Genomic DNA, 72,089 nt, shown 5'->3' on the forward strand with positions numbered 1-72,089 from the left:
TGCCGCAGCATGGACTGCGATCACGGGGATGTTCATCTCCCAGACGCAAGCACACGTGGTGAACATGAGGATGATCATGTCAATGATTAAGAAGGCACCTGAACTATGGCCGAATACATCGGCCGCATGAAGGCACTCGGCAGCGAGTTGGCCTCTGCTGGAAAACCCCTCACCGACAATGACATGGTGTTGTACATCCTCGTCGGACTCGACTTTGACTACATGTCCTTTATCTCCTTCGTGTGTGCACAGACTGCTCCCATCAAGGTGAGCGAGCTCTACTTGCAGCTTATCGGCTTCGAGAGCATGTTAGCCATGTTCGAGAGAGGCCAGTCCTCCCACTCATCTGCCAACGCCATCTCTCGGGGTGATGGTCATGGTGGATCCAGCCACGATGGAGGACGCGGAGGCAATGGAGGTGGACGCCATGGAGGTGGTCGTGGCAATGGTAGTGGCGGCGGTCGCGGTGGCCGTGGCAATGGAGGAAGCCGCAACGAGCTTCCAGAAGTATTCTACCAGATCTGCACGAAACCAAACCACACCACCATGGAGTGCTTCCGCCGCTTCTACGTCGCCTTCACCAAGGAGAAAAGTGTTGGAGCTGTCAACACCAACATCAAATCCTATGGCACCAACTCATAAGGTGTCGACACCAATTGGTACATTGACACCGGGGCAACCGACCACTTCAACAGTGAGTTTGACAAGCTCACAGTGAGGGAGAAGTACTCCGTCCAATCAAGTGAACATGCCAAACGGCGAAGGTATGAAAATTAGCCATGTTGGTCAAGCCTATATTCATACCCTTACACGTAATCTTCATCTCAAGAATGTATTATATGTGCCTCAAGCTACCAAACACTCGATTTCTACCCATCGTCTATCATGTGATAATTATTCCTTCCTTGAAACCCATCCTCACTTCTTCTTTGTAAAGTACAAGGCAATGAATAAAACTCTTCTTCAAGACAGGTGCAGAGGTGGCCTCTATCCACTCTCATCTGCTCCTTTTGAGCTCAGGCAGGCAAGCTTTTGGTGCAACGAAGGTCTCTCCATCACGGTGGCACAGCCGATTAGGTCATCCTTCGTCAACAATCGTTCAACATGTTCTTAGGAAGAATAAAATTTCTTTGTACAGTAGTGAGTTGAATAAAGAGGGGGTCTTTGTGACGCTTGTAAAATGGGAAAAAATCATCAACTTCCTTATCCAAATTCTAGTAGTGTTTCCAAATCTCCTTTAGAGCTAGTTTTTTCATATGTATGGGGGCCTGCCCGTGATTCTATCAATAGAAAGAACTATTATGTTAGGTTTGTTGATGATTACAGCAAGTTCACTTGGATCTATATTCTTAAACATAAATATAAAGTCTTTAAAATCTTTCATGAATTTCAAGCCCGTGTTGAATGGCATTTTGATCGCAAAATCATCACCATGCAAACTAATTGGGGTGGTGAGTATGAAGGGTTGAACTCCTTCTTTCATCAAATAGGCATTACTCATCATGTCTCATGCCCTCATGCACATCAACATAATGGCCCCACTAGTGAAAATATCGCCATCTTGTGCAAGTTGATCTTTCCCTTCTTGCTCATGCTTCAATGCCCTTAAAATTTTGGGATGAGTTATTCATAGCAGCCACTTATCTCATCAATAGAACCCCTAGCAAAGTCACTAATCTTGAAACACCTCTTCAGCGACTATTCCAAGAAAAATCAAACTATCACACCCTTCGTATATTCAGTCGTGCGTGTTGGCCAAATCTTCGTCCATTCAATTCCAAAAAACTTGAATTCTGCTCCAAGCAATGTGTTTTTCTTGGCTATAGCAATCTCCACGAAGGTTTCAAATGTCTTGACATTGCTGCTAGACAGGTCTATATTTCACAAGATGTTGTGTTTAACAAAACAGTCTTTCCGTTCGCCTCCTTAAATCCTAATGTCGGTGCTCATCTTCGAGCTGAAACCCTTCTTCTCCCAGAAACACCACCCGCACAACCACTTGATCATGGGGATGAACATATGGTTGATCCATCGGTTAATAGTCAAAAAAATCTGCTATTAATTTTGGAGTAAACCCTGTTTTGCGTCATGATTTTATGCAGCAGAATGGTGCGGAACACGAGGAAGATTCAGATGCTACCACACCTGGCGCTAACACAACTGTTGGCGGAAATCCCGAGGAGTATCTCTCGTCGGCTGCACCTGCCAGCGGAGCCAGCAGCGCTCCGGTCGGGACAGAAAACGCGCCCACTGACTGCGGGTCCAAGGGAGCGCACTCTACACCGAGCGGCCCCAAGCGCGGCGCCCAACCAGACATGGTTTCGCAATGGATCTCTGACAACCACCCTGGATCTGCTGCGGTTTCTAAGTCTGTCGAGGTCCACCTCGGATCTAGCGCACCAGGATCAAGTGGATCAGGATCCTCTGTACCGACGTCATCTACAGCAGTCCCTGTGCAAATACAGAAAACAAGATTGCAACATGGTGTTTTGAAACCAAAAATACGTAGAGATGGCACAGACAGGTATGACAAACTTTGTTTTGCAGGATTAACTACCACAGGAGAACCGAATAATTTGCATGAATCCCTAGAAAACAAGAATTGGAAAAATGCTATGGAAGAAGAATATTATAAAAAAATAAGACATGGCATCTAGTTCCTCCAGCAAGGGGTAGAAATATTATTTATTGTAAATGGGTATATAGAATTAAAAAGAAATCAAATGGAGTAATAGATAGGTATAAGGCTAGATTAGTTGCAAAAGGCTTTAAGCGAAGATATGGCATGGACTATGAGGATACTTTTAGCCCACTTGTTAAAGCAGCTACTGTCAGACTTGTTATATCTATTGCAGTATCGAAAGGTTGGAGTCTTCGTCAGCTGGATGTGCCGAATGTGTTTCTTCATGGCGTTCTAGAGAAAGAAACGTATATGAGACAACCTCCTGAGTATGAAGTGAACAACAAGCAACACTATGTGTGTGAGTTTGACAAAGCTTTATATGGGTTGAAACAAGCACTTAGAGCATGGTACTCTAAGTTGAGTGAAAAACTCCAAAGGTTTGGTTTCAAACCATCAAGGTCGATACATCATTGTTCTTCTATAACAAAGGCAAGACCACTATTTTTATGCTTGTATATGTTGATGACATCATTGTGGCTAGTTCATCATAGGAAGCAACTAAATCATTGTTGGAAGACCTTAAGAAGGATTTTTCATTAATATATCTTGGTGACTTGCACTATTTCTTGGGGATGGAAGTAAATAAGGTAAAAGATGCCATACTTTTAACTCAAGAAAAATATGTGTCAGATGTGCTGAAGAAAGCAGGTATGATAAATTGCAAGGTTTAAAATATGCATTTATCAACATCTCAAAAACTCTCCAAGGAACATGGTGAATTGTTGAGTGTCGAAGATTCAACAAATTATAGAAGTGTAGTAGGTGCACTACAATACTTAACCTTAACAAGGCCTGATATATCCTTTCCTGTGAATAAGGTGTGTCAGTTCTTGCATTCTCCTGCACTTGAACATTGGACAGTAGTAAAAAGAATTCTCAGGTACCTAAGAGGAACTATGAGTACTGGACTAAAGTTTTGCAAGTCAACGTCCACATTACTGAGTGCCTTTTCAGATGCTGATTGGGCAGGTTGTCCTGATGATAGAAGGTCAACATGAGGGTTTGTTGTTTTCTTCGGTCCAAACTTAATATCGTGGAGTGCACAAAAACAGGCTATGGTGTCAAGATCTAGCATAGAGGCTGAGTATAAAGCTCTAGCTAATGACACGACTGAGATAATATGGGTTCAAACCTTGCTTGATGAACTTGGTGTAACTCATTCACTGGTTGACTATTTGTGGTGTGACAATCTTGGTGCCACATATCTGTCAGCAAACTCAGTGTTCCATGCTAGAACAAAGCACATTGAGGTTGATTATCATTTTGTGCATGAAAGAGTAGCAAAGAAGCTACTAGACATTCGATTCATTCCCACCAATGACCAAGTTGTCGATGGTTTTACCAAAGCCTTATCATGGCACAAGTTGGAAGACTTCAAGAACAATCTAAACTTGGTGAAGTTCTGATTGAGGGGGGAGTGTTAGAATATATCTTATAACATATATGTAGTTTTAGGGTCTATCTTTTTCTATTTAACTCGGCTGGTTAGGTGGTTGAGATTGATCTCTATTGGTATAGTTAACTTGAAGATCAATCCAATCTCGCCTAACCACCGAATCATGTAAACCCCATTGTTGAGAAAATCGTTAACTGATAATTGCTCGGTTGCGTGGCGAGTAGGGAATTAATAGGCTAATCGAAAAGTTAATCAATCATTTAATCCATTAATCGAGCGATTTATCAGTTAATCGACTACTCTACGACCCTACGAGTAGGCATTAATCGACAAGTTAGCTCGTTAATCGGACGAATTCTTAAACAAGAGTAAACCCTAAAGCTCTGTCTACGTAAACACGCAACGCGTTCGTGCTAGGCATATGCTTCAACCAAACTTACACTGCCCTCTGACCCTCCTCTTCGTAGTCGATGCTTGTTGCATGCCACTAGGTGGCTTGTTTTTAATATTTTGCTTATGCTTTTTTGGGCATGATTGTGTTGGTGCCCGAGCTGCCGTACTTACTTTGCTACTTTGGATCTGGGTTGTATGGATACTGGATGAATGTTTGCTTTATTTATAAAATTCTGCTAGAATAAAAACATCTGGATAATCCGGTGCATTTGTCGTTTCTTATTCTGCGTTGTCGCATTATTCGTCCCCGTTTGTCGGCGTCGGCCCTAGCTACCCTCTCTGCCGTTTGTATGTACTCCGCTTGGGGCAGGTGCTCTTCCGTCGCCACAGACGTAGCAAAGGCTGAGAAACGTGCGCGGCGTACGTCCACACCACACAGGCCGCAGTCAGTAACCTGATCGCGAGGAACAGTAACGGTTAGGTGCGGCACGTGGAGTATAGAATTTCCTTCCCTTACCACCACAGCTTCATTCTCAAATCATAGGCTCTCTTTCGCTCACGCGCACACAGGCGCATATATAACACGTCGTCATCACTGTAGCTCCCTGTACCTACAATGGAACAGCTAAACAGCTGGGAGCAGGACGAGAACGAGCTCAACCTTGAGCTCACCCTCCGCATGACCTGGGCGGCGGAGGCGGAGGAGGAGCTCGGCGGCTTCTTCCTCTGCGTCTACTGCGACCGCAAGTTCCGCAGCTCGCAGGCGCTCGGCGGCCACCAGAACGCGCACAAGCACGAGCGCAGCGTCGCCAAGCGCCGGCGGGAGATCGCCGCCAGCACGCGCGCGCACGGGGCGGGAGCCCCGCCTGCCGCGGCGCAGGAGCAGGACGCAAGGCCGTGCGGGTACGCCGGCGACAGCGACTTCACGTCTGCGAAGGCGAGGAGGACGGAGCCGCAGAAGGCCGCTGCTCCGATGCTTGCTGGCATGGCGCGCAAGCGCGCCAAGGGGCCGTCGGAGTACGGCTACGGCGCCGTCGACGAGGGAATGGACCTGTCTCTCAGGCTATGATCATTAGGGTGATTCGTTACTCCCACCTTTACTTGATTGCCTACTTCGCCGTTCATGTCAAATGAATTGTTTGTTTCAAGCTGTTGTGTGTTGGATGAGATTGATCTGTTCTTAGCTAGTTGGGTGCATCTATTCATATAATTCCTTCGCCACAAAGAGATGCTGGTTTACATTTACAGGAGATTTGGTCTGTCCTCCGTTGTTTAATCTTTGGTCTAATTCGCTGATTGATTTCGAGCTTCTTGATTCAATTTTTTGGGGAGGATTACTCAACCTCAAATGATTCATATTCTGCATATTCCATGTGAGTTTTCTAGTTTGAAAACAAATAATCTCGATCCTATATACTCCCGATCGATTTAACTGGACGATATGCTAAGCTGGCTCTCGCTTTGCAACATTACTTCCAGATACTCTACTGTCTTTAGGGCCTCTATTAAAAGCGACAAAAGTGCTCCCCATCCTATTTTACTATATTTTTTAGGGAAATCACTATTCCGCAGCTAGCGGATCCCCTATAATTTGAGTCCTAAAAAAATTAAACACATTTTTTCCACACAAATTCATTTCAAACACGTTGTTAAACTATTTTGTTCCGGATTTTGATAATGGTACTACATTAGCATTGGACAATCATAATTAAACATTGCATACATACTACTCCCTTTGTTCCTAAATGTTAGGGAAGAACTAGACTAATTCTTTCCAACAACAAGTATTATGGTACAGAGGAAGTACACTGCAACCAAACCAACATTGGACTAACACAACGATCGATCTACCTAGCAGACAGTACACACTACCGATCACTTGGTTTTCTTCTTGTCGTCGTCGCGGTTAAGATACTCCACGAAGTACGAACCGGACGCTGCCCGCATCGGAGGAAGATCGTAAGAGCCGGAGGTGATATCGATCACCGCACCGGAAGGGACGGCCAGCCCTGTCAAATGGCATCTCCTCCTTCTCGTCCTTCTCGTTGTCATCGTCTGACTCCTCTAACAGCTCGACGTAATATCTGTCATTGTCGACATCACGGCAACCGAGCTTGGCACGGTTGTCTTCGACAACAAGCCCATCTTGGACAGGTCCAAAGAACACCACACTGATGGCGAGGGGATCCGGCTCGTTGGTTGTACTCCTCACCGATACATCGCAGCCTCCTTGTCCTCCAACTCCTTCGCTCTAGAACCATTGTGCATTGTCAGAGGGGAGCGAACAATGGCGTCAAGGAAATTAAGGATGGCATTGTTGTCGAATAGGCGCATGGAGGCGGCCGTGTAGGCGTGCGTCCCTTGCTCCTCCATGTCATACGCAGGCCCGTCGATGAGGGTGGCCAAAGTGGCCGACCGCACAGGGCCCCCAAAATTGTGGGGCCCCGGTCGAAGAAAACTGCCACGCAGATCTGTGTGTGCGAGCCACCAGAGTCTGATGAGATCGCTCCCTCAATGCTGCGGCAAGCCCTAGGGTCGTAGCCCTCTCCAACACCACCCCCAGTCACCCCCCCTTGCACTGCAATCTGTCGCCAGCCACTGCTAGCTAACTAATCTTTGCTAATCTTTGTATGCTCGATTGGCTCAGCCCCTGCTGCTTCTGGGCGCCTTCTCCCTTGCCTCCCCCTCGTCCAGGACCGATGCACATAAAAACCAAGAGCACACTGCTAGGTAATTTCTTGGACCGAGACAGACATATAACAATAGCAGATGCATTTAAACTGGCGTGTTGTATGTGTTGATTTTCAAATTGATGCTGTATGTGTTGATTTATAAATTGATGCACTTGAACATTGAATCAAAATTAAAGTGAAAAAGAATCATTTATCCATTAAACTCAGATTGCGTTCATATTTATTTCAATCTCATTTGTTGAAAAAACAAGATGACGATATTTTTCGTCGACGCCCAAAACAGGAGTGTCTACGCATATAGGACGCACGGACGAAGCAACCTGTGGATCAGGTACTCTTTTGTATCATCATATTAGTTTTGTCATATTTTATCTATTTTGTCCAACCGTTCAACATCAAGTATCAGTTCTACTCATATTGTGTATATGAGCAAATATTTGGATTCTTTAGCATGAGCAAATATTTGGATTATTTAGTTATATTTATATGATTTAAAGAAAAAATTGAGGCTGGAATTTAAAGCTCGCCCCGGGCCCCCAAATTCCTGGAGACGGCCCTGGTCATACGTGTCTAGCCACTTGCAGCCAACTCCTTGTGGTGGATCTCAGCAGCATACTTTCCTCATGGACGGTGTCGAACGCCACGGTAGTTGGATGATGGTAGGTGCGGTGTTGAGCCATTGGACTTGAAGATGTCGGCGACGGGCGAAGAAGACGGTTGTTGGAGGCGGCGGCAAGGGGCTACGGGAGGCTACGTCGAGGCTGCAGCAGGTTACGCGGAACGGTAGCATGGGAGGGGCGAATCAGGGGCAGCAAGGGGATGAGGTTGTGGGAGGGTCAGTTAGGGTTTGTTGGTATTAGGTTTCTAGGACTAGCCAGGGCATTTGGCCGGTGCGCCCTCGCGTCGCCTCCCCTCGGGCGACGCTAGGGGCCCCCGAAGCCCAAGCCGCCAGAGCGCTTCCCTCCTTCCTCGGCCGCCGCTGCCGCCGGCAAGGGCCGCGGTGGCGGCGGGCCCTGCGCCTTAGAGCCAGGGCGGGTGGTGCCGCGGAGCCCCAGCGAGGCAGAGGGGCCGTCGCGCGCGGGGAAGACGGGGGCGGCGGTTAGGGCGGCGGACCTGATGTGCGGCGGCGTTCGTAGCTTCATGGCCGGCCGTGGTCAGGTTGGATGGCGGCGGAGGCGCTCCATCCGGCGAGGGCAGCGGCTGCGCGCAAGGGCGGTCATCGAGGGATGTGGATCTGGCGTTTCCTGCCCAGATCCGTCACGGCTTGGACTTCTTCGGCCGGTGGCGCGAGGAGGATCGGTGTGGGGCGGCGAGGCCCCTGCCGGCATGCCGACGGCGGTCTTCGTCTACATGACGTGCCTCCCTCGGTTCCATCCAGCCACGAGATCGGGGGGTCGCGACTTCCGGTGAAAACCGCGCCGACCTCGGTCATGGCGGACGATGGCGGCGTCTAGGACATCGTTACCAGCCCATGGCATCGTTGTTGTAGGTTGTGGCACCACACTCGTGATGCTCCGAGGGAAACCTTAGATCTGGATCTACCAGTCGGACGATGATGGCATCTTCGATGTCATTTCCCTCCTGAGGGCATCGTTTTGGAGTACGTGCTGGGTGGACGGGACAAGAGGAGGAGCGGTGTTTGGTCTACCGTGAGCCATACGGTGTAGCCCGGCGGCATGGCGCTGCGGTGCTTCGTCGACAGGCACGTGTAGGCGGACATGTGCAGGATGGTGGCGCTGTCTGGCACCGTGGTGGCGTCAACGGCAGACCTCGCAAGGATGATGCGTTTGTTCTAGCTCTGGAGAGGGTACGGTGGTAGATGGTGGAGGCGGCCTCTGCGCCGGACCAGTTTGGGATCCAGTCTCAATGGTGGCTGGGCTGGAGCATCAGACTATAGATGTTAGGATTTGGTGCGATATCTGTTTGGTATTTGGCCCGGATATTCAGCACACCTTCATCAAGGGATAGGAGTAGCAACATGTGTTGTCTAGATGGTGGCTTCAGGCTGACTGATGTATTACTTTGTATGGTCTCTATGAATAATTAATAAAATGGTTGTATGCATCGTCTAGATGCAGAGGCCGGGGGTATATCCTCCTTTTCTAAAAAAAAAATTGACCGGTGCGCGTGTCGTCTATCCTAAGTGCAGTTTTCTCAAGTTTTAATCCAACGGCTTGGGCAAGGACCAAATATAGTACCTTGAGCAGATTCTCAAGGAGTAAAAACTCAAAATTAGAAATTTTTGGGTCTGGGGGATCTGCTATAGTTGGGTTTTTTGTCTCAAAAAATTATTTTGCTCGTCAAATTTAAAGTTTTAGAGGATCTGTCAGAGATGCCCTAATTTCCAAACGTGCACCTAATATATTGAGATAGAGAGATAATCTTTCTGAAAAGGAATATCGTATGTACTAAGTTCACACGTTGTTCCCTCGCCCCCTCCCCCCCCCCCCCCCACCCCTTTCCCCTCTCCCAAGGCCCCGTCGAAAGATCTTCCCATGGTTCTCTATTTTCATTCAAGTACGCAACTGCACCCAGTTTGGTAAATGTGATCTTCCCATGGTTCTCTATTTTCATTCAAGTACTCAACTGCACCCAGTTTGGTAAATGATTATTCAGTCACATCCCCTTCCCTTCTTAGATGCACTCACGGGTCTCCCCAGCAGATCCATTGTCTAAAAAGACAAATCAATCATCTATCAAAAATTGTCTCCAGTAGCCCGTAGAATCACTACCATTTTTTTTAGAAAAGGAGGATTATCTCCGGCCTCCGCATCAGCATGATGCATACGGCCTCTTTATTAAAATAAACAAACGGATCTTGGTTCATAGTCTTCGACATAGCGGTATAAAAGTGAAAGTAAAGCAAAAAATGCCACAACCGGCAAAACAGGCCTAGATGCCTAACCATCTATCCTAATACTGAACCGTCATCCAAACCGGTTGAAGATATCCCTCGCTACCATCTCCCATCGGGTAGATCCAGTAACCAAAGGCTCCTGGTTTCCACAGGAGTGAGTAATGACCATGTACGGATCAAAGCCGTAGCTCTGTGAAGTACCTGCAAAAAATGAATATTCGTATGTCTGTCAAAAACCACATCATTCCTACAGTTCCATATAGCCCAAAGAAGTGCACAAACTCCAATACGAATGTGCCTAGCAATAATCATATCTACTCCATCTAGCCACGTTACAAATAACGTGTCAATGCTATCTAGGGATACAATGTTGAAGGCTATACGCATTGTCTGTCAAAGGACTCTCGCAAGTGGACATTGGAGAAAGAGGTGTGTAATGTTCTCGTCGTTATCACAGAAGCTACATCGAGTACTCCCCCCCCCCCCTAATTAGTTAGAATCACCTTCTTGTGCACAAACCACAAGAAGACCTTGATCCTTAAGGGTACCTTGACACTCCAAATATTAATGGATTTTGATATATTAGTCGTATCAATGAGATTCATATACATCAATTTGACCATAAATATTCCGTTATTTGTAAGCTTTCAATGCACCCTATCAGGTTCCTCTCATAACTGGATATCCATGAGCCTCATGACGAGGTGGAGCCAATTCGTCCAGCGATGGCCTATCAATGACCGTCTGAATTGGATATTTAAAGGATTTGACTGAAGTATTATGGCTACGTACGCATCCTTGCGTTGCACAATATTATAGAGAGTTGGATATTGAACGGCAAAGGCATCTCCCCCAACCATGAATCCTCCCATAATCGCGTACCCTCATCATTTCCAATAATAAATTTGGTTCTATGAAAGAAGGTTGACCTTAGAATCACTACCATACACGCGCAATCAATTTGTCTATCTATCTACACTATATAAAAAACACATAAGGTTCCCATCTCATTCAACCTACATCCCCCTCCATCCCATGCATAGCATGCCAAGAAAACCAGGGGAAAACTGACCCTCTATAACCCACGCATGCACGCCTATCCTCCCCTTTATTCATTATGCATTGGGTTTATTCTTCAAGTTTTTTAGCGAAAGAGAGGCTGACTCCTCCGATTTCATATAAATAAGCCAAGTGGTATTTTACAAACTATCCAGATTACTTCAAGGATAAAAGTGTGTGTGTTTTTAAAGGAAGAGAGATGGGTTGGTGGAGAAGGAGGAATTATTTTGTGGTAAATCAAATCGACAATAGTGTGTACTCTAAAGGTATATGTTAAACATCATTGATGTTAAACATTAGAATGTGTATGTCCGCAAAAAAAAAAATGTGTACACCTCAATTGCAGCACATGCACAATTCGCTATTACAGAGTAACATGAGAGTAAATATGGCAATACTGGTGGAAGAACCATGGTTAGTGAAAGCACAAATTGCAGGATGTCCTATCAAATCTTAGCATATTTCGAGAGGATCCACTACCGAACAGCCTAGGAATTTTCAAATATGGGACGCTTGTGTAATCACGTTTGTTAATTTATCAGTTACACCTTTCAATTTTTAAGGTACAAAAGTCCATATATATATATAGAAAATGCATGAAAAGAAAATGCAGGTACAGTAAATTATGTTAGAAAATATATATATATATTTGCGAGACATGCAACAACCACGCATGGATCTGTACTTCTGTCCTATATACATGGTAAGCCCCTAAATAGTTGTATTCCTACCCATTATATATCCACATGTGTAATTCCTTCCGTAACTGAGACCATGGTGTCACTTGTTGGCTATATGCCTCCAATGGCTAGTTTTGGATGGTCTCTTTTTTTATTTCTTCCATAATAGTTTACCCAGTATAGATGGTGGTTTGCATGTTGTTAGCCCTCCTTAGTTTGTTTTGTTTTGCCTTGTTGAGACTTCAATTGTTTACTCACTGACAGTACTAGATTTTAACATCGGGGTGCGACGCTTTGCAAGCACAATCTATAGCATACTACCTGTCGTAAGTGCAAAGTTGTCAAAAAAACAAAATATGATTAGTTTAGTGTGATCTCACTGTTTAAACATTCCAACAAATAGGTTTTGGTGTGCCATTAAATTACAAACGGTGTAGCTAGAGTTAGAAAAAAAAAGTGTAGCTGATGCGCTCTTATTTTTAGAAAAGGAAGATGACCCCCGGCATGTGCATCTGGAAGATGCATGCGATCATTTTATTGATTATTCTCGAGGATCTTACAAAGTAGTACAACAATATGCCTGAATTCGCTATCTTCGCAACAGCTGCCGCTACTCCTATTTATATGATGAAGTGGTGCAAGGTGGGACAAATAACCAGACCTCTCATCTAAGCCTAACATCCAAAGCCGGAGGCCCCGACCGAACCACATACCGGGTCCGGGGCACAAATCGGTCTGACGCACTCACATGTGTCGGCGCCACCATCTTCCACCGGTTCATCTTCAGAGCAGATTGAGGTGTCAGCCTTGGCAGGTGCCTCCGCCATCGACGCCACCATGACGCCAAACAACGACCTTCACCTACGCGAGTCCATCTCCAAACAGTGGACGCAGATCCATGCTAGGATAGAGCCGCACCACCGTCGTCGCCCACCACTCACAAGCGCCACCCAGCCCCAAGGTTCCCAAAGTGGTGCCTTCAAGAAGGGAACGACGCCGTGAGCGCCACGCCGCCCAACAAAGTTAGGGCTTTCACCCGGGAGACCTAGTGAAAGGGGAAGTGAGGGGATCAGTCCATACCGACGCCTCCAAGGAGGGGAACGGCGCCCTCAAGTGTCGCCGTTGACGCGGCCGGCCATGGCCGGCCAGGGATTTTGCCCGAACTAGATCCCCGCCACCACCAGCGCCTCATGTACAGAACCGGCGACCCAAGGAAGCGCGACCCGACCAGGCTAGCCCGCACGCCGAACAGGGGAGAGAGGATGCGCCAGATCGCGCGCACCGGCCACCGCAGAAGCCGTCGCCAATGACCACCGGATCCCATCGCCCGCGCGGCCGGGACGCCAAATCCACCGCCCGCACGGCTGCTAGCTTGTCGTGCCTCGTCCATGGAGCCGTCGCTCCAGATCCGAGGCTCCCCACGCAGAGGCGGGGCAGCCAAGGCCCCGCCGCCATGATCCTTGGCGCCCCGGGCTTGCCCGGCGGCTGCCTCACGTGGTGGCGAGGAAAGGAGGGGGGGGGGGGGGGGGGTGAGGCCACGGGCGGCTAGGGTTGGCTCGAGGAGGTCCTCTTTTCTTTCGTTCTAGTACATCAGGGTTAGCTGATGCGCTCTTACATTAAGAAAAGATAATATAAATATTTTAAATATTCACATGGCACACATGGTGGTGGAGCATGTTTTTTTCTGATAAAGTGCGCTTTATTGATTCATAACGTACCACCAATAGATACGGGTGCAGCGATCACATACCCGGCTTCCACATGAATAGAATGAACACACTCAAGCACACATGCTGAAAGTGTTTGTGGCCCGGCAGTCATACCAAGTCACCAAATAGACTGCCTAAGACTAGGGAGACTGAGGAGCAATCCTGTTGCCACTCGTGTGGGGTAAGAATATCCTTTATCACAATCGTGTACACGCTGTCGTATATAGTGGTTAGTGTTCTTGTTTCTGTAGAATAGAACGTGAAAGGAGAGCGCATACACTCGTAGTTAATCTGTAGCGAAGAGAAAGAATCTATACCTTAATAATAAAAAGGTTATTGCTTCCGTCGGAAAACTCACCACGGCATTTACAAAAAAAGCCCCCGACGTTTCCTGAAATAACCAGCAGTCCGGATTTAAGTCAAAAAACGAATCGATTTTTACATTTTACACAAATCACCCTATATCTAATCCAAACTAACCCACAGTTCAGGGGCCTCTTTCTTCAATCTCCACCGACTCCCCTTGCCGAACCCCAGCTCGCCAAGCCAACCAGCAGCCATGCCGGCGGCGGTCGCCTGCTCCGTCAAGTGCTGCCCCCACCATCGCCTCTCGACGCCGCGCTCGAGCTCCTCCCCCGCGGCGCCCCGGCCTTCGCCTACGAGCCGCAGGCGACCCGGTGCCGGACCCCGCCCTCCCTCTCCTTCGCGCGCGCCTCCGACCAAGGGGAGCCCTCCCGTGCCCCTGTCGAAGCCCGCCATCCGCGAGACGGGCCCGCGCCGCCGTGGCGGGGCGCGAGGAAGCCGGCCTCGCCGCTCCCATGGCCGCGGCCGCCGTGCTCGCTGGCGCGCATTTGCGGCACGCCATCTTCCGCGAGGAGCTCGTGAGGAGAGCCTACTACACGGCTGAGGCGGCCCACCGCGGGCACTCGAGCCAGCCCGCGGCTACAGGTTCTGGTCTCCTCCGAAGTTCAGCTAGCAGTGAATTGGAGAACAGGAGACAACTATTTGAGGATGTCGATAAGAGTGGCTACTGAAGCAGCCCCCGCCGACGCCACTAGGTTGCTTGCTGCTCGCACCGTCTTCGCGCGTGCCATAGCTGCACAGCCCGCCGTCCTGCTCGGGACGCTGAGAATATCCACGGCATGCGACGTCTAGACTTTAGACGATCTGCGGCACTCTGCGTCAAGGAGATCGGTGAAGCAATCTGCATTGACGAGATCACCCGGTATTCTAGGTGGTCGGTACGCTGTCCTCCGCTTCAAAGTGTCAACTGAAATTTGGATAGTACGTGTATATGCACCAGGGCTGGTTTGGTCTTTTCCAATGCTTATAAATGTTAAAGGAAAATGAAAATCAAAAGTAGGAGGAAAGTGGCATGATAATCAAGGAGCCAACGAGCTGAGTGGCAAATGTGCGAAGCCAATCTTGAAAATGACAATTTTAAGAAGCCATATATTGAAAGTGGCAAATTTCCAATTTTCTCCTCTGTAATTGGTGTTTTGATATTTTCTCGGGAAAGCTAGCCACTATTGTTTGATATTTTGTTAGGCCAACAACGATTTCACAAAAAAGGAAATCCGAGTAAACTTCCATCAGTTAATGAGTCTTAGTTTTGCTCCGTTACTGTTCTATTTTACTTTTATGGTTATAAGTGAACTAGAGGATTTGATTCACACTTCAGTTAATGCAGATGAGATGACAAGGTTGACAGCATGAGTTTTTCTCATTACAGTGATGTGGTCCTTTGTTAAATGATTCAATGCATCTCGATAAATTCTAAGTTATACTGTATTTTTGATGTTCCTAGATACCCAAGCAAGGGAGACAAAGATAATGGGTGGAGTAAGAAGAAGAAAAGTGAGTTAAACGTGAACAAAAATCCGTAATGCTATCTGACCTGCACAAGGATCCTAAGGATACATATTTGACATGTTCGATAATAGTGCACCATTAGAATATCTATGCCTTCGAGTCCGATTCTCAGGCCTTGCATTCTCCCGTTGCAACGCACGAGCTCTTTTGCTAGTTTACAATTAAAATCATATCATTCCTACATAGTTAGAGATACAAACCAAGGCTATTGCTCGAAATAGCCTTTCGCCCCGCTATATATATAGCAACCACATGATACAACATGAAACCACAGCTCGGCCAAAACAACACATCCACGCCCAAAAAGAAAAGAAAGAGAAAATAATGCCAACACCGACGGCTTAACGAAAACAATAATGACCCGCAACCGCTGCGTCTCCTACGGAATATTCCCACCACGATCCAAGCATCTTGATCCATCGCGTACCAAGCAGCACCTTCACAAAGGATAATGACGACGACGACACTGATGTCCGGACAGGTCCTAGGGTTTCCCCCGGTACGCTCCGAGGCGTGGGGAGGAGGCACACCTGACACCCTTCAGGAAGGAAGGGTGACACTCTCAAGCGTCACCGTGTCGGTGTCAAAAGACAAGGATTTCTCCCGACCCCCAAGCCACCACCCCCCGGACAATCAGAGACGCACCACTAAGCATGCCATCCACCAACAAACGCCACCTCGGTCTTGCAATCATCATCGTCGTCTCACCATGGTCAACGTAGCAAGGCCGGTCAGTCAGAGGCGAACCACCCGAAGACACGATCTGACAGGGGGACAACCACACAGGAGGGGACTACCTCCACCGTCCAAGACGGTCGCCGTCCGGACACGACGATGAGAGCACACCGAGCCATTGGAACCGAAGGGCAGCAGCAGCACAGCCACCCGGAGGGCGTCCTCCACCGCCATCGGCGGGTGCCGACCGGACACAGCAGCTAGGACACACCAAGCCAAGAAGGCCCGGTCGAGCACCGGCCAAGTCCCGGGGCTCGTAAAGTCCCCGCTGTCATGCTGCTGCACGTAGGCCGCCACCGCCGCTACCCTCATGCAACCCAAAAGCTCAGCCGGGAATGAACAAGCTCGTGAAGCTCCCATCATCACGCTGCATCGGTGCGATGTCAACGCTATCATCCCCGTCACGAGCCGCGCCCCAAACCAACCAGAGGCGACGAGGCAGGCCCGACCAGACCCAGATCGGGCCCGGGGGTCCAGATCTAGGCCTGAAGGGCCGGATCGCTGCCACCGCTACCCACCCACCAACGGCAGCACCACCGCCCACCGATACCATCCACGCCGCACCAGGGGGAGCCCCACCGCCTCGCTGGGCCGCTGCCGTCGAGACGCACCACCACGCCCCGGGCTGCCCCGCGCCACCCGAGCCAGGAGGGGAAAGGCCGGAGTCCCGCCGCCACCGGGGCCGCCCGACCAAGGGCCGGTGCGGCGCACCGGCGACAATAGGAGGAGGGAGGGAAGGGAGGGGCGAGCGGGCAGGAGGGTGGGGGCGCGGCCCGACCGCCGCGGGGGCGACGCGGGTCGTGTGAGGGGAGGACGGGGAGAGGGGGCGCGGATCCGGGGCCCCTGGGGCAGCGGAGTGGGAGGGGAGGAGGGGGAGAGGGGGAGGGGCGGGTCCGGCGGCGACGACGGGGGGAGGGAGGAGGGGGGACCCTAGGGAACCCGCCTCGTTCCCTGTTCGCCCCGAGCGGGTCCCAACCAAGGCTATTGCTCCTATTCTTATGTGTGCACTAAACTTACAATCTGTACCATGTAGCCAATTACCAAACATGTTAGCAATACTACGTGGAGGGTACAGATTAGAGCAACTTGGATGGCTAACTATGTAGCACGCGCGAACTTGTTTGTAGAAAAGAGGTGTGTTATTGTCTCATCGTAATGGAAAAATAACACTTCTTACATTTGACCTAATTACAGTTGTCAAGATCACACCTTTACGCATGTACCATGAAAAAATAATGTCGGTGCCTTCAACTTTCAAATCATTTTATTCTTTGCGACTTATGTGTGTGAGTAAACAGGTGTGTGGTACATAGACTCCATTGAAAATTTATCATTCTCATGTAGATTTCAGCGGTAAGACATCCCGGCCTTCCGACGAGAACCTGAAGTCACATAAAAATAATTAGGATAGCCTTGGGTTTCGTGTGGTCCAACTTTATTGCTTTTGATTTGGTCACTCGGGTATAACCACTTGAATGAGTGGTTAGCTGTATCTCAAAAACAATCAACACCAAAAAATTAAGTGGCCCAACGTTATTAACTTTTAAGTTGCATGTAACAAGGTTATTAGACTAGGAAAACTTTGTTTTTGCCACTCTAATTTTTGTCCACTTTGCTTATGCCATTCTAGAATTTTTCATTTCACTTTTGACACTCATAACTTTTAACAATACATCACAATTGACATTCTGTGATAGAAACAATAATGCCAGAGTGGCAATTGTGATACATTGTCAAAAGCTAGGTTGGCAAAAGTGAGATGTAAAGTTATTATTTTCGTCACGGATGACATTTATGATGTATTATCAAAAGCTAAGAGTGACGATCGCTCGCACCCTCCCTCTCTCTCGCGTCGCCCTGCTCGAGCGACCCGCGGGGCGAAACCCTAGTCGGCCTCCTCCCTCCCCTCTTCGTTCCCTCCTTGCCGCCGCATGAGGCAAGCGTTGGTCAAGCCCGGAGCATTGCTGATGAAGGTGGCGGCGGGGGCCTAGCTGCCTCACCTCGCTCACGGGGAGCCTCGAGATGCGGGGCGGCAGCCTCGACTGGTTTGGCGCCCCCGACCTTTGACTGCTGGAGGCGCGGGTATGGGTCAGCGGTTCTCAGCCGTGTGGAATGCGAGACCACCGGAGGATGAGGGCCAGGGCGCTGCGGCGGGGTCGGCTTCGGCAGCGTCAGATCTAGCCATCTCCACTGCTACACCTCTCCAATGAGCTCATCCCCCTAGATCCGGCCTGCTTCGACATGGGGCTTCGGTTTTCATCAGGCGGGAGCGGGTGCAGGGATGCATGATCGGGGGAAACCATGCCAGCCTTGTCGGTTGTGACGGTGGCGACGCCCGCGGGCGCCGCTCACCTTCGCGAGGTGTTCGTCAGGTCTTGTTCACCATCCCCTTTCCCTTTGTCTTCCGGGTTAACACCTCAACTCCGTTGTATGGCGGCGACACCTCTGGCGCCATAACCTTCTTAAAGGCACCGTTTTGGGAACAGGGATGGGATGTGGGCTTCGCCGCGGTGTGGACACAGTGTGTACATTCTGGCTGATTACCTTCTCTATTACGAGAGCTCTGGTTTTTGGCGTTGTTCTGCTCTAGGCGAGTCATCGGCGACAAGTGGGGGTCGCTTGATTCCGCTCATGTAGTTTTGTTGGTTGACAGCCATCTAGATTCAAGGGGGAACATGTCCATCATTCAAATTCAATGGCGCGACGCCCTCGAGCCGCACGAGGAGGTAGCGGCCTTCTTTGATGATGGATTTGGTTTTGGTTGCATCTCCTCCAAGTCCTCGTGTTTTGGCAACGGCATACCTTGCATTGTTGTTGGTTTCCTTTTCTAAGCCGGTTGTTGCCTTCTCCTCAGCTCTTTGCGTGCTAGAGGTCGCTGGCATCCCCAAGCTTGCGCTCAATGTCTGATTTCTAGCTTATTGTATGCGAACTTTGTGAGCTTCTCCCCAGCGCATGTGTATCTTTTGCAGTTTCTTTTTCTTTACTTGTGGTGTGATTGTAATCTTGTGTTGTAACCCTGGCCGGTTGATGGCTTTGTTAATTTAAAGCCAGGCTCTTTCTCGAACCTTCATTTTAAAAAAAGCTAAGAGTGATAAAAAAATGAGATGTTAAATTATAAAGTGAGATAAGCAAAGTAAATAAAAACTATAGTAACATAAACAAAGTTTTCCCATTAACCTATGATAGCCTCGAGAGTGTGTTTGCTAAATATGTGCTTTCTACAACAAGCCGGTCCCCGGGTGAGCTACATAAACCTGTTGAGTGACATCAGCAAAGTTTTCCCATTAAACTATAGTGACATAAACAACGTTTTCCCATTATGGGTGTGCTTCCCATTAACCTGTTGAGTAGATGACCAACCTGTGAGTGGCCATTTAGCAGGATTGCGCCACAACTGTACAAAGTGCTGGCCGGCACGTGTCCATACATCCCACTCATGTACGTACCTGGTAGGAGCATACTCTTATACGTACTACTATAAGGCTTGGATCATCGTTTTGCTTTTAAATACGCTTGTAAAAGTTAACATGTCACCTCATCAATTAACATGTGCAAGACTAAAGACCCACCACAACATCCACTCATGCATAGAAAAATGACCATCTTAACATGCAAACATGCATGAGATATTTAATACCTACTTTATGACTATTATCAATCAAGCACAATAAAACATATGTATTTGCAATTTTATTTTTTATATTACTCTGAGTACTTATGCTCCATACAGTGGCGAATCTAAGGGGTGCCTCAATAGGCTTGAGCCCCCCCCCCTCCTCACTGCTACACCTCTCCAATGAGCTCATCCCCCCGATCCGGCATGCTTCGACATGGGGCTTCGGTTTTCATTAGGCGGGAGCGGGTGCAGGGATGCATGATCGGGGAAAACCATGCCAGCCTTGTCGGTTGTGAGGGCGGCGACGCCCGCGGGCGCCGCTCACCTTCGCGAGGTGTTCGTCAGGTCTTGTTCACCATCCCCTTTCCCTTTGTCTTCCGGGTTAACACCTCAACTCCGTTGGATGGCGGCGACACCTCTGGCGCCATAACCTTCTTAAAGGCACCGTTTTGGGAACAAGGATGGGATGTGGGCTTCGCCGCGGTGTGGACACAGTGTGTACCTTCTGGCTGATTACCTTCTCTATTACGAGAGCTCTGGTTTTTGGCGTTGTTCTGCTCTTGGCGAGTCATTGGCGGCAAGTGGGGGTCGCTTGATTCCGCTCATGTAGGTTTGTTGGTTGACAGCCATCTAGGTTCAAGGGGGAACATGTCCATCATTCAAATTCAATGGCGCGACGCCCTCGAGCCGCGCGAGGAGGTAGCGGCCTTCTTTGATGATGGATCTGGTTTTGGTTGCACCTCCTCCAAGTCCTCGTGTTTTGGCAACGGCATTCTTGCATTGTTGTTGGTTTCCTTTTCTGAGCCGGTTGTTGCCTTCTCCTCAGCTCTTTGCGTGCTAGAGGTCGCTCGCATCCCCAAGCTTGCGCTCAATGTCTGATTTCTTGCTTATTGTATGCGAACTTTGTGAGCTTCTCCCCAGCGCATGTGTATATTTTGCAGTTTCTTTTACTTTACTTGTGGTGTGATTGTAATCTTGTGTTGTAACCCTGGCCGGTTGATGGCTTTGTTAATTTAAAGCCAGGCTCTTTCTCGAACCTTCATTTTAAGAAAAGCTAAGAGTGATAAAAAAAATGAGATGTTAAATTATAAAGTGAGATAAGCAAAGTAAATAAAAACTATAGTAACATAAACAAAGTTTTCCCATTAACCTATGATAGCTTGCAGAGTGTGTTTGCTAAATATGTGCTTTCTACAACAAGCCGGTCCCCGGGTGAGCTACATAAACCTGTTGAGTGACATAAACAAAGTTTTCCCATTAAACTATAGTGACATAAACAATGTTTTCCCATTATGGGTGTGCTTCCCATTAACCTGTTGAGTAGATGACCAACCTGTGAGTGGTCATTTAGCAGGATTGCGCCATAACTGTACAAAGTGCTGGCCGAAACGTGTCCATACATCCCACTCATGTACGTACCTGGTAGGAGCATACTCTTATACGTACTACTATAAGGCTTGGATCACCGTTTTGCTTTTAAATACGCTTGTAAAAGTTAACATGTCACCTCATCAATTAACATGTGCAAGACTAAAGACCCACCACAACATCCACTCATGCATAGAAAAATGACCATCTTAAAATGCAAACATGCATGAGATATTTAATACCTACTTTATGACTATTATTAATCAAACACAATAAAACATATGTATTTACAATTTTATTTTTTATATTACGCTGAGTACTTATGCTCCATACAGTGGCGAATCTAAGGGGTGCCTCAATAGGCTTGAGCCCCCCCCCCTCCTCACTGCTACACCTCTCCAATGAGCTCATCCTCCTAGATCCGGCATGCTTCGACATGGGGCTTCGGTTTTCATCAGGCGGGAGCGGGTGCAGGGATGCATGATCGGGGGAAACCATGCCAGCCTTGTCGGTTGTGACGGCGGCGACGCCCGCGGGCGCCGCTCACCTTCGCGAGGTGTTCGTCAGGTCTTGTTCACCATCCCCTTTCCCTTTGTCTTCCAGGTTAACACCTCAACTCTGTTGGATGGCGGCGACACCTCTGGCGCCATAACCTTCTTAAAGGCACCGTTTGGGGAACAAGGATGGGATGTGGGCTTCGCCGCGGTGTGGACAAAGTGTGTACATTCTGGCTGATTACCTTCTCTATTATGAGAGCTCTGTTTTTGGCGTTGTTCTGCTCTAGGCGAGTCATCGGTGGCAAGTGGGGGTCGCTTGATTCCGCTCATGTAGGTTTGTTGGTTGACAGCCATCTAGGTTCAAGGGGGAACATGTCCATCATTCAAATTCAATGGCGCGACGCCCTCGAGCCGCGTGAGGAGGTAGCGGCCTTCTTTGATGATGGATCTGGTTTTGGTTGCATCTCCTCCAAGTCCTCGTGTTTTGGCAACGGCATGCCTTGCATTGTTGTTGGTTTCCTTTTCTAAGCCAGTTGTTGCCTTCTCCTCAGCTCTTTGCGTGCTAGAGGTCGCTGGCATCCCCAAGCTTGCGCTCAATGTCTGATTTCTAGCTTATTGTATGCGAACTTTGTGAGCTTCTCCCCGGCGCATGTGTATCTTTTGCAGTTTCTTTTTCTTTACTTGTGGTGTGATTGTAATCTTGTGTTGTAACCCTGGCCGGTTGATGGCTTTGTTAATTTAAAGCCAGGCTCTTTCTCGAACCTTCATTTAAAAAAAAGCTAAGAGTGATAAAAAAATGAGATGTTAAATTATAAAGTGTGATAAGCAAAGTAAATAAAAACTATAGTAACATAAACAAAGTTTTCCCATTAACCTATGATAGCCTGCAGAGTGTGTTTGCTAAATATGTGCTTTCTACAACAAGCCGGTCCCCGGGTGAGCTACATAAACCTGTTGAGTGACATAAACAAAGTTTTTCCATTGAACTAGTGACATAAACAACGTTTTTCCCATTATGGGTGTGCTTCCCATTAACCTGTTGAGTAGATGACCAACCTGTGAGTGGCCATTTAGCAGGATTGCGCCACAACTGTACAAAGTGTTGGCCGGCACGTGTCCATACATCCCACTCATGTACGTACCTGGTAGGAGCATACTCTTATACGTACTACTATAAGGCTTGGATCACCGTTTTGCTTTTAAATACGCTTGTAAAAGTTAACATGTCACCTCATCAATTAACATGTGCAAGACTAAAGACCCACCACAACATCCACTCATGCATAGAAAAATGACCATCTTAACATGCAAACATGCATGAGATATGTAATACCTATTTTATGACTATTATTAATCAAACACAATAAAACATATGTATTTGCAATTTTATTTTTTATATTACTCTGAGTACTTATGCTCCATACAGTGGTGAATCTAAGGGGTGCCTCAATAGGCTTGAGCCCCCCCCCCCCCCCCCTCCCTCCTCAAAAATTGGAACAAAAAATTACTAGTATTCATCCCAGCCACTTATCAAAAAATTAACACTATCTGAACTAAAATACTGAAAGTTTGTGTCTTTTTCTTTGCATCGTTAACATTGAGCCCTTCCTTCATTTTCTTTCAAAATTCGTCACTGGCTCCACACAATCAAATATCAATGAAATATATTACAAAATATTTTTCGCAACAACGTGCAGGATATCATCTAGTCCCTCCGTTCCTAAATATAAGTCTTTCTAGAGATTTCACTAATGGACTACATACGGATGTATATAGACATACTTTAGAGTATAGATTCACTCATTTTGCTCCGTAAGTAGACACCTAATGAAATGTCTTAAAAGACTTATATTTAGATACGGAGAGAGTAGTATAAACAAATGAGTGGACATCTCGATGACGTGGAATTGGTGAGAGGATTCTTGAAGGGGATTGCTTTGGTGAGAGAGGACACGTCTTGAAAATGGTCCAAAGGAAGGGGATTCCAGTGCTGCATTCACACACACCTCGATCAACAGACAAAGGAGCCTCTAGCTCTCGGTTGATGGAGCTTGTGTATGGGAGCCACCCAGACGGAGACGGATCCCTGCTACGTAACCTAGACAATGAGTAGGCCAAATACACGGTTCCTCGTAGGTACAGATTAACGTGTACCGTTGGATGTCCACAAATGGCATACTGATTGGAGGGTATCGCGGAGTTTCTCTCCAACAATCAGTAGAGAATACCAGAGGAGCAGATTGTTCAGTCATGTCACGTGGCAAGCAAGCTTTTCCGTGTTAGCCGTTCAACAGTGTTCCCGGCCGTGTTTATACATCCGTATATATATTTTATCCCTATAAACGCATGTACGCATGTACATCCCATCTTATAAGCAATTTTAAGATACTAAGCTGACATATTATTTTGAGATTGACAAAATTGTCGCAGATGCCTTTTTAGGCGACGAAAACGTTTTCTTTCATTAAATGCACATAGCTGAAGGCTTAAAAAATTCAAAAACTAATAATAAGATCACCAATGTCAAGTCTAGGACCTGAACTCTGATAGGTTAATTCCATCATAAGGAACCAAACAATCTTTTGCTAATGCTCCCAAAATCTGAGTAGCATATGAGTTTTTTTTTTGTTGAGGTAGCATATGGGTGTATATGTATGACATGTAATGTAGCATCTAGCATGCCAGCTATTGTGAGTGATTCAGGGGTTTCGGTTGAATCCATTTGTACTGACAAACTAATCAACGTATATGGATCTCATCTATGTTTGGCATTACTATGAATTATGATAATCTTGCTTGATGAACTACTTTTCCACTTTGTGGTTTGGTCATGTGCTTTTTGATGTAATCTGCATGATCTCTTTACAAATCACAACCCCCCCCCCCCCCCCCAAAAAAAAGAGATATAGTAAATGCCACACTCCCTTTGTTCCCTTCTATAGGATTAGTTAATTTTTCCCAAAAGACATATATTTGTTGTCTTTGACCGGTTAAATAATAGGGAAAAAATCAGTGTCTACAAAACTAAATAAATAAAAGATTATTTCATACTAGAATTTTTTAACACGGTACAGACTTGATGAGCTGCGAATACCATTTTTCTTCTAACCATCCAATCGTAGGTTGGTAAACATATAAAACTGATTTGGTATAATACATGTTGATATTTTTTCTATAAACTTGATCAAACATGGGCAATCTTGACTTCTGAATAAGCTACTCATAGATGGACACACATGTAATACAGAAAATACCCTTTTGAGCTCGAGCTCATTTGAACTCACATGAACACTAAAATAAAAATTGAAAAAAAATCAAAAAAAAATAATTTTTTTTGTGGTAAACTTTGACGAATATTCTAAGTGCTTGAAAATTTCCATCATGAGATCGCATTCGTAGAATGAGTGGCAAAAAAAAACAAAATCAGTGTTCCAAAGTGCTTTCGAAAGTAGCACTTTTAAAGCATTGTTTTTTTGTCACGCCTTCCTCGAATGTGATCTCATGATGAAAATTTGCAATCACTGTCAAAGTTCACCAAAAAAAACCAGAATTTTTTGAATTATTTTTCTTTTTTTTCCACTTTACTGTTCATGTGGGTACATTTAAGCTCGAGCTCAAATACTCCACATCCATGTAATACATGTTATAAAAAGTACTCCGTATGTAAAGTAATATAAAATCATTTCGATCTCTACTTTAGTGATCTATAGGTAGTACTAGTTAACTAGATTGATAACATTATTTACAGCTATGGCGCTAACTTTTCAGTGTGTAGCACACAAGTTTATTTGTACAATTGTAACCCAAATGAATTTTATGTATGGACTACATTGCATGAAATCCTAAGGAATTTCTTTGGCTCGGTCAAACTTACTGAAGGATATCTTTGCAACCATGATACGTTACAAATATGTAATCCTTCCCTACGGTGCAACCAACAATTTACATTGTGTATTAATATGGAATTTATGCCATTGGCGTATAATATCTAGTACTCCCTCCGTTTTTAAATATATGTTTTTTTAGATATTTCACTAGGGGACTACATACGAAGCAAAATAAGTAAATCTACACTCTAAAATATGTCTATATACATTTATATGTAGTCCATTAGTGGAACCTCTAAAAAGAATTATACTCCCTCCATTCAAAAATACTTGTCGCGCGAATTTATAAAAATAGATGTATCTAGAACTAAAATATATTTAAATGCATCCATTCCTGTGATAACTATTTTCGGACGAGGGAGTATTTAGGAATGAAGGGAGTAATTGCTATACTACCTATGTTTCAAAATGCATTGCATATTATTTTTCTTAAAGACCAAACATATACTTCCTCCGTCCCAAAATAAATGGTTTAAATTTAGTACAACTTTATACTGGCTTAATTGAAACAGTTATTTTAGTCTGCGCCAGTCGGGGGCGTGCGGGACCCAAGCGCTATAATCACGTAGCAGTAAACGCATCCGACCGCGTGCACAGATGGAAGGAAAGCCAGCGCACGTATCCATGTCTCCTATTACTGCTAAGACGTCGTCGACCGTGTGTCTGACGGCGGCAGCCGCGCCACCGAGCTTGCCTTGTGAGGCGCGCGATACAGGAGCAGGCGACGACGCTCGACTCGACCGAACGACCTTGCAAGTTGCATGCGACCGGTGGGGCTGCGGTGGGCGTACGCATGTACGCAGTGGGCAGGCGTACAGGCTGTGGACCTGAGCTGCTGGCCTCGGCGAGAGCGGGTGAGATGGTTACTTAGGCCGGGTTGTTGCGCAAAAGCTTACGTGCCGCCGTTAACGTTCCTCCGGCAAGATACAGTACGCGCTCCATTGTTTTTACTACTACTACAACGCTTTCCACCTTGAGCTTCATATCATATCTTGTAACTAGCACACTCCATGCATGCATAAACTAGCGGCGCGTATGTGCGCCACGGGTTCGGGGGAAACTACCTCCTCCCCAAAAACAAAAACCATGTCTATAGCAGACTCTATAAACCAGTGGTTGGCCCGCGCCTACATGTTGTACTTCTTTCGTTTTTAAATGTAAGTCTTTTAAAAGATTTTACTAGAGAACTACATGCAGATGTATATAGACAAATTTTAGTGTATATATTTATTTATTTTACCTCGTATGTAGCCCCTAGTAAAATCTTTATAAAGACTTATACTTCTTCGTTTTTAAATATAATATCTTTTAAAAAAATTACTATAGACTACTCCCTCCGTTCCAAAATATAAGACCTTTTAGGTATTTCACTAGAAGACTACATACAGAGCAAAATGAGTGAATCTATATTTTAAAATATATCTATGTACATCCGTATGTAGTTTATAGTATAATTTCTAAAAGATCTTATATTTAGGAACGGAAGGAGTACATACAGAACAAAATAAATGAATCTACACTTTAAAATATGTCTATATACATCTATATATAATTTATAGTAAAAAGAATTAAAAGATCTTATATTTAAAAACGGAGGGAGTATTTACGAACGGATGAATAACTTGTAACTATATCACCACGGAACATAGGGACGGAACACTTCGTGTATAGTTGCTGCTATCCCAACGGAGTGAACCGTACGCTCTGCCCAAAGAGCATGAAGCGATAAAGTTACTGCCCAACGGCTCTGTTCATCCGTTGACTTGGGACACATGTCAGCCTCAAGTCAGGCCTTCAATGCAAGATCAGAGACTCGGAGTACATGACAATAAAGCCGCTGTGTGAGGATCTCAGTCGATAATAGGAGTACCCACGTGTCATTCTCTTCCTCTTGGTTCCCCGTCCGGATCTAAACCTGGACAAAGGTAAGTACTCGAGGTAACAACAGCCAGGCAGACCTAGCTAGGATCTTTCCCACACACAAGATGCTGCTAGACGCCTAGACCTACGGGAAGTTGAAGAAAATAATTTGCTGGACCTACGGGATCGGGATGCACCAGTATAGCAATGCTCTTCTTTCTAATTATTGGTGATGTGTACTGGACAAAGATGCGAGTAAACACAAGCCGGGACCGCCGTGCTGCATCACCAGTCCAGAGACATCGGATGAGAATTTCAGGTCCACTGACATTTTTGCCTTTGCTGCGTGTATATGTATCACAGGTTACATCACTCGCACAGAGCGGTAGGGTCAGCTCACCAGATTTGCCACGGTAAAACTTTCCGCGACATGGACAGCGCGAAAACGACTTCTCGCTAGTACAGCACGGGTAATGCATAGTCTCGCCATGATGCCATGTAAGATCAAAAGGTTCGGATGGTGTAACGAGATTCTCAACAGGAGGCAGGTGATTGAGAAGAAAAGGTATGGACCGATGCAAAAAAAAAAAAAAAAAGGTAACTAGGTAAGAATAGAAAGTAGAGATGCATGTGTACCGAAATCTTTTACTCCCTCCGTTCTAAAATATAAGACATTTTAGAGATTTCATTAGAAGACTACATACGAAGCAAAATGAATGAATATATACTCTAAAATATGTCTATGTACATCCGTACGTAGTTTATAGTGCAATCTCTAAAAGGTCTTATATTTAGGAACGGAGGGAGTATTTTATTTTCTTTGATGAGGCTCACTAATGATAGCTTGCATTGAAGAAAAAAAATTAATATAGATGTCTCAACCTATTTTTTTCTCATGGAACATATGTATCCATATGTCGTCATTGTACATGCCCGTACAACATTAAGCACACTGATGACGAGCCATGGAGAACAACGCAAGAAGAACCACGCCTACTCAACCACCGGAGACGCTCTCGTCGACGTGTGTGTTTGCCGTGTTGGCGGTGGCCTCCGACAGGATACCGAGGGAGAAAATGCCCACTGGCCTTGAGCTGGATGTGTAACTGCCTTCATACATGTTGCCGCTTTTCACCACAACCACCAGCTCGCACTTCTCTCTCAGGAGGAGATCAATGACGTGCTCCAGCGAGGTTGAACAAGGCACGCACAGCGGTGGTCTCGCCATTGAAAGAAGAGGCGAGTCCATCTGCCAAGAGAAAATGAAGGTGTTCAGGAGCATAAAACAACTAGAATAGGAAATATCAAATATGTTGGCATTGAGACTGGAGTATAGGTTTGTCCTTCCGTGCAAATAATTAGTTCAATATAATTAACCCCCTCCGAGTAAACCAACGGATACATCTGATCTACCGTCCAAAGAATGTATTCGACTCGACTCGAAAGATGTTGCCCTCCCCATACCTTCTTCTTCTTCTTTCACGGACAACTGAACCAGGTATCCTCTAATGGCACCGCCGATGCCCGTGACAGGTGTTCCTCAAACTCTACACCAACCGGCAAAAGTGCCTATGCACCGCCATCCTTGAGCGATTTTAGAGCCACCCGATCAATGACAGTATATGCATGTTCATGTCATCTAGCCTACTTCTCTAGTTAGCAGTCGGCAAATAATAAACACAACACAGATTTTTAACGGCGTAAGTAATGCTGCCAGCAACACCCAGCTTCTACCATACACAAGGTACTTGTGCCGCCGATAAGATGTCCCCTGGCTGTGCAAAACCTAAACTGGCTGGTTTATCAAAATACTGTTCCTTGCTACAAATTCAGTGCCAGCTGTTCCAAAATATTTCATACCTCGGTACAATCGCGGCTGTGAACTATTCCAACACAACTTCCCCAGTCATTCACAAGAGGAACTGCAGAGTCTTTCAAGAACCGCATTGCAACACTCTCCAAGATTAAGTCAGCAGATAACGGTCGACTTTCTCGAAACGGAATCATATACTTCTCAACAGGATCATTCAAGAGAATCTGCAATGTCATTAAAAAGAAGTTCAAATAACCAAGTTAAAGTGAAGAATGGATTCAAGATACGAACGAAATGGACATACAACCTGTGGAAATACATGCGGTCTAAAAGGAGAGTTGCTGAATCCAGATAACGTTTCAACTTTGAGTGCCACCTGGTATACACAGAAAAGAACAAAACTTAACAATGACCACTTTTCCACTTCGTCAGATCAAGTTCATGGAACTGGCAAAACAAACAGAATATTTGCTATATCATCTTGGCACCCAGTCACATCATTGGAAAGACTTGGCAGTTTCACCAATGCAGATACATCAAACACATACAGCTCCAAACAAAAAAGAACATGCACTAGGTATTGTCACCTACTCCCTCTGTTCCTAAATATAAGTCTTTAAGAAATTCCATTAGGCGTCTACATATGAAGCAAAATGAATGAACCAATACTCTAAAGTATGTCTATATACATCCGTATGTAGTCCATTAGTAAAACCTCTAGAAAGACTTATATTTAGGAATAGAGGGAGTAGATGTTAGTCCTGTACTTCAGAAACAAGACTGGCAATGCATAATAAGGTAACACTAAGTAAGCATTCATTTCATGAGAGCTCATGTGCCAAGGAGAGATAATTATGCTCCTGCCCTTGAAAATAACAAAAGGCACGTAAGGCTTGAATAAGCTATTTGCTTCACTAATTGCATGAAATGAATCCATAGAAAATGTTCCAGCTGAAAGCTTGCATCCTGGAGTGAAACCACCCGCCATTTCATGGATGGGTAGTGGATCTGATTGGTAGGCCAGCGGATTAAAATATACAAGATTGGGGTTCGGATTGAAAAGAGAGAAAACAAAAGCATTCGCATAAACACTGGCGCAGAAATAACTTTCCAGCGATTGTTAGAATATCGGTTATGTTTTAGGGTCGGCCAGAGGAAGACGGATTCAGCTAGAAAAACAAGGCTTGTGGTGCTTTGGCTATCAAGAGTTCGGGGATACCCTTAACAGCTAGTATCCCGGCAAGTAAAGTTCAGTCATAGGTCTTCATCAGTTGACTTATTACTTCATATGTACCAGTCAGACTTGTATCCTCTCAAAATTGACAGGACAAGTCATTACAATATCATGAATATCTAGTAACTAGAACATGTGTATCTTTCAGCAAAGAAATATGGAGCAGTCACAAGAAAGAAATTCCTGAGATATAGTGGCTAGAAAGCAGGTCAATGTTCCTGAACTTTAATTAGTGAAACCAACAGAAAGCTGGCCATATTTGCTTCCAGATTCAAATAATAGAAAAGCGTGTGATCTTATCTCAGTACACAGTGAGTTTGCAGAATAACACGTCTAGAATTCGGAGCAGAAGACAATACTGGACACTTGTGACAGGACAGCAATATTTAAAACCAAGATGAAAACAGAGACAATAGCCTCTTAAGTTACATGCATACAATAATAAATCACAATGCTCAAAGCAATTGATATATATTCAACATGAACACTACAACTATTTTATACTAGTAACACAATATTAGTATAAGTGTATAATTGTGGCACAATTGGTTCCTAACCCAGCTAACACTAAGAAACATGCAAAGTACGTTTATATCTCAGAACTCAAAATAGTCATATTGAGATTCCACACATGTACTTTTATAATCGAAGCAATGAATGAAGTAGAATTAGTACTTAGACGACAAAATTCAATGCAGAATAAAAAGAACATACCAGGCCTACTCTACTTCTCCAAGAGAAATGCTCCTTCCCGTTAACTATTCTTCTGAGAAGTCTTCTAGCCACATCTACCTGTACAACATTAAATCAGCCAGCAAGGCATTAAGTTGCATGAAGCCATGAACATGGGCATTTAAAAATCTCAAGACTGTTTTGGCAAACAGAGAAGACACTCAAGGAGTGAAGAAATCTAGAGACAGAGAACAATCATGATCATTGCACTGTTGTATTGCATCTGGTAACATAGTCAAATCTGAAGGAAAAGTGTTGGTATACCCAATCACAGGATCACAGGAATAGACCTGTTTTTTTCTTTTTAGTTTTAGACTCAGTCTTTGCAAGGTCTTTCTTAGACAAAAAAAATAGAGGAATTTATTCACAAGATTTCAACATTACATAACACAATCCTTTAAAGTGGTTAAAATTATGCAATTAAGAAACCAAATAATAATAATAAAATAACAACAACAACAACAACAACAACAATAATAATAATAATGTATCCATCTAGTGTGGTGTGCCAAATGGGGAACAGTATACTCTTAACAGGGCTGTATCCAGAAATTTGGGGCCCCGGTTGAAAACCAAAATGGGGCCCAAAATTTCAAACGATTCATATAACAGAAGCATTAATATGCGTGAAGCATACTCTCACTTTATATTATATAAACCAAATTCGTTTTACTTTAATACAATATTTAGGCATATACAGTATGAAATACTTAATGTTAAAAAAGTAAAGGGGTAGTAAAGCAACAAACTAACATCATGTTCTACCAAAAAAAGGAGCATCCGTCTAGTATCTAGAACAGTTTTGCTAAAGCACAACTAGATGTGCCATAAGTATTTCACATCTAAATCCTATTTCCTATGTCATTGATCTTACGTCGGGATTCGTGTGGGTACTTAAATCCTGACTTTCTGTTTTTTGGAATCCTGATCGAAGCAACGAACGGCGCCGAGCGTGAAGGTGGGCGTGTACCTGTTGCTTGTGAAGCTTCATGCACTAGCCAACACAATCAAAAGTCCGAACTGATGAAAATGGCTAGTGCAATCTGTTAGAGTTATAATATAAGTCATGTACCCTTTTGTATTTATCCCGATATATAAGGGGTTTCCTGCATATAGTCCACCACCTGTACATGTATATATACTGGCCTATGGCCTCATGGGAATACAAGTTGCTTATTCCTAACATGGTATCAGAGCCAAGAGGTCTCGAGTTCAAGACCCGGCTGGCGCAATTAAATTGCAGCCCACTTTCGGTCCACGTTTAGGCCTGAGGGAGCCACACGTGAGGGGGAGTGTTGACGTATAATGTGCTGCCTAGTCTCTTCCATCAGATCGGTCTTTTGGTTGCATTGGCTAGAGCATGCACTTCTACATGGTATTAGAGCTAGGTTAACTTTTGCACGCCGCAACTCGTGTTGTTGATCCGCTCCACACCAGAGCCCTCCTCTCTGGCTCGTTCCCGTCAGGCAGCGGCTCCTCCTCATCACCTCGTGCCAGCGCCTGCCTCCTGCTCCCGATAGAAGTCTTCCTCGATCTCCTTCTCCTTCCCGTTCCGCTGCAGATCGAAGCCATCTCCAACTGCTGCTGGTTCCCGTGGGATAGAAGCGCTGCAGGCCCCGCTCCTGATCGAAGCCGTCTCCAACTGCTGCTGGTTCCCGTGGGATAGAAGCCCCGCTCCAGATAGGTTGTTCCCGATCGAAGCGCTCCAGACCCCGCTCCAGATCGAAGACCACGACCTCCCGTGATCGAAGCGCTCCCGGCCCACCGAAATCTCCTCCATCGAGCCTTCCAGATCCCGTCGCCAGACCTCCAGTCGTCCCGGTTGTGACGAGGTGGCCGACCTGCTTGACCCGAGTTACAGTTGCGTGCTTGACTTCCAGGATGAATCCTGTTGCCGAGCTGCTCCTCTTCCTGCTCGCCTCAGCCTTCTAGATCGGATCCCGCCGCCCAGCTGCTCGATTCTGCCCTCCAGATCGGATCGGGCTTACACGCAGTCGTTGACAAAAAAAAATGGTCTACACCAGCACGCAACATTGCAGTCCCTTGCTTCCCGTGACTCCTGACGGCTGTGCTGGTAGTTCTTTTGTTGCTCCTGCGAGCTCTACATATGGCGATTATCGCTCTATACCGACCCCTCTCGCGACTTTCATCGGTGCATGTCGCTCTTCCCCGACACTTCTCGCGACTTTCACCGGTTGTCCTGGTGCATATGACTCCATGGACTGCTCTTCGTCCACGCGTCTTCCCTTGGCGTTTGGTGCTTGTCTGCACACGGCCTCGTCTTCTCCATCGGTCTTTGCAGACGATACTGGACATGCTACACCGCCATATTTAGCGGCTTCCACAGGTGGTGGTGGTCGCTTCTCTCCTCGTGCCATTACGCCGCCTACTTCAGCTATGTACTTCACCGAGGACGAGATTGCGCGACTTCGCGCCCTGCTGCTTGCCTTCGACTCTCCGTTGTCGGGTGTGTCTACATCGACATCTTCAGTTGCGCCCCTGACTGGGCAGGAGATTGGACGATTTCAATGTCTGCTAGCTCCATCTGTTGTTTCTTCCTCGACAAGTTCTGTTGGTTCTGCTACGGACTCTTCTGGCATTGTGAGACCACCTTCTACACACGCAGGTACATCTCCGTGGGTTCTTGATACTGGAGCATATTTTCATATGACTCCTGATTCATCCACTCTGTCATCTACTCGATCTCTTGATTCTCGTGTTCATGTTCTTACTGTTGATGGTACTTCTCTCCCGGTTAGTGGCCGAGGCACTCTTAGCACTTCATCTTTTCATGTTCCCGATGTTGCTCATGTTCCTCGGCTTACCATGCAGCTCCTTTCTGGTGGCCAGATTGTTGACTCTGATTGTCGGGTCATCCTTGACTTTGACTCATGTTCAGTTCTGGACCGTCACACTGGTGCTCTTCTTGGTGCTGGCCCCCGGCGCCGTGACTCTCAGGGTCTCTGGGAGCTTGACTGGCTTCACCTTCCATCCGCTGCCACTGCAGCCAGTCTCTCCTCTTCTGTTGCCTTGTCTACCAGCTCTTTTCAAGAGTGGCATCATCGTCTGGGTCATTTATGTGGCTCTCGTCTCTCATCCTTAGTTCGACGTGGTCTTCTTGGATCCGTCTCCGGTGGTGTGTCTTTAGACTGTCAGGGCTGCCGGCTTGGTAAACAGGTTCAGTTACCTTATCCTCATAGCGAGACTGTGTCTCAGCGTCCTTTTGACCTTGTCCACTCGGATGTTTGGGGTTCAGCTCCCTTTTCCTCGAAGGGAGGCCATCGCTACTATATTATCTTTATAGATGATTTCTCTCGATACACATGGATTTATTTTATGTCTTCTCGTAGTGAGGTATTATCTATCTATAAGCGTTTTGCTGCCATGGTTCACACTCAGTTCTCAACGCCTATTCGTGTGTTCCGTGCTGACTCTGCTGGAGAGTATATCTTCAAGATGTTGCGTGGATTTCTCGCTGAGCAGAGTACACTTGCTCAGTTCTCTTGTCCTGGTGCTCATGCTCAGAATGGTGTAGCTGAGCGCAAGCATCGTCACCTTCTTGAGACGGCTCGTGCGATGATGATTGTTGCCTCTCTCCCGCCTCATTTCTGGGCTGAGGCCGTCTCCACCTCCACCTATCTCATCAATCTACAACCTTCTACTGCTCTACAGGGTGGTGTTCCTTTTGAGCGTCTTTTTGATCGTTCTCCCGATTATTCGATGCTTCGCCTGTTTGGTTGTGTTTGCTATGTTCTTGCCCCTCGCGAACGCACCAAACTGACCGCTCAGTCTGTTGAGTGTGTCTTCTTAGGCTACAGTGATGAGCATAAAGGCTATCGTTGTTGGGATCCTATCGGTCGTCGGATGAGTATCTGTCGGGATGTGACTTTTGACGAGTCTCATCCCTTCTACCCACGCCCATCTTCCTCGACCTTTTCAGTGGAGGATATCTCTTTCCTCACTTTTCCTGATACACCTCTCACCCCAATCGAGCCTTTGCCTATTCGTTTCGCTCCCTCTGCTTCTCCACCTCTTGTCGATTTGCTACCACCATCTCCCACGGTTTCCTCTCCTGGCATGTCACCGGATTCTGCACCTTCATCTTCGGTGACTTCTACGTCTTCACCCCCTGATTCTACCTTGGCGATCCACCCTTGCATTGGTCCATCTTTTCCTCAGTGTTACACTCGTCGTTCACGTCATGTGGGTGCCTCTGTGGATGCCTCTGCGGATGTGTCGTCATCCTCATCTCAGCCTCCCTATGCCTTGCGTTCTCGCCCTCGTCCGCCTGTTGATCGCCTTGGATTTCCCACCGTTGGTGTTGCTGTTCTTGAGCCGACTTCCTATCGTGAGGCTGTTGTTCATCCTGAATGGCAGTTTGCGATGGCAGAGGAGATTGCTGCTCTTGAACGCACTGGTACGTGGGATCTTGTTTCCCTTCCTCCCGGAGTCCGTCCCATCACTTGTAAGTGGATTTACAAGGTTAAGACTCGCTCCGATGGTTCTCTTGAGCGTCACAAAGCTCGTCTTGTGGCTCGTGGTTTTCAGCAGGAGCATGGTCGTGATTATGACGAGACTTTTGCTCCTGTGGCCGATATGACCACTGTTCGTACACTTCTTGCCGTGGTCTCTGCACGCCACTGGTCTATATCCCAGCTTGATGTTAAGAATGCCTTTCTTAATGGTGAGCTGCGTGAGGAGGTGTACATGCAGCCACCACCTGGGTATTCTGTTCCTGATGGCATGGTATGTCGTCTTCGTCGCTCTCTCTATGGCCTTAAGCAAGCCCCTCGTGCCTGGTTTGAGCGTTTTGCCTCTGTGGTGACTGCCGCTGGTTTTTCAGCGAGTGCTCATAATCCAGCATTGTTTATTCACCTTTCTCCTCGTGGTCGGACTCTTCTTCTCTATGTTAAAGACATGATCATCACTGGGGATGACCCCGAGTATATTGCCTTTGTAAAGGCCCGTCTTAGTGAGCAGTTTCTTATGTCTGATCTTTGACCTCTTCGCTACTTTCTTGGGCTTGAAGTCTCTTCTACCTCTGATGACTTTTTTATATCCCAAGAAAAGTATATCCAGGATCTTCTTGCTCGTGCTGCTCTTACTGACGAGCGCATTGTTGAGACTCCTATGGAGCTCAATGTTCACCTCCGTGATAGTGATGGTGATCCCCTGCCTAACCCGACGTGTTATCGTCATCTTGTTGGCAGTCTTGTCTATCTAGCTGTCACTCGTCCGGATATCTCTTATCCAGTTCATATTCTGAGTCAGTTTGTCTCCGCTCCCACATCGGTTCACTATAGTCATCTCCTTCGTGTTCTCCGATATCTTCGGGGCACGATCTCTCACCGTCTATTCTTTCCTCGCTCCAGTTCTTTACAGCTTCAGGCCTATTCGGATGCTACCTGGGCTAGTGATCCTTCAGATAGCCGTTCACTTTCTGCTTACTGTGTTTTTCTTGGTGGTTCTCTCATTGCCTGGAAGACGAAGAAACATATTGCAGTTTCCCGTTCGAGTGCAGAGGCTGAGTTGCGAGCGATGGCTCTTTTAACGACAGAGGTGACTTGGTTACGGTGGTTACTTCAGGATTTTGGTGTTTCTGTCACTACAACGACTCTGCTCTTATCTGACACTACAGGTGCTATTAGCATTGCATGCGATCCTGTGAAGCATGAGCTCACCAAGCATATTGGTGTTGATGCTTTCTATGTGTGCGCTGGTGTGCAGGATCAAGTCATTGCTCTTCAGTATGTGCCTTCCGAGTTACAGTTGGCGGATTTCCTGACAAAGACCCAGACTAGAGCACAACATGGCTTTTATCTCTCCAAACTCAGTGTTGTTCATCCACCATGAGTTTGAGGGGGGGGGGTGTTAGAGTTATAATATAAGTCATGTACCCTTTTGTATTTATCCCGATATATAAGGGGTTTCCTGCATATAGTCCACAACCTATACATGTATATATACTAGCCTATGGCCTCATGGGAATACAAGTTGCTTATTCCTAACACAATCCACATATACTGTAACAGCCCCTCTCACGTGTGATGGGGAAGACAAGTCAACACTTGCAACCGGAAAAGAACGACGGTGCGCGAAACTCACGTATGACTCAAGAGGTCTCTACATGGACACAAAGGGGGGCTACCAAGAATTTTTTACATAAATTATGAAAGTGAGGACTTGAACTCAAGACCTTAGCTCCGATACCATGTTAAGCTTCATGCACTAGCCAACGCAACCAAAAGCCCGAACTGATTAAAAGGGCTAGTGCAATCCACATATACTGTAACACGCCCTCTCACGTGTGACGGGGAAGACAAGTCAACACGTGCAACCGGAAGAGAGCGACGACGCAAAAAACTCACGTATGACTCAAGAGGTCTCTATGTGGACACAAAGGGGGCTACCAGCAATTTTTTAAATAAATTGCGAAAGCCAGGACTTGAACTCAAGACCTTAGCTCCAATACCATGTTAAGCTTCATGCACTAGCCAACGCAAGCAAAAGTCCAAACTAATGGAAAGGGCTAGGCAATCCACATATACACTTCAACACCCCCTCTCACGTGTGACACGGAAAGTCAGCATGTGGACAGACTTGGAAGTATGGCTCAAGAGGCCTATACGTGAACACATAGGGGGCGGCAGCAAATTTTGAATAAACTGCGAAAGCCAGGATTTGAACTCAAGACCTTAGGCTCGGATACCATGTTAAACTTCATGCACTAGCCAACGCAACCAAAAGTTCGAACTAATGGAAAGGGCTAGTGCAATACACATATACTCTAACACCCCCTCTCGCGCGTCGTCGCTCTCTTCCGGTTGCACGTGTTGACTTGTCTTCCCCGTCACACGTGAGAGGGAGTGTTACAGTATATGTAGATTGCACTAGCCCTTTCCATCAGTTCAAACTTTTGGTTGCGTTGGCTAGTGCATGAAGCTTAATATTGCTCTTCACGGCAGCACGATGATCAGCCGAGGGGATTGGGTTGGAAGCAACTGCGCCCGCCGGCACCACTGCTAGGGCCTCGTCCATCTCCAGTCGCGACAAACCAGTTCGGCTGGCAGTCCCCTGGAATAGATCGATCCATATCCTGGACCTGGCTCTAGCGCTTCCGATCGGGGCATTGGCATTTGGGCTGTAGATTGTTATTTTGGCCTCTAACCTTTAGCGATATTTAGGTTGTTATTGCCCTGTAAGCAACAGGGACACGTTTGTTTCCTATACTGGTCTTTTAGCGATCTTTTAGCGGCCAGCGAGGCAATGGAACGTAGACTGGTGCATATAGCCTGATTCCTGTACTGATTTTTTTCACGGTAGGGCCCCTTGATATTGGAAGCCCTGTGCGGTCGCTCACTTCGCTCCCCCTCATCGACGGGCCTGACTCTTAACATCATAGTAGAGCCCCCACAGAACCGCAATAAACGATGAGAACGATGTGAATTCAAAAAAATACTGAAGACAGTGAATTATCTACAGGTTTGAAACAGCATGAGATTATATATGCATGAAATCAATTTCTCATTTGCCTCTTATTTAGCGTACCTGATTATTATTTATAGCAGCTTCCATCAATAGCTCATCTGCCTCTTGTTTAGCTGAACGGCTAATGGATCCAACTGAATCTGGCAACATGCGGTCTTTCAATCTCCTTACCATATCAAAATCACCTATAGTAGCAAAAGCTCTCATGATTGAAAGATAAAGATGAGGTTTGGGCCTCAACTCTTTGTTGTCACCAGCCTGCTTTATTATCTCACCAAAAATGCACAGAGCCCCTACAACAAAAGAATCATATTAGGATATCTACACACAGAAGGTAGTAATATATTTCAACACCAACAAGGCTCTACATATTCAAGCACGAGAATTCCATTTGCATTTACATTGTGCAAGAAGATTTTTGTAAGAGGTGACAACTAAAAGCGCAGCAGGAGTGTCTCATCCAAATGTTTCGGTTTCTTCCTTTCTCGCAATATATGGTCCAAATCTAATGGAACATGCAATAGCACTACTTTTCTCCCAATATGCTGGTCACAATTGTCTTTCCATATTTATGTACACATAAACTATTGAGGTCAGATTGGCAACCTGGATCGACCAGGAACTAAGAACTACTCCCTCCGTACCAAAATATAAGACGTTTTTGCATTTCATAAAGAGGTGTGTGGCACCTGGGAGCTCCAATTCATTTCTCGTGTACAATGGTGCTATCTTATGAGTGCCATGTAGGATAAATGCTGAGGTGGAGGTGAGAGAAATCAGAAGAAAAGGCTTGCCTTCTCTTAATTAAGAGATGATCTCTTAGGAACAATATCTCTCACCACATATTTAGGTATATCCAGTTACTAGAGATAAACCATTGTACATCATTTTCTATTGCCATCTCAAATTATGTGACGGACTTAAGATAAGAATGCATTATCAACCACTGTACATGCCCTTATTGAGCTACCACTTCTATTTTCCAAGTTGTAAAGATGCAGTGTGTTACCAAGCAAATTAGCCCACTCAAAATTGCTATGTAGCTTACCGTCAATGGACCCGCAAGCTAGAAAGGCATCTGCCATAGCTGTGTATGCAGTCCTGTCAATTGAGACAAGTGATGATTTCATCTCCACCACAATCTTCAGAACTGAATAAAGATCTTGGCTGTTTCCTAAACCCTGCAACATGCTTCAATAACTTGTGCAATTAAAAATCATTAAATGATGCTGAATACATAAACAGCAAAAATAGCATGTCAACGTATATAAGGCAATCAATGAATAACCTTAAGTAATGTTGTGTAGGTAACAGCATCCGGGAGGAGTTCAGGATTATTATCCCTTTTAGCTTCATCCTGCATTTATGAGCAACTAATTTTCATTAACGAGGCAACTACATGTATATGCAAGACAATTTTGTGGCTAAAACTGGCCTTTCCAACCCTTGTGTGACACCTTCATATCTTTAAGAAATTGGAAAGCCTTCTCAATCTCTGCTGATTTTACGCATGCAAAAATGATGGTGTTGTACGTCAATCTATCAGGCTTCAACCCTTGACGCAATATCTCATCTTTAACAGTTAATGCTCCAAGAGGGAAGTTGCTTTTTATGTATCCCTGGAGGGTGTCCAATTCAGAAACTTGTGAGACTGCAATTGAGACAGTACTGCAAAAGAACAGACAACTTAAGGAAAGAATTGCAAGGGAAATTAAGCGATACCTTCATCAGTAAGTTGTATAGTAACACAGAGTGTCCCTCATAAAGGACTTGGCGAAAACGAGCAACAAGAGCATTGGCACGCCTCATATCTCCTGGACAAAATATGAAATTCGATTTTATCAGTAATCAGACAGCTAATGTAAGCTATGGAAAATTTTCAGCGGTAAACAGCTATGCATAGAATATTATGACAAAAACAAATAATCTGTAATGAGAACATGGCATAAGCATAACCAATCAGCAAGTCATAGAACTTAGCTCCACTCACTATGCAACATAAAAAAAAACTAAGTGCATAGAGTTATTTATTTAGTGATGCCTCCTTTTGTTATCTCCACTATACGAGTAACCATTCAGTAGTAACATGCCTTTTATACCTCGACGAGGCTTTCTTCGGATTTTTTTGGTGTGTGTGTGTGTGTGTGGGGGGGGGGGGGGGGGGGGGGGGGTATGTTGTGACGTTTTTCGCCCAGTTTTCCTTTAATTAACTGGGCAACTCTCTTCTTCTTAATTGATAGATGAGGCAAATCTTTTGCCTCTGTTCGAAAAAGAAAAAATTGCAAAAAATGCAGCCAATGGCCAGTTAATTTACAGCAATAGCCTTATCTTCTGCTCCCTCAGTCCCAAAATAAGTGTCATGGTTTTAGTTCAAATAAGTACAAATTTCTAATAAAACCACGACACTTATTTTGGGATGGAGGGAGTATTTGTTAGTGGCTTCATAGCCAAGTTATTTTCTTCAGTAGGGCTTGATTCGACATTATGGTGGATTATGATAATCTCGTTTGTTCAAACTGCTTTGGCTATTTTACTGTATATTTAACCAAATTTTTCTTACTTCCATGGCTATTTTCCACAGCATATTATAAAATAAGTTCAGTGAAACTAGATTGCAACAAAATGTAGTATTATGTAAAAATATTTCTTAGAGGTGGTTCACCAGTGCGACTCATTTCAATATACACGGAATAGTATACAATTTACTCACTGAAACTAAGACTATATTTTCAGGGTATGGGCATGCCTGTGTAACCAGAATACTGCCTATATATTAGACACCAGAATACTGCTTTCCCACCGATGAGCCATTTAATTTTAGGACTTTGATACTGATATCAGTTGGCGTGCGGATAATGTCCAGAGAGGTCGGGGTACACCAAACTTGACATGGGAATAGTCCGCTAAGAGAGATATGAAGAACTGGAATATCACCAAAGAAGTAGCCATGACAGGGGAAGCCTATCCACGTGCCAGAACCATGAGTTGGTTTTGAGGTCTTGTGGGTTTCAATTCTAGCCTAACCCAACTTGTTTGGGACTAAAAGGCTTTGTTGTTGTTTTTTATTCTGATATCAGTTGAGTTTTATGTATAAGCTACCATATAATTCCGACCAGTGACTTATCCTCGCACTAATATTCTTCTTAGAGTTCTCTAGTAGTCAGTATCAGGCGTCTCTAGTGATTTTGTGAAATAAAGGGCAATATACTTGGTGCAATATGCAAACATATTGTAAAACGGTCCATCTTGCACCAACCTGCTTCGATAAGGGCGTTTAGAAAACCACATATAAGATGAGGAGAGAGCCTGGGGCTCCCATCAGAAGTATCTTTCTCAACTGATTCCAGTATCTCGAACGCTTCGTCAATCCTTCTAGCTATCCCCAGACCCTTCAATTAGAGCACATTAATTGTAAGATTCTGCCAGATTCTTATTTAAAGTAAGCAATCAGCAAAACACACCACGTATTTTCAGAGATACCACTGAAGTTAATCCCTTGAAGGTGCAAGAATGTAATCTGGAGATTAGAGAAGGAACGGTCTGAGGAACACAAATAGAAGGCAGCTGTTCATACAGAGTTGACACATTGATGGCTCAGACAATCTGAGATAGAAATTTAATGGGGTTCGTGTAGTATATGGTGAATGTATTTGAATATGACGCAAAAACTCGAAATGGCACCTAGAGCGCTCATGATGGTCCAAAATGACTCCAAACCATGAATGTCTCGGAGGGGGGGCGGAAAGGGGATATATATACCTTGAGCAGGACGCCGTACGAGACGCCGTCGACGCCGCACCCCATGGGCCCGCGCATTTCGTCGAAGAGCTGGACCGCGAGGTCGACGTCGCCGCAGCTCACGCAGGCCTCGAGCACGGCGTTCATCACGATGATGTTGATCCCTCCTTCCCTGCCCGAGCGAGCGCGGCGCTTGGACGCCTCCACCTCCGCCATGACCTGCGCGGAGGGGCACCCGCCACGCGCGCGCCGGAGCCTTGAATGAGAACGGGAAACCAGCCCCAATCTAAAACCGACGGGACGAATGGGTCGGCGGCAGTGCGTGGTACCGTACCTGGGCGAGCTGCTTGCGGCGGGTGAGGGCCACGATGCGGGCGGTGAGGCGGCGGAGGTTGGGCGGCGGGCGCTTGTTGGAGGAGGGCCGGGGGCGGGCGGAGGAGGGACGGGAGGACGAGGGGACTCTGGAAGCCTCGGAGAGGGTGCGGGGGCGGGGCTCGCGGCGGGAGGAGGGCGGCGAGGGGGAGAGGAACCGCGGCCTCATCAGCATCATCTCTTCCCTGGTGAGCTGCGACTGCGAGCGCGGGCGGGAGTGGATACTGGATAGAGGAGAGGGGTCGCCGGTGGACGGTGGTTGCCTGCTCGGCGTGCCACTTGGCGCGGATTCCTGGGCCCTGCCCTGCCCCCTCCGAAATACTAATAGGGAAAGCCTTTTTGGAGCATGGCGCATTGGAGAACTTTATTTTAAATAGTTTAAAAATCGCTTTTAAAGTTTCAGAAAAAACTGAAAAGAATTTCACATTATCATATGGGTGTGTATCACACATGTGTAAAGTTTAATGATGAAATGAGTAATCATGTGGGCTATACAAAAATGACAAGATGGTGATTTCTAAGTACTGAATAATACTTGCAAACTATTCATCTTTTTAAATCACGATTTTACCATTCTTGTGTAGCTTATACGGTTATTTATTTCATCATCAGAATTTGCACATGCATAATACATTTTTTTTCTTTTTCGATACTTTAAAATACCATTCTGACACTATTCAAATATATAAGGCTCACTGGAGCCTGTGCACCAAAAGTTTATAATACAGATAATAAAGATGGAGATGAGAAGATGATGCCTTAACTAAACAAATTAGATTGTTAATCTTATTTGATGCATTCGAAGAAGAGGATTAGAACTAGTGGATTGTGAATACAATAATATTTCTTTTAAGTAACTTTAAGATTCGTGTAAAAATTTAAGGGGATGCACTGAAGCAAAGCTCTATAATTTGTGTTTTGCATAATATGTAACATTTCGTTTAATACAGTTTACATTTGGTGTTTTTTTAGAAATAAATTTGGTGTTGAGGGCTTTTGTTGAATAATTGAGCATTTTCTCTTTAAGTTTAATTCAACGAATAGTAGACAAAACATGATTAACATAATAGTGATCATCTATAAAAAGTGTTATTGCCAGCTTGAGCTCACATGCTCTTGGATGAAGAGTAAAATCCAAAAAGTAGTAAAAAATCTAAAATTTTGTGGAAAGAAACATTTATGTTTTTCCTACACGCATGCAAAAAATCGTAATGGAATTACATTTGTGGAGGTGTGAACAAAAGAAACAAAATGTATGCTTCAAAATACTGCTAAAAACACTCTTTTTGAATAATTGATTTTGTTTTTTTTCACACCTCCCAAAATGTGATTTCACCATGAACTTTTGCACCCATGTAGAAAAACATTAATGTTTCATGCCCCAAAATTTCTGATTTTTTGATTATTTTTTTTCTACTATATCTCCCAATTTTATTGTTCATTCGGGAGTCGTGTCCTCGTCTATATCTATATCTATACTAGTATGAAAAAGACGCAAAGGTCAAATTCAATTAATCTCGGTTGTCAAACCATATCAACCCTACGACCTAGATTGCTCCAATGACGAGCGCTCAACATGTTTAGCATGCAATTAATATTATATCAAATATCTACACATATACTAATCGTATAATTAACATGTAGTTGATATTCTACCTAATATTAGGGCCCTCTTGGAAGCCCTGAAAAAGTCTTACACGTGTAACAAATTACAACAGCATCATACATGATTTCTATTTCCCCTTGTAAATCATATCCTTCCCCTTTACGGTTCGCACGTCTGTGTTTTCTTCCTCATTGACTCTCGTGGGAGATGGAGATGGACAAATGGATCAAGAAGCTGTCGTCGTTGCTACCGCCCACCACCACCACCCCCTCCTCCTCCCTCCATTTGAAAATCGGTTGAGAGCTCATCAAGGCTGCTGCGCTCAAGAGGCTGCCCTTGCAGGATCTTCTCCCGACATTATCCTGGCCTCCACCTCTCTGATCAAGGTGGTCCGTGGCGCGTAGCCGGCGGTGAAGTCGCGCGGTGGCGGGCGAGCTCGACCAGGTCATCGGCTGCGACGAGATCTGATGATTGGTGCGGATACTATAGCAAGGGGCACGAAGAACAACCCTGCATCATCTTTTTTTTAAACAGACAACCATGTCATCATTGTCTAGCCGCCGCGCGGTCAATGCCATCGGCGCCTCGCCGACACCACAACTAGTCATTGTCATCGGCACTCCATCAAGGACATCGGTGTCAGCGTCTGCCCGTGCGTTGTGGTTGCGGCAGTAAAGCTGCCGATCTCGCCTAGTCTCATGAGAGAGGAGAGGATTACGAAGTGGTGGGGAAAATGACGGGCCAAGGTATGTATCAAATACCGGCTAATTACAGGTGTAATCGAATGAAACGGTGTAAATGTTACAAGCCAAAAACGATCAACCAAGCGCACATGGGTAGCCGATCTGGTTTTTTACTTATGGAGGTATATTTTACCGTGTATTTGCTTTGAAAACGAAAATCCAAGCAGGCCCTTAGTGTCACATTAACATGTAACTGATATTCTACCTAATATAAACATGCAATTATTTTCCTCCCCAATGTTAACGTGCATTGCACGTATGCATTACTAGTAATTGAAACAAACAACAAATTGTTGAAGTTAGTCATGTAGTCGAGAACATAAGAAACATGTACCATATCCAAATTGATTACTACTAGTAGTGAACCAAACACTAACCCTGATAGAGAGGATAAGATGACATACGAAGCAATGGAAGAAGATACGTTGTTCGTCATGTCGCTCAGGAGGTGATCGACATCGGGGAAGACGTTGTTGGTGGCGAACTCGTCATCGGGGATGTCGTCGTTCACAACCGCGGTGAACAAGGATCCAACAGTTGTGCAAGGGAGTGATACATCTCCAGCGTATTAATTTTTTCAAACACTGTTGCTCTTCTTCTGGCCTTTAATTTGCATGATTGAGTGAAACTAACCCGGACTGACGTTGTTTTCAATAGAACTGTCATGGTGTTGTTTTTTATGCATAAATAAAAATTCCTGGAGTTGAATGGGGATTGTGGAAGGTTTATTTTGAAATATATAAAAAATATAGGAATGAAGAAGTACTCCAAAAGAGCCACATGGGGGCACAAGGACAGGGGGAGGGTCCCCCGTTGCTATGCCACCTGAGCTTGTGGGGACCATGGACATCGTTTCGACCTCATTCCAACTCTATAGATTCACATCCTCAAAAACATGAGAGAGACGGTTTCATCGAGTTTTACGTTATGGAGTTGTCGCCTCTGTTCTTCACCGGGAACGCTAATTTGAGTTCGTTTGTGGCTCCAGAAAGAAGGAATCGTCACCGTCGTCATCACCAACCCTTCTTCACATCAACAATCTCATATGTTCACCTTCATGTGTGAGTAATCCGTTGTAGGCATACTGGAGTTAGATAGGATTTGGATGAGATCTCATATCTGATTGTTGTCAATTTATTAGGGCTTAATCCCTAGAATCCACTATGTTCTAAGAGTGATGTTGCTATGAGTCTGATATTCTTAATGTTTGTCACTAGAGTTAGAGTGCCATGATTTTAGATTTGAACCTATTATGTTTTCATGATTATATTTGTGTTCTTGATCTTACCTGTAAGTTGTAAGCACACTCAAAGATCATTTTCTATGACGATCAAAAGTCACCAAGTGTTTTTCACCTGGGGCAGCGCCCTCGGCAACTTCGGCGATGTTTTGGCCTTCTTTTTTATAACGTATTTGGCCGTCATTAGGTATGTGCATATTCTGCGATGATTTGCAGTATCATGGAAAATGTTCGGTATCACAAAAATTGTTCAGTGGGTTAGAAAAATGATAAACAAAAATGGCATGTTCGTGTTCAGAATGTATTACCTTATAAATTCTACCATGGCAAAGTTTATAAAATATTAGGATCAAATCTAATGGATATTAGTTGAGAAGTTCGGTGGGTTGGGAAAAGATAAAAAAAATGGTGTGGTGGCCTTGAAAACAAAATTTTGGGTTTATCTAGTGGATATGAGTTAAGATGCTAGTAATGAGATCCATTAAAATAATTGTGCATGTTATCATTTTACTGAGCTATGAGATGACATACCAATTCTTAAATACAACATGAACGGGGAATATGATCACAAAGAATAATGTAGCGTTAGAAGTTCATACATGGGACAAACAGTTGGTACATCACCAACGTCATTCCCAAATGTATTGCACATTACGGGTAGGAGTGTTCGACCATCAACAGAAAGTGCAGCAGCAGCATAGAACTACTCTTCATCAGGTTTTTCATATTACACGAGTTGCCCATGCATGTGTTTGACAAAGAGGATAGCCTCATCACCTTTGTGGTGGATCACGAAGAGCAGCATGCCTGTAACCTCCATTTTGTACAAAGAAAATAAGTCATGTTACCTATCGAAGATGATGAGGCGTCCATCTTTCTCAGACATCAAGTATATCGACCATATGTCAACATAAAAAATATAATAATTCTCATTTCACCATATCGATCCATCTGATCAAGAAGAACATGATTAGGGAGTCTTCGTTGCAATAACACAATTATTACATGGTATGGCCTATTAATAAGAAAGAATGTACTATGAATACTGAAACAAATAAAATTATTACCAACAGTTTCTTCTGGATGTTGGTCTTGGTTAGAGTGTGCATTGGTAACTTTGTGTGGTGTAGAACTTGGTTCATGTGCATATGTTCGCACAAGAGAGTCAACAGAGTTAGAAAAAATGATGCATACCACATGTCTTTCCACGTATATGTTGTTCCATCAATGAGTTCCATGTTGTCCACTATCTTTTGTATTTCTTTCGGCACATCATAGTAAGTTGAGAAGATATACATAAAAAAGATTGAGACCATGTGCATATATTGATATTTGAGACCTTTAGGAACATGAAAGTAAACACAAGTCTATGTTAGCAAGGTATGTATGTTTGAGAACACTTACAGGATGAGTGGTTGGAAAATTGCCCAAATCACTACTACACGATGGTTCAAAGATGACACATCAATTAGAGACCCTTCAACGAAACTATGTGTGATGCATGAATCGCAAACAATATAGTTCAACCTCCGTCGCCAATAACACAAACCGTGGGCGGTGGCGGACCCATCAAATACGGTTCAGAAAAAACTTACCGGTGAGATTTGTGCCATACAGTTCATCCATACAAACTGCTTGCGATTAGCTAAAATAACACAAAATATTACAGAGATCAAGATGTGTGCGATAAAGGGCACACAGTTCACTATCATAAACTGTGTGTGATGATATAGCAAAACACAAACGATTTAGCATAACAAGATGTGTGCAATATATAGCAAACAGGTGAGTAATCACAATCATGTGCGAATATCAGAAATTACAGAGACGATTGGTGCTAATAACTTATGTGTGTTGCGGGGAAACGCTTGCTGGTATACAATTGTCAGCATTTGATGAAATCATCTCCGACGGGTTTCGTAGTTTAGTGTGTGTGTACTATGATTTGCTATGTTTGTACAACATATACGTTGTGCCTACAGAACAACAACGTTTGTAGTGCCGATGAAGTCCACACTTGCTGGAGGCTTTTGTGGTTCAGCCTCGACCCGCCCCCGCTTGTTGGTCGCCTCATCCTCCATCGGAAAAGGAGGTGATCCTCGGTGGCGGCCCTTATAGATAAGACGAAAGGATAAGGTGGAGCATTAGTGGAGAACTTGGGAGCGAGGCGGGTTGTGGGTGGAGCTCAAAGGGCTCGATTCCTGGTGAGCGAGTTGCACATGCGCGGTGATGTCTACTATGCAATTTTTATTCTTATAGACGTTGTTGGGCCTCCAAGTGGAGAGTTCTGTAGGACAGCAACAAATTTCTCTCAAGTGAATGACCTAAGGTTTATCAATCTGTGGGAGGTGTAGGATGAAGATGGTCTCTTTTAAACAACCATGTAATCAAATACAAGAAATCTCTTGTGTCCCCAACACACCCAATACAATGATAAATTGTATAGGCGCACTAGTTCGGCGAAGAGATGGTGATACATGTGTAGTATGGATAGTAGATATAGGTTTTTGTAATCTGAAAATATAAAAACAGCAAGGTAGCAAGTAGAAAACAGCAAGCAAAATGTTGTATAAATGCTTGGAAATAAGGCCTAGGGTTCATACTTTCACTAGTGCAATCTCTCAACAATGCTAACATAGTAGAATCATATGACCATCCCTCAACGTGCAACAAAGAATCATTCCAAAGTTCCTATCTAGCAGAGAACAATAAGATGAAATTGGTGTAGGTAGTAGAACCACCTCAAAGTTATTATTTTTTATCAATCTTTTGAGCTATTCCTATAAGTGTCACAAACATCCCTAGAGTTCGTACTAGAATAACACCCATGATACATATCAATCAACCCTAATGTCCTAGATACTCCAATGTTGCGGAAGTGGAGCGGAAGTTCTCTCTTTATTTCTAGGGTTTTTGGTATATATATAGGATTTTTCAACGTTGGAATAACGCCAAACGGAGCCACATGGGCCCCACAAGCCACACATTCGTGATAAATATTGGTGGTCCAAGATGAAGCAAGACATTGCTTGCTATATTGAAGAATGTGACGTTTTTTGTCGCGTCAAAGCACAACATCAGAAGCCTGCTGGACTTCTGCAACCACTGCCTATTCCTGAATAGAAATGGGATAACTTTCACATGGATTTCATCACCGGCCTCCCCAGATCACAAAAGGGTAACAATGATATCTTTGTCGCCATCGACCAATTCTCCAAAGTTGCACACTTTTGCCAATCAAGGAAACTATCACTTCTAGTCAGTTGGCGAACTTCCATATCTCGAGGATTGCGTCACTCCATGGTATTTTGAATGAGATCAGTTCAGAACGAGGCAACATTTTCACGTTGAATTCTGGAAAAGTTTCCAAGAAGCTATGTGAGCTCATATAACCTAGAGCACTGCTTATCACCCCGAGTCCCAAGGTCAAGTTGAACAAGTTAACCAAGTGCTTGAAGATATGTTGCATGCTTGTGTCATCTCCTTTGACAATAAGTGGGAAGAATCTCTCCCGTATGCTGAATTCTCTTATAACAACAACTATCTAGCTAGCTTGAAGATGGCTCCCCTTCGAGGTACTATATGGACGTAAGTGTCTAACCCCTCTGAATTGGTCAGAAATAGGGGAACGACCACTCATCGGTCTGGATATTTTCCAACAAGTATTAGAGGAAGTTTGCATTGTACGATAAAATCTTAAGGCGGTCCAATACCGTCAGAAGATCAACTATGACCGTAAACACTAGGCATCTACCTATCAACCTGGTGAACAAGCTTATCTGCATGTCACTCCTATGAGAGCCACTCATTGGTTTGGTGTAGAAGGAAAGTTAGTTCCTCGCTACATTGGTCCTTTCCACATTCTCGCCACACGTAGATACGTGACTTATAAACTAGAACTGCCACCACGATTCTCTCATGTCCATGATGTCTTCCATGTTTTGCAAATGTGGTGTTGCTTCACGGATCCCCAATGAACAGTGGATCATGAGTTGCTTGAGGTACATGATGACTTCTCCTACAAAGAGCATCGGATCCAAACTGAACGTAGAACAAGTCAGAAGGTTACCAAGTTCCTAAAACTTTATTGGTCGAACCATTCTCAAGACGAAGCCACTTGGGAACGCTAGGATCATCTTCATGAAGAATACCCTCATCCTTTTCCTTCTACCTCTTAATTCTCGAGACGAGAATTTCTTTTAGAGGAGGAGAGTTGTAACACCCCTATAATTAAGCTAGATTAACCTCTAGGATTAAGCTAAGTCATTTTGCTAAAACAACGCTTGATCATCTTTGTCTCATATCTCATTTCAAATTCCACTTTGAATTCAAATTCAAATAATAGGTGCAATAAAGAAATTCAAAAACATGCAATCTAAAATGTTCTTAGTGTAGTAATTAATCCTTGGATATTTTTCAAGGTGAAACCCACATTTTATAAAATGGTTAAGTGCCCTAAAACATTAGGCCAAAACAATAATTTAAAGGGTTTTAGATTATAAAATTTTCAAACTATTTTAAAACTCTCCCAAACTTTTTGCGGAAGTGCATAATAATGCATTAGTAATAATGGGCAAGGTTCCATATTTTACTAAAACCTTTAGCTATTTGAATTAACTACAAAACAGATTAAATAAAATGAAAGCAAAAAATAAATTGAAAAGAAAAGGAAAACCTTACCTGTGTCGGGCCTTAGTCCACAGGGACAAGCCCAACGAGCCAACTCAACCCACCTAACTCCCCTTATTCAACCTACTATTCACAGGAGGTTGGGTGGATGCCCCTCCCACGTTCATGGCCATGGATGGCCACGTGTTGGCCATCTAGCTATTCCTCATCGCCTATAAGTCACCCCGACCTCCCTAGCAAGCCCTAGTTCCATTCCAATCCCCCTCGTGCCGCCTTTGTCCCCCCCCCCTGTGACAAGCCGAGCCAACGTCACCATGGCCTCCGCCGTCCGTGTGCTCCCCATCATTCCTGTCAGTTGAGATCGTGCTCGCTCGCTCCGCCTCCATTGTCCGCTCCTCCCTGTTAAGCTGCACAGCACCGTACGGGCCCGGAGCGGCGCCCCCAACCCTTCTTCCTCCTTGGGCGCCGCCAGTCACTATCGTCAAACCTTCGCTGTCGAGCCCTCCATGAGCGCGCTATTGCATATCTACAAGGGCGAGTGAGCGCCTGCTCCTCCATATCCCTCCTCTAGCTTGTGCACGCCTCATAGCTAGCCTCCCCCGTTGTCATACCCTAGCTGCCATGGTCAAGCTTGTCGGCGTGGTCCCCATGGTGGCAACCCACGCCCAAGCTCACCGTCGTGCTCCTGGGGTTCCAAGGAGCCCAACACACACGCCTGCTACCTCTTGAGCTTGCCTTGGTTTTTCCTTTAAGAGGAAAGGGTGATGCAGCGAAGTAGATAATTATTTTCCTCAGTTTGTTGAGAACCAAGGTATCAATCCAATAGGAGGAACAAGCAAGGCTCCAACAGTAGTACCTGCACAAATATCAAATACTTGCACCCAACGCTATAAAGGGGTTGTCAATCCCTTTAGAGTTATTTCAAGGATGGGATCTGATAGAGATAGATATAAAATATTGCGGAAAAAGTAAATAAATTACAGGAAAGTATTTTTGTATTTTGTTTTTATAGATCTGAAAATATAATGTGGAAAATAGACTCGGGGCCCATAGGTTTCACTAGAGGCTTCTCTCATAAAGGAAGATAATACGGTGGGTGAACAAATTACTGTCGAGCAATTGATAGAAAAACAAATAATTATGAAGATATCTAAGGCAATGAATATGCATATAGGCATCACGTTCGTATCAAGTATAACGAAACGATTCTGCATCTACTACTATTACTCCACACATTGACCGACTCCTGCGTGCATCTAGAGTATTAAGTTCATGAAGAACAGAGTAACGCATTAAGTAAGATGACATGATGTAGAGGGATAAACTCAAGCAATATGATAAAAACCCCATCTTTTTACCCTCGATGGCAAAAATACAATATGTGCCTCGCTACCCCTATTGTCACTTGGTGAGGACACCGCAAGATTGAACCCAAAACTAAGCACTTCTCCCATTGCAAGAATTACCAATCTAGTTGGACAAACCAAACCAATAATTTGAAGAGACTTGCAAAGATATGAAATCATGCATATAAGAATTCAGAAGAGACTCAAATAATATTCATACATAATATGAACATAAACTCACAATTCATCGGATCTCGACAAACACACCACAAAAGAGTATTACATCGGATAGATCTCCATGAAGATCATGAAGAACATGGTATTGAAGATCAAAGAGAGAGAAGAAGTCATCTAGCTATTAGCTATGGACCCGTAGGTCTGTGGTGAACTACTCACACTTCATCGAAGGGGCAATGATGTTGATGTAGATGCCCTCCATGATCAATTCCCTCTCCGACAGATTACCGGAAAAGGCTCCCAGATTGAATCTCTCGGGAACAGAGGCTCCCGACGGGGTAAAAGTATTTGTGTGGCTCTTTTTGGTGATACGTGGATATTTGGGAATTTATAGGCCAAAAATTAGGGTTAGGAGACCCGCAGGGGGCCCACAAGCCATGGCGCGGTCACCCCCCTAGGACATGCCCTGCACGCTTGTGGCCTCCCGGCAATCGCCTTGCCCCCTACTCCAAGTGTGTTGCGTGTCTTCTGCTCCAAGAAAAATCTTTCCAGAGATTTTATTCCGTTTGGACCCCATTTAATATTCCTTATCTGCAATATTCAAAAACATGGAAAAAATAGAAACTAGCACTAGGCTCTAGATTAATAGGTTAGTCCCAAAAATAATATAAAACAACATATTAATGAATATAATAATCCAAAATGATAATATAATAACATGTAACAATAAAAATTATATATATGTTGGAGACGTATCAGCATCCCCAAGCTTAATTCCTGCTCGTCCTCGAGTAGGTAAATGATAAAAACAAAAATTTTGATATGGAATGCTACCTAACATATTTATCCATGTAATATTCTCTAATGTGGCATGAATATTTAGATCCATAAGACTCGAAACAAAAGTCTAATGTTGACACAAAAACAATAATACTTCAAGCATATTGATAAGGTAATTACTTCCTTTCAAAGTAACATGGTCTTAGAAAGTTAACCCTACAAAATCACATGGTCTAGCTATGCTCCATCTTCACCACACAACTTATCTAAATCATGCACAACCCCGGTGAAAATCAAGCAATTGTTTCACACCTTTTATGTTCTACAACCTTTCCAACAATCATGCAATACATGAGCATGATCCATGGATATAACACTATAGGTGGAATAGAGTGTGGTAAAGGTTGCAAAAAGAAAGGAAGAAGATAGTCTCGCATTAGCTAGGCATATCAACGGGCTAGGGAGATGCCCATCAATAGATATTAATGTGAGTGAGTAGGGATTGCCATTCAACAAATGCACTAGAGCTATAAGTGTATGAAATCTCAAAAAACAAAACTAAGTGGTTGTGCAAAAGATGTAATACCACTAGTTATATGAAAGTGACAAAATAGGAGACTCTGTACGAAGAACATGGTGCTAGTTTGAAGTAGACCTGTGTAAAAAGATAGTAACATTATCCCTTCTCTCTTTCTCTCATTTTTTTTCATTTTTCATTTTTTTTTTATTTTTTTCCTTTTTTGGATGGGCTTCTTTGGCCTCCTTTATTTTTTTATCGGCTTCGCTGGCCTCTTTTAATTTTTTGTAAAGTCCGGAGGCTCATCCCAACTTGTGAGGGAATCATAGCTTCCATCATCCTTCTTCTCACACGGAACAATGCTCTAATAATGCAAATCATCACACTTTTATTTACTTACAACTCAAAATATTACAGCTCGATATCTAGAACAAAGTATGACTCTATAAGCAATATGGAAGTGATGGTGCATGTCATAAAAACTAGACGGTGGTGTTGCATGGCAATATATCTCGGAATGGCTATGAAAATGTCATAATAGGTAGATATGGTGGCTCTTTTGAGGAAAATATATGGTGGTTGTTTTGAGGAAGGTGAGTTTAATGTACCAGCGAAAGTTGAGCGGTACTAGAGAGGCTAGCAAAGGTGGAAGGGTGAGAGTTTGTATAATCCAAGTCTATTGTGTGTCTTCTCGTCCAAGAAAAACCTTTCCACAGATTTTATTCTCTCTAGACTCCGTTTAATATTCCTTATTTGCAATATTCAAAAACGTGGAAAAAACATAAACTGGCACTAGGCTCTAGATTAATAGGTTAGTCCCAAAAATAATATAAAACAACATATTAATGCATATAAAGCATCCAAAACAAATAATATAATAGCATGGAACAATCAAAAATTATAGATACGTTGGAGACGTATCAATGCCCTCTCCCATGCCCCTAGGCCCGTCCCCTAACCTTAGTGACGTTCGACGTCCACCTCGCTCGTCGGTGGCCATTTCCAGCCACCCCTGCCCGGGCCATTGCCACAGAACGACGCGGCTCAACGCCCACATCCGAACACCCCTAACCATGGGTCCGGAGCCCCCTAGCCAAATTTCACCGCCCTCCCGAGCCTCCACCATTAGTTTTGGCGTCGGCGGCTCAACGGAGGCCACTACCGCTAAAAGGGCATGGCCCGGGGCCATCGTGGGCCACTGGCCAGTAGGCCTAGAGGCCTAGTTGACTGGTTTGATCAGTCAACTATGCTGAGTGGGCGGCCCCATCCACCGACAAGTGGGGCCCACCCCTATTTAACAAAAAAATGAATTAAAATTAATCAATAAACCTAACTAGTCAATGACACGTGGGCGGAGCTAGCTAATTAACCTAATTAGATTAAAACTAACTCTCTTAGTCCCTCTTGTTAATGACAGGTGGGACCGAGCGGTCAGATTTGACCTGGACCGGCTCGGTTGACTGTTGATGTCATGCTGACGTATTGCTCATGTAATAAATATTTTTTAATTAATAATAAAATTTAAATTATTAAAACTTTGAAGAATCATATAAAATAATCTATAAGTCGGATGAAAATAATTTATATGTGAAAGTTGCTCAGAAAATTATAATGAATCTGAATATGCTATGTGTTCATATGGCACGTGCCTATATCATGATGAAAATGGAACTTTTGTCTCCGGTTCGTTTGTCCGATAAATGCCTAAGACCCGGGAAATATCCTCACATATTTTCCCGCTTCGTGTGTAACTATAGTATTGTGGTAGGTCACCCCTAGCACAACATTATGCCATGTTATGCATCGTGATGCATTTGTTTGCTTGATTATTTATTGTTTCTTCCCCCTCTTCTGTTCGGTAGACCCCGAGACCAGTGCTGCTCCCAAGTACGACTACGCTCCTGACGTCTAGCCCCTCTCAGCAGAGCTTCCACGCAAGGAAATCCCACCTTGATCATTCCTACATCGCACAATTCTTTCTCTCTTGTGATCGCATTAGAATTTGCTATTGCATTGGTTTCTCATATTATGATGCATAGCCCGATTTTGTAACCTGATTTTTATACCTACCTTTTTATCATATATGTTTATCATAGGTTGGTTAGTGAGACACTAGTGGCCCCTCACCTTGTCCTTGTTGCCCCCGTTTCATCATCAATGAATCGGTCAACATGATCGACGTCCTGTGCCTGACATATCACCCCACACCCCTTAGTTGCATGACTCTGTAGAGCTACTATCAAGTGTCGAGGGTGATACCTCGTAAAGCATTCCTGATGATAACTCTGTAATGCAGCTAGTCGGTCGTGGATTATGGAGGGTGATGCCTCCTTCACCACTCCCGATAATGACTCTGTCGTGCAACACCTCAAGTGTGAACCATCGAGGATGATTTCTCCCAGGTCACCTTAACGATTACATGGAGTGGAATCCATCTATGGTGATTCCTCGAATCCCCCTAGCATTATAGTAAAGAAGGGTCAACCCCGAGGGTTACCCGCGAGTGATGTGGAGTCAGGTTGACGAGGAAGGTACCCGCGAGATTATTATGAGACACAGCCGGGCAGGCAGACCGCCCCAGGAGAGGGATGGGCCTGACCCTTGTCGTAAGTCCATGAGACGAGGCGAAAGGATCACTTATCATTTCCGTGAGCTCCCAAGAACTAATGGGTTTGGATATGTGATCTGAGTAGACCTGTGGATTTTTCACACTAACCACCATGCGAGAATAAGTATGGGCACTCTTCTTCGTACATTTTCCTGAAAGCTCTTAAGATGTCACTCTGAGCGGCACGCACCCGGGTGGTCCGCGTAAGCACTTGCTTTGGATTAAGAGGTAGCTAGGACTGATACCGACCATCCTCGTAACATGCACGAGTGCAAAGGGCGATGGGCCTAAGACCCCTGAGCACTTAGGATTTAGACAGATATGGTGGCCTCTCTGTTGAGCCTAGGTAGGATTACAGTGTGTCGATCAGTCGAGGACAAGCATGACCCAGGAAAGTGTGTACGGCCAGAGTATATCGGGCATGTTGGGTAATCTGGTGCACCCCTGCAGGGATGTATATCTATTCGAATAGCCGTGTCCACGGTAATGGACGCTCGGAAAGTATCTCGATCTACTACAACTAGAATTGGATACTTGTGACACTAAAAGGATATAATTGCTCTGGGATCGTTTTCTCGTAGGGAGTCGAGGAAGGATCTCTAGGTCTCGATACTACATGTGTGTATATGTTATACTAATTTGTACTCTTCTAATGCTGCAAGACACTGAAGATGCTAGTCTTTGATAGGCTAGGTCTTTCCCTCTCTTCTGGCATTTCTGCAGTTCCGTCCAAAGATATAGCCTCATTCCTTTGATACTCATGCATACTTAGCATAGTTCTGGGGTAAGTCTTGCGAGTACTTTGGATGACTACTCACCCTTGCTTTGCTCCCCTTTTCCCCTTCGATATGATTGCCATGATCAGATGAAGGAGCCCAGGAGCCAGCTGATCCCACTAACGACTACCATTACCCTGACGGAGCCTACTACTGTGTGGAGGCCGTCGACGACCATGAGTAGATAGGAGGCTCCCAGGCAGGAGTGTCGGTGTCAAAACCGCCAGATCTCACGTAGGGGGTCCCGAACTGTGGAGCTTGGATCGATGGGTTGTAGGGAGAAGGGGGAGGTAGCGGTTTACCCAGGTTCGGGCCCTCCTATGGAGGTAATATCCTACGTCCTGCTTGATTGTATTGATGAAGATTATTACAGAGTAGATCTACCTCAAGATCATATATGCTAAACCCTAGATTGTTTCAGTCTCCTCTACACGAATAGGAGTCTCTGGTTTATATAGACACCAGGGACCCTAGGGTTTACAGGTTATCGACTATAGTCGGGGGTAAACGAGCCGACCTAGTCCTTCCAAGCTTGGAGTCCACGCTAGTCCTTGGAGCCTTCCTTCCTCCGTACAAGGTTGTAAACTATCCAAACTTTGATGAAACGATCCATGGGCCGGCGCCCCGAGGACCCCTTAATCCAGGACTCCCTAAGTAGCCCCCGAACTAGCCTTCCACGCCATTGTGTATAGTCTTCGGCAGCTTCCACACGTCTCTGGTAGCCGGCTTGAAAGGCGAGTTCCTCCCCCTATTTATAACATGATGGACTGGTCTTCAGCGAATCCATGAATATCGAAGCATCGCGGGACCCATAACTTTTAATCCCGCCCTCAAATTTTAATAATAATCATTGAGCGTTGTGCACCTTAAAGTAAGCACACGTCCCAACAATTCAACAGAACCGTCCCTTACAGACGTGGGGGGAGGCGATCTCTCTTATAAATAAACAAGGATTCGGGTCTAAGGCTTTATCGCCAATCCCCTCTCCACAAGTGCTGCCAAGAAACCCTAGAGTCCCATCACTTAGCTCCATGGCGGGCTCCTCTTCTCGTTCCTTTGGCCCTCAACCAGGAGATTGGGCTACTTACTCCGTCTCCCGGCTTTAGTTGCGAGACCTTGAAGTCCAAGGGTATCTTCCCTCGTCTGATCTTGTGCACACGGGCGCCGTCCTAACCGCCTTCATTGACGAGGCCCTCACAGAAAAATCCCCCGCCCCGCAAAGAGGTGAAAGGATCTATTTTACTTCTTTCATGGTGCATGGGCTGAGATTTCCCATTCATCCATTTCTGAGGGGTCTGCTGGATTTTTACAAGTTGTAGCTCCATAATCTGACCCCATGCTCTACCCTCCACATCGCAGGTTCCGTAGCCTTGTGTGACATGTTCCGAGGCTGCAAACCTCACTTCAATTTGTGGAGAAAATACTTCTGCCTTGTCCCACAGACTAATGGAACGTCCATTCGGGAAGTAGGCGGGGCCAAGGTGTGGTGCATAGCAGCCATCGGATACTCAGACGGTACACCGAATGAGGAGACTAACGAATGGTCTTCGGAGTGGTTTTATATCGACGATGTTCCTTTATTTGAGCCAGTTCGGAGAGGGCTTCCCGAGTACTCCATGGCTCCTTTGAAGAAACGATTTTGTTGGTGTCTGAAGAGTACCTCCAAAGAAGAGATCTCGGAAGTGAAGTGCCTAGCCTCCAAGGTAAAAATGTTGGCTCACGGTGGGCTGGCCATCATACAAGTGGTGGCCACCGTAATCACCAGGTGCGTCCAACCACTTCAAGAGCGCATACACCCTTCGTGGAATTATAGCTGGACGAATGACTCAACGCGCTCCAAGCGGCAAGGACTGGACACCCGGGAAGCCTTAGCAGTTATTTTGACTGACTTTTTCAAGGGGGAAAAGGAAGATTTCGCCCGTCTTGCCTTCAGGGAAGGCTTTGCATCATATAACCATGTTCCATGGGTACGTATGGAGACATTTATAGTCATATCGTCCATTCATGTTATCGATAGTTGTAAACCCCTTGATCTTTTGCTTGTAGTATTGGAGGCGTTGGATCGAGACACTGAAATGCCCCACTCCCCAGCCCGAGGACTTCGCTCGTGATGATGACCCTTGATTTCACGAGGATCCAGAAATTTCCATTATCTTTGAGGATGGGGTATTTGTTGGAAATATGCCCTAGAGGCAATAATAAAATGGTTATTATCATATTTCCTTGTTCATGATAATCGTCTATTGTTCATGCTATAATTGTATTAAGAGGAAACAGTAATACATGTGTGAATAAATAGATCACAATGTGTCCCTAGCAAGCCTCTAGTTGGCTAGCTCGTTAGTCAATAGATGATCATGGTTTCCTGATCATGGGCATTAGATGTCATTGATAACGGGATCACATCATTGGGAGAATGATGTGATGGACAAGACCCAATCCTAAGCATAGCACTAAATCGTATTGTTCGTATGCTAAAGCTTTTCTAATGTCAAGTATCTTTTCCTTCGACCGTGAGATTGTGCAACTCCCGGATACCGTAGGAGTGCTTTGGGTGTATCAAACCTCACAACGTAACTGGGTGACTATAAAGGCGCACTACGGGTACCTCCGAAAGTGTCTGTTGGGTTGGTACGAATCAAGATCGGGATTTGTCACTCCGTGTGACGGAGAGGTATCTCTGGGCCCACTCGGTAGAACATCATCATGAGATCAATGTGACTAAGGAGTTAGTCACATGATGACGTGCTACGGAACGAGTAAAGAGACTTACCGGTAACGAGATTGAACAAGGTATTGGTATATCGACGATCGAATCTCGGGCAAGTTCTATACCGACAGACAAAGGGAATTGTATACGGGATTGATTGAATCCTTGACATCGTGGTTCATCCGATGAGATCATCGTGGAGTAAGTGGGAGCCACCATGGGTATCCAGACCCCGCTGATGGTTATTGGCTAGAGAGGTGTCTTGGTCATGTTTGCATGTCTCCCGAACCCGTAGGGTCTACACACTTAAGGTTCGGTGACGCTAGGGTTATAGGGAATTGTTATACGAGGTTACCGAAAGTTGTTCGGAGTCCCAGATGAGATCCCGGACGTCACGAGGAGCTCCGGAATGGTCCGGAGGTAAATATTGATATATAGGACGGATGGTTTCGGACACCGAAAGTGTTTCGGGCATCACCGGTAACGTACCGAGACCACCGGGCCACCGGAGGTGGCCCCGGGGGTCCACCGAAGGGGGGCAACGACCCCGGAAGGTAAGATGGGCCAAGTAGGGGAGGGAACCAGCCCCTAGGTGGGCTGGTGCGCCTCCCCACTCAGCCCAATGCGCAGGGGAGAGAAAAGGGGGGGGGGCAAACCCTAAGCCAGGTGGGCCTAAGGCCCACCAGGGGTGCGCCACACCCCTCCTCCCCCCTTGGCCGCCGCACCAGCCCCCATCTAGGGCTGCCGCCCCCCAGGAGGGGGAAACACTCAAGGTGGCGCAACCCCTCCCTTCCCCTATATATACCGGGCACTTTTGGCCATTGGGAGATAGACTTTTCCCTCTCTCTCGGCGCAGCCCTGCCCTTCTTCCTCCTCCTCTCTGCCGGTGCTTGGCGAAGCCCTGCCGGGAGACCTCGTCTCTCCATCAACACCATGCCGTCGTGCTGCTGGAGTTCTTCCCCAACCTCTCCCTCCTCCTTGCTGGATCAAGGTGCGGGAGACGTCACCGGGCTGCACATGTGTTGAACGCGGAGGTGCCGTAGTTCGACACTAGATCGGAATCGCTGCGAGTACGACTCCATCAACCGCGTTCTAGCAACGCTTCCGCTTAGCGATCTTAAAAGTTATGAAGATGCTCTTACCCCTCTCTCGTTGCTGGTCTCTCCATAGGAAGATCTGAATATGCGTAGGAAAATTTTGAATTTATGCTACGTGACCTAACAGTGGCATCCGAGCCAGGTTTTATATGCATAGATTCTATGCACAAGTAGAACACAAAAGTTGTGGGCGATGATTTGTCAATTTGCTTGCCTCTAGTAGTCTTATTCTTTTCCGGAGGTATTGTGGGATGAAGTGGCCCGGACCGACTTTACACGTACGCTTACGTGAGACTGGTTCCACCGACAGACATGCACACCGTGCATAAAGGTGGCTAGCGGGTGTCTGTCTCTCCTACTCTAGTCGGATTGGACTTGATGAAAAGGGTCCTTATGAAGGGTAAATAGCATTGGCATATCATCGTTGTGGTTGTCATGTAGGTAAGAAGGCGTTCTTGCTAGAAACCCAAATCAGCCACGTAAAACTTGCAACAACAATTAGAGGACGTCTAACTTGTTTTTGCAGGGTTTGACATGTGATGTGATATGGCCAAAGTTGTGATATTGCATGTATGATGTATGAGATGATCATGTTATTGTAATAGGTTTCACGACTTGCATGTTGATGAGTATGACAACCGGCAGGAGCCATAGGAGTTGTCTTAATTTATTGTATGAGATGCAACGCCATGTGCTTACTACTTTTACTTCATTGCTAACGGTTAGCTATAGTAGTAGTGATAGTAGTAGTTGGCGTGACGACTTCACGGAGACACGATGATGGAGATCATGGTGTCACGCCGGTGACGATGATGATCATGCGATGCCTGAAGATGGAGATCGAAAGGGCGAAGATGATAATGGCCATATCATGTCACTATATGATTGCATTGTGATGTTTATCATGTTTTTCATCTTATTGCTTAGAACGACGGTAGCATAATAAGATGATCCCTCTTAAATTTCGAGAACGTATTCCCCTAAGTGTGCACCATTGTGAAGGTTCGTTGTCTCGAAGCACCACGTGATGATCGGGTGTGATAGATTCTAACGTTCGCATACAACGGGTGTAAGCCAGAATTACACACGCGAAACACCTAGGTTGACTCGACGAGCTTGTCATGTACAGACATGACCCCGAATACAAGAGACTGAAAGGTCGAACATGAGTCGTATGGTTGAATACGATCAGCATGAAGTTGCTCACCATGGTGACTAGTCCGTCTCACGTGATGATCGGACACGGGTTAGTCAACATGGATCATGTATCACTTAGATGACTAGAGGGATGTCGATTTAAGTGGGAGTTCATACTTAATATGATTAGATGAACTTAATTGTCATGAACTTAGTCTAAAAGGTTTGTATTTATAAATATTGTAGATGGCCAACGTCAACCTCAATTTCAACGCATTCCTAGAGAAAAACAAGCTGAAAGATGATGGTAGCAACTATGCGGACTGGGTTCGCAACTTGAAGCTCATCCTTGAAGCAGCTAAAAAGGCTTATGTCCTTGATGCGCCGCTAGGTGACCCTCCCGCTCCCGCAGTAGCCCATGACATTCTGAACGTCTGGCAAATGCGGAGTGATGACTACTCTTTGGTTAGGTGTGGCATGTTATACAGTTTAGAAACGGGGCTCCAAAGGCGTTTTGAGCAACACGGTGCATATGAGATGTTCCAAGAGCTGAAACTAGTTTTTCAAGCTCATGCCCGTGTCGAGAGATATGAAGTGTCTGACAAGTTCTTTAGTTGTAAGATGGAGGAGAACAGTTCTGTCAGTGAGCACATACTCAAAATGTCTGGGTTACACGGTCGTCTGACTTCACTTGGAGTCAAACTTCCGGATGATGCTATAATTGACAGAATCCTCCAGTCTCTCCCACCAAGCTACAAAGGCTTTGTGCTTAACTACAACATGCAAGGGATGGAGAAGACCATTCCCGAGTTGTACTCGATGCTCAAGTCTGCAGAAGTAGAAATCACGAAAGAGCATCAAGTGTTGATGGTCAACAAGACCACTAGTTTCAAGAAGGGCAAGGGTAAGAAGAACTTCAAGAAAGACGGCAAAGCTGTTGCCGCGCCCGGTAATCCAGATGCCGGGAAGAAGAAAAAGAATGGACCCAAGCCTGAGACTGAGTGCTTCTATTGCAAGGGAAAAGGTCACTGGAAGCGGAACTGCCCCAAATACTTAGCGGACAAAAAGGCCGGCAACGTTAAAGGTATATGTGATATACATGTTATTGATGTGTACCTTACCAGCGCTCGTAGTTGCTCCTGGGTATTTGATACCGGTGTTGTTGCTCACATTTGCAACTCAAAGCAGGAACTGCGGAATAAGCGGAGACTGGCCAAGGACGAGGTGACGATGCGCGTGGGGAATGGTTCCAAAGTCGATGTGATCGCCGTCGGCATGCTACCTATACATCTACCGTCAGGATTAGTTTTAAACCTTAATAATTGTTATTTAGTACCAGCTTTGAGCATGAATATTGTATCCGGGTCTTTCTTAATGTGAGACGGCTACTCATTTAAGCCAGAGAATAATGGTTGTTCTATTTATATGAGTGATATGTTTATGGTCATGCTCCGCTGGTGAATGGTTTATTCTTGATGAATCTCGATCGTGATGTTACACATATTCATAGTGTGAGTACCAAAAGATGTAAAGTTGATAATGATAGTCCCACATACCTGTGGCACTGCCGCCTTGGTCATATCGGCGTTAAGCGCATGAAGAAGCTCCATACTGATGGACTATTAGAGTCTCTTGACTTTGAATCATTTGACACATGCGAACCGTGCCTCATGGGCAAGATGACTAAGACTCCATTCTCAGGAATAATGGAGAGAGCAACCGACCTATTGGAAATAATACATACTGATGTGTGTGGTCCAATGAACGTTGAAGCTCGCGGTGGCTACCGTTATGTTCTGACTCTCACCGATGATTTGAGTAGGTATGGGTATATCTACTTGATGAAGCACAAATCTGAAACATTTGAAAAGTTCAAGGAATTTCAGAGTGAAGTCGAGAATCAATGTGACAGAAAAATTAAGTGTCTACGATCTGATCGTGGAGGAGAATATTTGAGTCACGAGTTTGGCACACACCTAAGAAAGCGTGGAATCGTTTCACAACTGACGCCGCCTGGCACACCGCAACGCAATGAAGTGTGTGAACATCGTAATCGCACTTTATTAGATACGGTACGATCTATGATGTCTCTTACCGACCTACCGCTATCATTTTGGGGATACGCATTAGAAACTGCAGCATTCACTTTAAATAGGGCACCGTCTAAATCCGTTGAGACGACACCGTATGAACTATGGTTTGGCAAGAAACCTAAGTTGTCGTTTCTTAAAGTTTGGGGCTGCGATGCTTATGTGAAGAAACTTCAACCAGAAAAGCTCGAACCCAAAGCGGAGAAATGCGTATTCATAGGATACCCTAAGGAAACTATTGGGTATACCTTCTATCTTAGATCCGAAGGTAAAACCTTTGTTGCCAAGAACGGATCCTTTCTAGAGAAAGAGTTTCTCTCGAAAGAACTAAGTGGGAGGAAGGTAGAACTTGATGAGGTAATTACACCCCCTCTCGAACAGGATAGTAGCGCAGCGCGGGAAGTTGTTCCTGTGGCGCCTACACCAACTGAAGAGGAAGTTATTGATAATGATCATGAAGCTTCCGATCAAGTTACTACTGAACCGCGAAGGTCCAGAAGGGCACGCTGCGCACCAGAGTGGTACGACAACCCTGTCATGGAAATCATGTTGTTACACAACGGTGAACCTTCGAACTATGAAGAAGCGATGGCGGGCCCGGATTCCAACAAATGGCTTGAAGCTATGAAATCCGAGAAAGGATCCATGTATGAGAACAAAGTATGGACTTTGGTGGACTTACCCGATGACCGGCGAGCCATAGAAAATAAATGGATCTTGAAGAAGAAGACTGATGCAAACGGTAATGTAACCGTTTATAAAGCTCGACTTGTCGAAAAGGGTTTTCGACAAATTCAAGGAGTTGACTACGAAGAGACTTTGTCTCCCGTAGTGAAGCTGAAATCAGTCCGAATCATGTTAGCAATTGCCACCTTTTATGATTATGAAATTTGGCAAATGGACGTCAAAACAGCATTCCTTAACGGGAACCTTAAGGAAGAGTTGTATATGATGCAACCAGAAGGTTTTGTCGACCCTAAGGGTGCTAACAAAGTGTGCAAGCTCCAGCGCTCCATCTATGGGCTGGTGCGAGCATCTCGGAGTTGGAACATTCGCTTTAATGAGGTGATTAAAGCGTTTGGGTTCATACAGGTTTACGGAGAAGCCTGTCTGTACAAGAAAGTGAGTGGGAGCTCTGTAGCTTTCCTCATACTGTATGTGGATGACATATTATTGATGGGGAATAATATAGAGATGTTGGAGAGCATAAAGGCCTATTTGAACAAGAGTTTTTCAATTAAGGACCTTGGAGAAGCTGCATACATATTAGGCATCAAGATCTATAGAGATAGATCAAGACGCCTCATAGGTCTTTCACAAAGTACATACCTTGACAAGATATTGAAGAAGTTCAATATGGAAAACTCAAAGAAAGGGTTCTTGCTAGTTTTGCAAGGTATGAGATTGAGTAAGACTCAGTCGCCGACCACGGCAAAAAATAGAGAGAAGATGAGTTCTGTCCCCTACGCTTCAGCCGTAGGCTCTCTAATGTATGCCATGCTGTGTACCAGACCTGATATAAACCTTGCCATAAGTTTGGTAGGGAGGTACCAAAGTGATCCCGATATGGAACACTGGACAACGGTCAAGAATATCCTTAAGTACCTGAAAAGTACTAAGGAAATGTTTCTCGTTTATGGAGGTGACGAAGAGCTCGTCATAAAGGGTTACGCCGACGCTAGCTTCGACACAGATCCGGATGACTCTAAGTCACAGACCAGATATGTATATGTTTTGAATGGTGGGGCAGTGAGCTGGTGCAGCAGCAAGCAAGAAGTCGTGGCAGCATCTACATGTGAAGCGGAGTACATAGCTGCTTCAGAAGCGACTCATGAAGGAATTTGGATGAAGGATCTCATCATCGACCTTGGAGTGGTTCCAAGCGCGTAGGGTCCAATGACACTCTTCTGTGATAACACTGGGGCCATTGCCATAGCCAAGGAGCCCAGGTTTCACCGGAAGACGAAGCACATCAAACGCCGCAACAACTCCATCCAGGACCATGTCCAGAGTGGAGTAATAGATATTTGTAAAGTACACACGGATCTGAATATTGCAGACCCGTTGACTAATCCTCTTCCACGAGCAAAACATGATCAACACCATACTGCTATGGGTGTTCGATACATCACAATGTAACTAGATTATTGACTCTAGTGCAAGTGGGAGACTGTTGGAAATATGCCCTAGAGGCAATAATAAAATGGTTATTATCATATTTCCTTGTTCATGATAATCGTCTATTGTTAATGCTATAATTGTATTAACAGGAAACAATAATACATGTGTGAATAAATAGATCACAATGTGTCCCTAGCAAGCCTCTAGTTGGCTAGCTCGTTAGTCAATAGATGATCATGGATTCCTGATCATGGGCATTAGATGTCATTGATAACGGGATCACATCATTGGGAGAATGATGTGATGGACAAGACCCAATCCTAAGCATAGCACTAGATCGTATTGTTCGTATGTTAAAGCTTTTCTAATGTCAAGTATCTTTTCCTTCGACCGTGAGATTGTGCAACTCCCGGATACCGTAGGAGTGCTTTGGGTGTATCAAACGTCACAATGTAACTGGGTGACTATAAAGGTGCACTACGGGTACCTCCGAAAGTGTGTGTTGGGTTGGTACGAATCGAGATCGGGATTTGTCACTCCGTGTGACGGAGAGGTATCTCTGGGCCCACTCGGTAGAACATCATCATGAGCTCAATGTGACTAAGGAGTTAGTCACACGATGACGTGCTACGGAACGAGTAAAGAGACTTACCGGTAACGAGATTGAACAAGGTATTGGTATACCGACGATCGAATCTCGGGCAAGTTCTATACCGACAGACAAAGGGAATTGTATACGGGATTGATTGAATCCTTGACATCGTGGTTCATCCGATGAGATCATCGTGGAGCAAGTGGGAGCCACCATGGGTATCCAGACCCCGCTGATGGTTATTGGCCAGAGAGGTGTCTCGGTCATATCTGCCTGTCTCCCGAACCCGTAGGGTCTACACACTTAAGGTTCGGTGACACTAGGGTTATAGGGAATTGTTATACGAGGTTACCGAAAGTTGTTCGGTGTCCCGGATGAGATCCCGGACGTCACGAGGAGCTTCAGAATGGTCCGGAGGTAAAGATTGATATATAGGACGGATGGTTTCGGACACATGAAGTGTTTCGGGCATCACCGGTAATGTACCGGGACCACCGGGACCACCGGAGGTGGCCCCGAGGGTCCATCGAAGGGGGGCAACGACCCCGGAAGGTAAGATGGGCCAAGTAGGGGAGGGAACCAGCCCCTAGGTGGGCTAGTGCGCCTCCCCACTCAGCCCAATGCGCAGGGGAGAGAAAGGGGGGGGGGGCAAACCCTAAGCAAGGTGGGCCTAAGGCCCACCAGGGGTGCGCCACACCCCTCCTCCCCCCCTTGGCCGCCGCACCAGCACCCATCTAGGGCTGCCTCCCCCCGAGGAGGGGGAAACCCTCAAGGGGGCGCAACCCCTCCCTTCCCCTATATATACCGGGCACTTTTGGCCATTGGGAGATAGACTATTCCCTCTCTCTCGGCGCAGCCCTGTCCTTCTTCCTCCTCCTCTGTGCCGGTGCTTGGCAAAGCCCTGCTGGGAGACCTCGTCTCTCCATCGACACCACGCCGTCGTGCTGCTGGAGTTCTTCCCCAACCTCTCCCTCCTCCTTGCTGGATCAAGGTGCGGGAGACGTCATCGGGCTGCATGTGTGTTGAACGCGGAGGTGCCGTAGTTCGGCACTAGATCGGAATCGCTGCGAGTACGACTCCATCAACCGCGTTCTAGCAATGCTTCCGCTTAGCGATCTTCAAAGGTATGAAGATGCTCTTACCCATCTCTCGTTGCTGGTCTCTCCATAGGAAGATCTGAATATGCGTAGGAAAATTTTGAATTTATGCTACGAGACCTAACAGTATTTTACAAGGAGAGCCTTGACGGACAAGTGGTGGCCCTTCTGGCCGATAACCTCAGGTCCCTCCCATCTTTGGCAAGCAAGCGGAAGGTGGCCACTTGTCACGGGGTTGTTCCAAAACATCATCAGAACGTGCGTCGAACAATGTCACTTGTTCCCCCGGCCAGGGTTACGTTGACCAAGGAACAAGTTCCTGAATAGGAGGTGGCAGGCTATACCTCGACCATCCCTTCAGCTAGGTAAACGTACCCACCATTTGTCTTTACGATAACAACGGTTTATTTGGTATATTTACAACCCCTTTGCCGATAATCGTAGAAAATGAGTGTGACCCTCCTCGTATAAAAACATTGCCGAGGTTTTCGAAAGCCATCCCAACTCACAGTATTCGGCCAACGCCGGGGCTCCGAACACTTGCTGGCGCCCCGCCCTGCCAAGGACATTTCAACGACGAACCCTAAAATTGAGAGCGCTATGAATCATCAACAGCGCGAGTAGTCCTTACGACACCCTATCTTCTCCGAGCAAGAGTTTAATGCTCTAAACTCGACCAATGCCTATCTGGGTGCTGCGCGAAACAGCCTCAAAGAAGTGTCCTTGCAGACGTCAGCCAAACTACAGGTATTCATCGGCATTTTGGTAATTGAACCAAAGTTCAGTCCTAGTAGCCCCCGAGCCTTAATTTGGTCGGAATAGCCGAGTTAAGGCTCGACCTGACCGTTGATTTTTCTTTTCCAGGCTTTGAAGCAGGATAATAACAAATTGTACGAGGATGTGCAACGAATTCAAACCGAACTTGAAGCGAGCAGGGCAGAGCTCGAGGATGTGATTTTTTTACCAAGGAAGCTCATCGTAAGGGTAATTTGATTGATGGTGTGGCGAATTACATAGGGCCACTTACTTATCAGAGGATATTTTGATATAGCAGGCGAATCCATAAGCCATATGCAGAAGGATCTAGACTCAGCTCGTGATTCTCAAAGGTACGCTGAATCCCAACTTGAGGCCGGACATCGTGTATTAGCAAGATGCCTCTAAGAAAAGAACCAGCTCAAGGAGGAGAAGAAAAATCAAGCCGAAGAGATTGAAGCTTTAAAAGCTCAACTGGCGCAGAGCAATGAAGAGAATCAATATTTAAAGAGCGGTTTACATTGTAAGTAAAAAATCCTTGACCTGTTTGATAAATCACTCGGTGATGATGGTTTACTAAAAGACTTCCATCGTTCCTTGTTTCTGTAAAAGGTCTCTTGGTTGGGCGTCCCATGATAGAATCCGATTCCTTCGGAGGGGATTTTCTACAAGAGCTTTCCGTTGTTCATGAGCAAGCTCGAAAAGCCATGCGGAATATGATCCGAGCTTTATGGCCGGACCAAGCTCCGCCACAAGGGATGGCTGAACTATCTCAACTGTTCAAAAGATCCCAGAGCCATTTCGAGTTGTGGAAAATTTCAGCCTGCCGAGAAGGAGCTCGGGAAGCATGGGCCATACTGAAGACCCACTTTGCCTGTCTTGATCCCGAGCACATGGGCCAAGTTGATCCAGCAGGCCCTGATGGCGCGGAGATACCTCTACACCTGGTGTACGACCAAGTGATGCCGGCTTCCCGTCTTATCGGAGGAAAACTGTGCATTGGATACTATAATAGATGATCTCTACCAACCAAGGGGTAACCATGTATAATGTTATATTTTGTGTACCAAGACACTTCCCTTCAAATTTGTAACATTTTTCATAAACCTGCCATCGGCTTCGACCTCCCATGTTTAAATAACCAGGCAGTGTTTTACACTTTATACCCGATGATAGCAGGAATCAATTTCCTAGAACAAGGCAATCCAGCCATGTGGTACGAACAAACAAAGACGGTATGAGGGGATTACCTTATATTACGATGAAGTGTAAGAAACATCTTCCAGAAAAAATAGTTCCTTTATGGGTTCCTTTTTGTGGGTTGCTACATAATCTGCAGTTGTCGTGAATGTATCTCCGACTAACACGGATATGCGATGGCAAGGACTGCTGGTTAAATTGACCTCATTCGGTGTCGACCAAGTTGTATATTAAGAATGCTAGATTTCGGCTTCACCCGTATGAGGTACGAGTCCAGGCGAACTGGTCGTATCAATCACAGAGGTGCTCCCTTTACTCTCTAGCCGAATAGATCAGGAACATAGAGAGTAAGCACAGGAGCAAGGCAACCCAGCTTTGCAAAGATCTTAAGTCCAATTGATGCATACCATGGCGTGAATTTACTTTGAGTCGAGGTTTATACGGGACGACTATCTTTAAATATATCCAATTGCTTCATTACAAAGCCCCCAGGCGTTATCTTTGAATATTCGAATTTAGATGAGTATTCTGGAAAAACACAGTGTTCGATTAAGCCGAACTCACCTTGAGAAAAACATAGTGTTCGATTAAGTCTTCTGGAATACGGCACCGTTGGCATAGAACAAATCAGCTCTTTATTACTATGGAAAAGGTTACAAGGGTACTTGGATTACATCGCCACGGCGATACTACGCCTGCCTAGGGTAATTCTACGCTAGCAATGGAACAACAACGACGGTGATGGACTCCACTCCGCAGGGACTCTGGCTGGAACGCGTATCCAAGCTCGCAACTCGGGATCCTCGACCAGCACGCAATCTGACATGACACGCCAGGTGAGTACTTTGAATGTACTCGCAAGCTCACAACAAACATCAACATTAAGGCAAGACAACATCATCGCAATCAAGATTAGGTAAAGATCTATCATCATCGAAGGTATAGTTGAAAATAACTATACCACGCTACTCTCACGTACTCTGGTGACCAACTCGTGACTTTGGCAAGAACCCTTCAGTGAATATCCTCAAGACAGACACCAAGACTTGTCACCAGCATGATGCCCAAGTGCTACCATACTCAGACGAGTTCTTCCATCATTATTATCACTACTATGGTTATGGTTGACCACCTACTCAGGTCTGGACGGGCTGTCCAATACCGCGGACGCAGCTATTCGAATAGATTTTTCACACTGCAGAGGTTGCGCACTTTACCCACACCATGGAGTACCTGGCCTCGTGATCCCATTCGGGTGGACCAGCGTTGCTCCAACAAAACCTGCCTGACCCGTGACTCTCCCATCGTACCACCGACATTCATCCTCCCCGGAGTCCTGCCCTGGGTGGCCCCTTTGTCCTCATGGCACCTGCCACCATCGTGGCCAAACTAAACTGTCCCAAATGGGGACGGGCCCATACAACTCAACTGGGCTCACAAGGTTAATGCCATCTACCGGGCCAGGGTAGCACGCGCGCATAACCTTCCCTCTTTGGTGGTACCAATAAAAGAACACGCGATCAGACCAAGTCAAGGTCGTCCCATACGAGCAAATGTGATTGCATGGATAAGCCCGCACATGTGACTCTTGATCAACCAACTAATTATCTTATCCCCAAATAATATTTCTGTCATAGCTGACACTCCGATATCATAGTAATCCAATAACCAATAAGCTCAAGCCACTGCTATTGATTCATATCCACCAATTGCCGGATGAAACCCAAAATAATCATAGACAATAATCTTCAATGTCATGGCATCAACTAGTGGGTAAAATACTAGTAACTAACAACCCCGTACTCAACATGGTAGTCACCTATTCAAGAATTTATTCAAACATTGCATAACCTAATCCATACTACAAACAATTATACTTGTGATTAAAGTAATTGGTTAAACTATGATATTGCAATGCAATTATGCAAATGAGGGTTGTGGCTTGCCTAGGGGTGATGGAACCATGTAGGAGGAGGTGCGGAGAGTCCACAGAATTGAGTGCCGGAAACAGTTCTCTCTCGGAGGGGCTATTTAGAGGCAAGGGCAAAATGGCCATTTTCAGAATGCGAACACATAATGAAAATGATACCATCATGACGGGCTCGACAAGACGAAGACGTGGGCTTTGGAATCACCTCGATCGGAGTTGCGAGAAAAATAATATGAATAGCTGACTGTTAGAGAC

General features: G+C 45.3%; 2 protein-coding genes across 2 annotated transcripts; one reads left to right on the forward strand and one right to left on the reverse strand.

Annotated features, from left to right (window-relative positions):
• The first annotated feature begins 5,020 nt into the window (after nt 1-5,020).
• Nucleotides 5,021-5,775, forward strand: LOC123397769 (zinc finger protein 2-like). The gene has a single exon (XM_045092301.1). It carries the CDS (start codon nt 5,089-5,091, stop codon nt 5,539-5,541), a length of 453 nt encoding a protein of 150 aa, XP_044948236.1. The 5' UTR covers nt 5,021-5,088; the 3' UTR covers nt 5,542-5,775.
• Nucleotides 5,776-28,135: 22,360 nt separating this feature from the next.
• LOC123397821 (pentatricopeptide repeat-containing protein At5g10690) lies at nt 28,136-42,901 on the reverse strand. Its single transcript, XM_045092353.1, has 12 exons — nt 42,645-42,901; nt 42,332-42,529; nt 41,829-41,961; nt 40,295-40,386; nt 40,030-40,191; nt 39,861-39,929; nt 39,621-39,753; nt 38,633-38,865; nt 31,067-31,144; nt 29,426-29,494; nt 29,166-29,342; nt 28,136-28,554 (listed from the first exon to the last, which is right to left on the reverse strand). Exons 1-12 carry the CDS (start codon nt 42,858-42,860, stop codon nt 28,303-28,305), a joined length of 1,812 nt encoding a protein of 603 aa, XP_044948288.1. The 5' UTR covers nt 42,861-42,901; the 3' UTR covers nt 28,136-28,302.
• Between the last annotated feature and the right edge of the window lie 29,188 nt (nt 42,902-72,089).

The sequence above is a fragment of the Hordeum vulgare genome, chromosome 5H (genome assembly GCF_904849725.1).
Source record: "Hordeum vulgare subsp. vulgare chromosome 5H, MorexV3_pseudomolecules_assembly, whole genome shotgun sequence".
In the NCBI taxonomy this organism is placed as follows: domain Eukaryota; kingdom Viridiplantae; phylum Streptophyta; class Magnoliopsida; order Poales; family Poaceae; genus Hordeum; species Hordeum vulgare.

What these genes read in the sequence shown, in the direction of transcription:
- LOC123397769 (XM_045092301.1), top strand. Translation starts at nt 5,089, where the DNA reads ATGGAACAGCTAAACAGCTGGGAGCAGGACGAGAACGAGCTCAACCTT.
- LOC123397821 (XM_045092353.1), bottom strand. Translation starts at nt 42,860, where the DNA reads ATGATGCTGATGAGGCCGCGGTTCCTCTCCCCCTCGCCGCCCTCCTCC. An exon ending in AGCTTGCGGGTCCATTGACG is followed by an intron (nt 38,866 to 39,620) that starts GTAAGCTACATA and finishes CTTTTGTTGTAG; the next exon opens with GGGCTCTGTGCATTTTTGGT. An exon ending in GGAGAAGTAGAGTAGGCCTG is followed by an intron (nt 29,495 to 31,066) that starts GTATGTTCTTTT and finishes TGTGTATACCAG; the next exon opens with GTGGCACTCAAAGTTGAAAC.